The sequence below is a fragment of the Pteropus medius genome, unplaced genomic scaffold, assembly GCF_902729225.1.
Source record: "Pteropus medius unplaced genomic scaffold, Ma_sr-lr_union100, whole genome shotgun sequence".
Lineage (NCBI taxonomy): Eukaryota > Metazoa > Chordata > Mammalia > Chiroptera > Pteropodidae > Pteropus > Pteropus medius.
In genome coordinates, this window is record NW_024349799.1 from 3220710 (window position 1) to 3292798 (window position 72089).

At 40.3% G+C, this 72089-nt stretch overlaps 3 protein-coding genes across 4 annotated transcripts in view; 1 reads left to right on the top strand and 2 right to left on the bottom strand.

Annotated features, from left to right (window-relative positions):
* DGKE (diacylglycerol kinase epsilon) overlaps nt 1-19322 on the top strand; it is a 22694-nt gene extending 3372 nt beyond the window's left edge. Inside the window, exons 3-12 of the mRNA XM_039885710.1 lie at nt 3555-3714; nt 5251-5370; nt 8003-8146; nt 8411-8568; nt 8931-8982; nt 10035-10148; nt 11158-11229; nt 13199-13326; nt 13549-13660; nt 14046-19322. Of these exons, the coding sequence (XP_039741644.1) occupies nt 3555-3714; nt 5251-5370; nt 8003-8146; nt 8411-8568; nt 8931-8982; nt 10035-10148; nt 11158-11229; nt 13199-13326; nt 13549-13660; nt 14046-14225 (1240 nt within the window). The 3' untranslated portion in view covers nt 14226-19322. The remainder of the gene's footprint in view (nt 1-3554; nt 3715-5250; nt 5371-8002; nt 8147-8410; nt 8569-8930; nt 8983-10034; nt 10149-11157; nt 11230-13198; nt 13327-13548; nt 13661-14045) is intronic.
* A 14640-nt stretch (nt 19323-33962) lies between these two features.
* Nucleotides 33963-54405, bottom strand: TRIM25 (tripartite motif containing 25). Its single transcript, XM_039885712.1, has 10 exons — nt 53712-54405; nt 49659-49754; nt 46727-46960; nt 44305-44470; nt 42647-42712; nt 40632-40658; nt 40228-40311; nt 40049-40141; nt 38763-39428; nt 33963-36201 (listed from the first exon to the last, which is right to left on the bottom strand). Exons 1-9 carry the CDS (start codon nt 54303-54305, stop codon nt 38896-38898), a joined length of 1893 nt encoding a protein of 630 aa, XP_039741646.1. The 5' UTR covers nt 54306-54405; the 3' UTR covers nt 33963-36201; nt 38763-38895.
* A 16284-nt stretch (nt 54406-70689) lies between these two features.
* Nucleotides 70690-72089, bottom strand: part of COIL (coilin) — a 15710-nt gene continuing 14310 nt past the window's right edge. For both annotated transcript variants that reach the window (XM_039885715.1, XM_039885714.1), the window contains exon 7: nt 70690-71646. In XM_039885715.1, coding sequence (XP_039741649.1) covers nt 71563-71646 — 84 coding nt within the window. In that variant the 3' untranslated portion in view covers nt 70690-71562. The remainder of the gene's footprint in view (nt 71647-72089) is intronic.

The following is a 72089-nucleotide window of genomic DNA, read 5'->3' on the forward strand; positions in this document are numbered from 1 at the left end:
AGCAGTCTGTTCCAAGATGCTAGAACCCCTCACCCATGGTAGAAATTATATAATTTAGGAAGTGTTTATTATTCCCAGAAGGGAAGAACACAGTGTCCTGAAGTGGTACATATTCTGCAATGTTCTGATTTATTTTGCCCAACAGTTTTATTCAGAATTAGTCAGCTATGATCTTCCGTAGGAATGAAATGTTTTAGAAAGAGAAACAAGATAAATATCTATTTAGAACTTTTAAACATATCGGACTGTCTCTGGATTTTATCAAGTACTGTAGGGTTGCGGGGAGAGGGGTCTCCTATTCTTAGAAAGTCCAGAGATTTTTAAATGAACTGTGAAGCTGTTCAATAAGTTAGCATTTCAAAAGGCGGTAATGGCAGGTGATACCCAATTTGAAGGCCTATGGCTCAGTTAAACTCTGCAGATAAAGTGACAAAGTTTCTTGAATTTATACTCAGTCATTATGTAGTTTTCACATGTCAGGCATCAGTATTGTGCCAGGCACTGTGATGGATTCTACTTTTCCCGTAGATTTTTTTCTTTTTTGTATTTTCCTTCCTCTTCTCCCAAGCACTACAAAATATTCCCATACCTACTGCTTTACCACTCTTTCCTTATATTTCCTTTTTTTCCCTCCCCTCTCTGCTAACGAAAATAGAAAATTAGGTGATGTTTTTAAGTATTCATTATATTTATTAAATAAGCCTTTGTTCCCTATAATGGTCTGTCTCATTAAGAAACTATAAGATGCCTTTTTATTTATAAGGCCTGTGTTCATTACATCCCACTCCATCCTCTACCCCTCCCACCCTCACACATACGCACTGTGGTTAATGAAACAAAGCTCTGGCTCTTAGTAATTAATTACATTGGCAGCTTTGGTCTCGGCTTTGATCTTAAATTTTAGATTTCTGTGTTCAATTGGTATATGTTTATTCATTTCATTAGTTATGTGAAACAATGAAAGATAGCAAATCAACTTCTAGAGCAGAAGTAGGCAAACTTTTTCTGTAAAAAGTTAAAACTAAGTATTTTAGGCTTTGCAGACCATATGTCTGTCATAATTACTTAACTGTACCATTTGTCACAGTACAAAAACCAGCTGTAGACAATACATAAATGAATGGGCATAGCTGTATTCCAATAAAACTTTGTTCAGAAAATCGGGCAGCAGATGTATGTGTAGTTTGCTGAACCCTGTTCTAGTGTGAATTTCATAAACAACCATCTTAACTTCTCATGTAATTCTGCTGCTTCCTCCAGCATACTAAAGAAGAGAGCTATTATGAACAGGTAACTTTAGAGAAAATAATAAGCAGTGTTGCCAGCAGTGTCTTTTTCCCTTTTGTGAAACTTTTTTTTATATACAAGAGTGGCACTTAAGGTAATGTTCTATGTCTTGATAAGGGTTTGAGTGAAATATGCTCATTTGTCAAAACTCGGCAAATGAACATATTCCTACATTTCATTGTATGTAAATTTTATATCAAAAGAAAAAAATCTTATAAACAAATAACAAATCTAGGTAATGATATGCTTGCTTGCCAAGGTATTTGGAAATATTCTAATGTCTGCAGTTTCCTTGAAATGCACCAAAAACAAGATGGATTAAACATACCTGTGTTCACTGCAAAAAAAAATTTTAATGAAAAACATTTTTAAAAAGCAAGGAGACTATCTTTGTTTGGGGGAAACACTAGCTGAAGTATTGAAAGGTGAGATGTCATAATGCCTGCAATTTACTTTCAAATGATCAAGCAAAATACGAGTTTATATTGAAAGATAGAAAGCAAATGAGTAAATAAATTATGATATATACATATGATGTAACAATACATATTCTTTACAAACCACGTTTTTTAAAAATATTTAATGGTATATGGCAAGATTCATGATACAGCATGGAAAGAAAAGTACCATCCAGATATATATATGCCATATCCCTAACCTGAAAAACAAACATTTATGCACTGTAAAACTGAATAAGTATATCAAAAGTTAAAAGCAACTATCTCTGGATGAGTGTTATTTTATGTCTTTCTGTATTTTCTAAATTCTCAAGCATAAGCTGATACTATCTAATTTAAAATACAATTTAAAAATTTATACAGGTAGTTCATGAATATATTCTGATTTTTAGAAACGTAAGCAATTTACAAAACAATATAGAGTAAAAAGCAAATATTCACATCCCTCAGTCCCATTTTTCTTCTCAAAGGAAACTGCATGAAATAATTCAGTGGGCATCCTTTTAGAATATTTTCAATAATAACATTTTTTTTTCATACTATTTTAAAGTTAATAGTAGAGCAGTGGGCAGAGGTACCATACTTCAGCTGCATAAGCAATCTATTATAGTTTGAAAGCAAATACCAACAAAGGTTATTGTGCAAGTTATTTTGCAGTTTTTCCTTCAATGGATTATGCAGGTAACTCTTCTTTCAGCGGTAAATAGGACTCATGAATAAATAGCAGTAATTACTTGATGAATCTGAACATCCAACTAGAAGAAACAACCTTAAAATAGAAGGCCAAGAGAGTTGATCTTGGGGTGAAAGAGTTCTTATCCCCTTTTTTTTTAATCATTCATTTAATTATGAACATTATTTTTGGACAGCCTGCTTTTGTCTACACAGTCTGTGAGAGGATTAAATACTTAGCAGATTAATTATAGAAACCTAGGACCTTTACTAGCATTGTTTATTCCCTGCTGGCTTCACTCATGGGTCCAAACATAGAGGCAGATCTGAATGTACATGTTTTCTGTCTATATGTCAAATGCAGACATATAGATTAGTTTTGTATTAATGGCCAACAGGAAATTGGCTTACTATATTTACTAGTGTTCACAGATGGTTATATAAGTGAAGATATTTGTGCTTCAAGGACCCAGGCCAGAGGGGCATTTAAGCAGTAAGCACTTTAGGCCTCACGGACCTAATTCCACCAAAGCACAAATGAATGATACACAGAATCATTGTTCTGGATCAGCTTTTGTTTATGTGGATTATATCTATTGGTATTTACCATGTTATAAATTAAAACAACTTGTTTAAATGTTCATTTGTAAAAGATTGATAATGGTGACATAGTGTATTTTTATCAAAATGAAATAAATGAAAATTTAGTGAGAAGAGTGACATCGCTTTACATTTTGGATACATTTCTTTGGCTTAGAAGTCAGCTAGATTCTCCTCTCTGCTTCTCCGTTCAGTGTATTCATGTAGCACCTGTCATACAGCTCCCGGAAAACTCCGCTGTACAATTTTGAGAGAATGAGGGTGAAATAACATCTTAGTAGTATTATTAAAATGATTTTAGCCTCACAGATGCCCTAGACCACACTTTAAGAAACACTGCTATATTAAACTGCCAAGTACGTTTCAGGTTATTGCTCTATTTTCACTATGCAGATGCAACTATAAATCTTTTATTTGCCAGATTTTATGCTCAGTCATGATGAAATTGCTGTTTTAATTAGCAGACAAAAATGATTGGTCTGCACATCAATAAGATTATGGTTTTAAACGATTGTCTTTGTTCCTTTCTTCCTTCAGGTGCGTTTGGTGTCAGAAAACAGTACATGATGAGTGCATGAAAAATAGCTTAAAGAATGAAAAGTGTGATTTTGGAGAATTCAAAAGCCTCATCATTCCGCCAAGTTATTTAACTTCTATTAATCAGATGCGTAAAGACAAAAAAACAGATTATGCAGTGGTAATCAGAGTTTATTCTTCCTATGTAATTCATTTCCAGAAAGTTGTTTGAGTTTGTGTGTGAGAGTTGCAACTGCATGGATGTGTGTGTGTCGAGTGGAATCATTATGGTAAATCATAAAACCCTACCCAGTTCCTAGAGATGTGCCACAAATCTTGAGCTCTTCCATGTCTGAAGGGAAATTGGAAATGTTATCTTAGTGGTTTCTAAATCACTGCCTGCATCTGAATCACTTGGGGACCTTTTTTAAAAATACAGATTCCTGAATCCACCACCATTACCACATTCGATTTCGTAGGTCTAGGGTAGGTCTCGAAACCCATGTTTTTTAAGGTCTTTGGATGATTCTGAGGAACAGCCAGGTTTGGTGTTCATGATTGTTGTCAATGAGAAGGAAAGACAGATTTTCCTTACATGTGTTCTAGAAGAATCTTTTCATTTGGAACTTTACATAGGGTGCCTGGAGATACCTTTACATTGCACATCCAATGCTCCCACATAATGTTAAACATTAAAGCTGTTAATAACTTTGCAGCATGTTTGTATATGAAAATTGATGTAAATGTATCTCTCAGTCTTTATGTAACTCTTAAGGAATCACTATAAAAACTTGCATTTATTTCCTACTTGAATATGCCAAAGAGTTGGACTGTTTTATTTTAAAATTAAATTGTGCTTTTTCCAAGTTAGGATTTTATATTTTAAATGTCATCTTTGTTGATATCCTTGCAAAAGGAAGAGGCATTTTAAAACATTATGTTTAATGTTGTTGTGATACATATTTTTTAAATGTACAACCCCTTATGTGTCCAAATTCAATCTGAGATCACAAGAGATGACGATCACTAAGAAAAATGAGACACAAGTGAAGGGAAGGGGAAAGAAATTGTTTGGTTAGAAAAACAACTTCATTTGACTTTGGGCTTCGTACAAATCTGGATTCTTGCATCTATTTCTCAGTACCCCCGTTTAAAATTTAAAAAACGAAAAAGAAAAAAAACTTCCAAACAAAAATACATTAGAATACCTCCAGAAAAGGACAGTCAAGGTGAAAGATCAGAGAAACTCAGTGTCCATTCTATGAACAATTGAAAGAACTTAAAATATATTGCATAGGAGAAAAGTTATATAGAACAAATGACATTTCTGGTTGTTTCAGGAAGCAAACTTAGAACAAACAATAAAAGTTATTGAAAGACAGGTTTTTAACTTAAGTGAAAACTTTCTAATAATTTGATTTAGCAGTGGAATAGGCTGCCTTGTTAGTGAATTCCTTCTCATACCGGTATCCAAGCATATGCTAAAAGACTTAACTAGAATAATATAGAAGAGAATTATACGTTAAGTGGAAGTTAAATTAGTTCATCTCTAAGTCCCTTTTCATTCTTAGAATTCTTTGATTTTCATATTGTATTGATTGTACTGTGATAGTGGCGTTTTTCTCAGCAAATTACAGCACTGTTATCAAGAAATGAAAACTTTACTGCTCACCATTTTTGAGATATTTAACCCTTTTGCTTACCTTAATTTTTTTAGCTAGCCTCTGAGCTTGGAAAGCAGTGGACTCCATTAATAATCCTGGCCAACTCCCGTAGTGGAACTAACATGGGCGAAGGACTGTTGGGAGAATTTAGAATCCTCCTAAATCCAGTCCAGGTAACTAAAGAAACTTCATGTCTGAATTAATCTTTTCATTTTTAACTTTTCGCTTTCCCTAAATTATAATGGTTGTTACTGCTTTAAACCAGTAATCAATAATTATAAGAAAGAAGAAGAATTATAAAAGTATCAAGCGATTCGGGGATAGAAAATGGTACAACCACATTAAAAAACAGTTCAGCAGTTTCTTAAAAAGCTAAATATATATTTAATCACACCACCTAGCAATCCTATTTTTAGGATTCGACCCAAGGAAAATATGTCCCACAAAGACTTATGCAAATGTTCATAGCAACATCTTTCATAATAGCCAAAAAGCAGAAATAATCCAACTGTCCATCAGTCGGTGAGTGGATAAAACAAGATGTGGCATACCCATGCGGTGGAATGTTTTTCAGTGACAGAACAAACCACTGATAGATATACACTAAAATGAATGAACCTCTAAAACATGCTAAGTGAAAGAAATCAGATGCAAGGGGCCCTTATGGTAGGATTCAGTTTATGTGACCTGCGAGAAAAGGCAAACTATGGAAACAGAATCTCTTAGTGGCTGCCTGAGGCTAGGGCTGGAAATTGGAAGTGACTGCACTGTGCACATTGAGGGATCTTATTGGAGCTAAACTGGACTATAGTGGCAGTTCCACAACGCAATAAACTTACTAAAAATTATTTGTTTACTTAAAATGAGTGAATTTCATTATATGTAAATTGTACCTCAGTTAAAAAAATAAGATAGTGGGGACGGGGCAGGTAGACAGGGTAAAAGAGATCAAATATGTGGTGACAGAAAGAGATCTAACTATGGGTGGTGAATGCACAAATACGTATATGCCTTACTGTTAAAATGTACAGCTGAACTTACTGGATTTTGTTAACCAGTGTCACCATAAAAATTAGATTTTTTTTTAATTTTTTAAAAATAAAGATCGTGCCACTAACATTGAGGTTATATGCTAGTAGCTTCTACATTGAAAAACTAAACCCCCATTGTGCAACAATCAAAAATGCAATAACTTTTTTCCTTCCAATTTGTACTTTTCCCTTTTAGTGCTACATAACTTAAGGAAATTATAAAAATAATAAAAAAGGAAAGAGAAAGTCACCTGCAATTTCCCTACCCAAACACATCAGTTTTCATTTGTTTGTGTTCTTTCCGTAAATTCTCTGTGCATCTACATATTAACATTACTATAACAATAATCTAGATACAGATTTGCATTGTTTTCTTTACCTAAAGGTATAAATATTTTTCTATGTTGCAACATAGTCCTCATAATTATATATGTAATGACTTAGATAATTAATCTAATGGATGTATAATGTTATTTATCTGGTCTGCCGTTGGAGGTTAGTTTGTCTCTAAGGTTGTACATTTGTAAATAACGCCACAATGAAAACCTTTCTACATGGTATTTTCATCTTTTGGAAAGTTTTCATAGATCATTTACAGAATTATCAATATTGAGGATCCTTGTATCTTTGTCATTTTATGCATGTTGCAAAATTGTTTTCTAGAAATGTATACTAAGTTATACTAGTAATGGATTTTTTAAATCCAGTTTAAAATATGAAGCACTAGTTAATGTTAAACATCACATTCTGGTTTCATGTGAACAGGCAGGAAGGAGTGTCAAATATAAAAGATTGAATTTGTATGTCCGCATTTAATTATTAGAGAAATCATAGACAAGTTATTTAACCTTCCTGTGCCTTGATTTCCTGGTCAATAGAATGAGGCTTGCTCATTTTTATAGGGTCAGACAGAGTTGGAATGAGCCAAAATGAATATTAAGAGTCTAGTGTAATTCCACTTCTGGGTTTTTATCCTAAGAAATCCAGAGCACTAATTTGAAAAAACATGCACCCCTCTGTTCATTGCAGCATTATTTACAATAGCCAAGATATGGAAACAGCCTAAGGGTCCATCAATAGATGAATGGATAAGGAACATACACATACACACACACACACACACACACACACAAATGATAGTCATAAAAAAAAATCTTGCCTCTTGCAACAATGTGGATGGATCTAGGAGTATTATGCTAAGTGAAATAAGTCAGACAAAAAAAGACAAATACCATATAATTCCACTTAATGTGTGGAATCTAAAAAACAAAGGAACAAACCAAACATGCTTATAGATACAGAAAACAAATTGATGGTCCCCAGATGGGAGGGGGGATGGAGGGATGGGTGAAAAAGGTGAAAGGGATTAAATACAAATCACCGGTTATAAAAATGGTCACAGGGATGTAAAGTACCGCATAGGGAATATAGTCAATAATACTGTAATAACTATCTATGCACGGTGTCAGATGGGTACTAGATTTATCGAGGAGATCACTTCATAAGGTTTGTAAATGTCTAATCACTGTGCTGTACACCTGAGACTCATATAATACTGTATGTCAACTATAATTGGAAAATAATTTTTTTTTTAAGTTTTAAAAGATGTAAAGGAAAAGAAAGAGTCAGGCATAGAGCATCGCATATTGTTAAAGATGAATGCATTGTAGCCAGTCTTGTTATTTAATCATATCTGTACTCATCTAGAGACAAATCATCTTCAGAAGTGGAGGACAGTGCTGGATAAAAATTTTTTCTTTTCTTTCATTTCTAGGTTTTTGATGTAACTAAAACTCCTCCTTTCAAAGCCCTGCAACTTTGTACTCTTCTTCCTTATTACTCAGCTCGAGTACTTGTTTGCGGCGGGGATGGGACTGTGGGCTGGGTCCTGGATGCAGTTGATGAAATGAAGATTAAGGTATTGACCTTTAAGACCAACTTGCCTTTTACAGAAGCACTTCCAAGATAATTATACAATATTTTTGATTATATTTTTATTCAGATGTATATAAGAAAACCACCAATTTTAAATATTGTAGTTAAGCAGTTAGCATAACCTTTAGGAAAACAACATACAGTTATTATATTTGTATCTTTATTGCTTTGGTCTTTAAGTTTTACCACATATTATCCTCCAAATAGTCTAAAGAGAAAAATCTAAACTCTATCTTTCATATTCTAGGGACAAGAAAAATACATTCCACAGGTTGCAGTCCTGCCTCTGGGAACAGGCAATGATCTCTCCAATACACTGGGTTGGGGTACAGGTTATGCAGGAGAAATCCCAGTCGCACAGGTCTTAAGAAATGTGATGGAAGCAGATGGAATTAAACTGGACAGGTAAGTCACACTTCCCCCAAAAGTAGATTTCTTGAGCTCTGAGAGTATTATTTGATTTATAAACAAAGTCTTGTGTAAGTTATAAAGTTAAATGTAATTTAAAAGTAAAAAATTGTCTTAGTTGTACTTATACATAGATGCTGGTATTTTATTTTGCTGTATATTTTGTCATATAAGGACTGAAGTCATAAGCTGATTACTTATCTCAAAATTTGCATACTCAGATGTGCTTATTTTTTTTAATGCTGTATTAATAGAGGGACCTCATATCCTAGGCATCCAGAGTTGATTGGTAATAATTATCGTTAATTAGCAGTTAATCTAGAAATAATTATAATTTTTTTTTAATTTCTGTCTTTTAGATGGAAAGTTCAAGTAACAAATAAAGGATACTACAACTTGAGAAAACCCAAGGTATGTTTTTAGGGCTTCAGTTGTGAGTAGTTTCAATGAACATGATGGAGTCCCTCCACGGTACAGGATGCGTCACTGTGGTGGGACGCACAGACCTGGCACTTCTCTCAAGGGACCTGGTTATGGAGCGGAAAACAACCCCATGTGCTCTGCTCCCGAGCTGGACTGTAACTGTGGGAGAGAGCCCCGTGCAGGGCGCTGAGTTCTGCCCTGGTAGATCAGGCATAAAAGACTTCAGGGTCCTTAAAAGGTAAATATAATTTAGGTCAACAGAGATAAGAGCAAGACTTTCTAGGCAGAGAAAGTAGAGACTAGATGGTACAAATCATGGTTAACAAATAATACAGAAAAAGCAGATCTGTATTTTTAAAAAGATGCTCTGGAGACAGTGTGAAAATAGCTTAGAAACCCGCGCAAGAGCAAAAGGAGGGGAATGGTAGGATGAGGACAATTCCAAGACATTTTAAAGGTAGAATTGATCAAGATTTGGCAGCCAGTTGGCATTAGGGGAAGAGAAAACATACACATTATTACCAGATTTCTAGTTTTGATGAATGGAGAGCACATTAAGATAAGAAAAATGGAGTTTCAGGTTTGAATAGGAAGAAAATGAGATTTGGGGTATATTAACCTCGAGGCTTGAACAAGTAGTTGGAAATTCTGGGTTTATTGCTCAGGAACAGAACAGAGCTGGAGATGTAGACTGAAGAATCTGGCCTGGATTGGGAAGTCAGATAAACTAAGCAGGTACCAGTAGTCTGAGTTGAGACTGATAGAAGCAAATGTAATGGGAACACAGGAGTGGGAAGCCTGAGTGCAAAAGCAGAGCCATTCTGGATGATGAGATCTGAGGTGCAGCATCTTAAACAGAAATGGAAAAGGAAATTCATATCTATAGTTATCAGCCTGAAGCATAAAATAGCTCTGTGTGAAGAGTAAATGCAGAAAGTGTTAAATTTTCATAAAGAACATAAAGACTGAGATATACATAACATACCACACAGGCTCAGACTGACACATAATCTGTTGCTCATTCTTACCCTTTTCCACAGGAATTCACAATGAACAACTATTTTTCTGTTGGACCTGATGCTCTCATGGCTCTCAATTTTCATGCTCACCGTGAGAAGGCACCATCTCTGTTTTCTAGCAGAATTCTTAATAAGGTGTGTTGGATAAAATAACATTTCCTGCTTATCACCAAAGGTACAGTGAAAATCAGTGATTCGGTTCTATCTAGCATCCTTTCAAGTAGATTCAGATAGAACTAACTTATGGAAACACTGACCTGCTCTGTTTTGTCTAAGACTATCAAATTAGATCCTTAAACGTATTTTATTAAAGTACTTTCTTTATGACACATTTTTTTAAACATAAAGTTGGATGTTGTATAGCATATTTTGCTTAGAGGGCAACTAAACGGAAAATATTTTACTTAAATGGCAACTAAAATTGGAAAGAAATTTTAGGCAGGATAGATTTTTGGTGAAATCGTTAATGGAAAAATAGATTCCATTGGCTTGAAAAAAACCAAAAGGTAGATAAGGTAAGCAAAGAAAGAGTTTTTTTCACTGGCTTTTAACCAAGATTATCACTCTGGTTTCTAGTAGAGTTGATTCCTTTGGTGGAAGTTTTGTCTTAGAATTTTTTTTTAATGACTGTTGGTGATTGAGAAATAGAATATGAGAAATAAATGCAAAACAATTTTGTTCCTGGTTCTGTTTTACAAATATGTTAAGTTTACAGATGGTTCCCTTTTAATACAGATAGTAAGGCCATAAGTATTGCTCTTTATACAGTTGGTAATTAACAGCATTCTCAGTGCTCCCACCAACCTTTTAATATTCAAAAGTGATTATAAAATGTTTACTAGATTTATCTATATTACTTAAGTAATCTGAAGTTCTAGAAAAAGGTAGAATTTTCTAATTTTAATATAGCTTTTTTGATAAACGGAGAGAAAATACCATCTAGACACAAACCACCCCTATCCCATAGTGTCCCTAAAGAAGAGGCTAACTAAACTCTAAAATAACGGGGTCCCTTCTCCCCATGGAGTATCTGATCCACTCTAAGGAAACATGGCTTAGCATCCATGGCAGGGAATGTTGGTACAGTCTTTTTCTTCCTCGTGGGGCTTGTTTTAATATCATATTTTCTGTTCATTTTTCATAGGCTGTTTACTTATTCTATGGAACCAAAGATTGTTTAGTGCAAGAATGTAAAGATTTAAATAAAAAAGTTGAGGTAAGCTTTTAAAGTTTAGGTAGTCTCTGGATTATGAACATTTTTTTAAAACAAAAATGCTGAATTTTCTATTAACATATTTTCCTAACATATATGGAGTATTTATTGTGTTGTCAGGCACTTTACTAAGTGCTTTATATACATTATCCCACTAGATTCTCACCCAGCCCTATAAGGCAGGAACTATCATACTCCCATTTGTTCAGAAGAGAAAACTATTTGGAATTAAGTAATTTGCACACATACCCATGTAATCAGGATTTGAACCCAGGTTTATATAATTCTAAAGTCTGTTTAGCTCTTATGCTAAACAGCTTCCATTCATACATGGCGACTGATGTGAAGTTCCCTAACACAGAGTGCCTGACTCATCATGGACTCTCAGAGGAAGTTTAAACCTGAAGTTCAATCATATTATGGCGGTGATATAGCTCTCTTACATACTAAGGCAAAATAAAAATGTCTGAGCAGAAAAAATAGAAACTTAATGACTGTTTATTGCTGCAGTATCGCTGACATCATGATATGGCAGTCTTGTATATATTCCTCGCTTGCTTCCAAAAAGAATCTATAATGGTTAATAGCAATGAGAAAGACATTAATACAGAGAAATGTAGAACTAGTAAGATAAGGAAAAAGAGAAGAGTAGAACTAGTAAGATAAGGAAAAAGAGAAGAGTAGAACTAGTAAGATAAGGAAAAAGAGAAGAGTCAAACAAACAGGTTTCTCTCTTAATGTCTGGAATCTGAAAATTAAGTAAGAGATAGCTAAGTGAAGGAGGTGAAAATTGGTCTAGGCTAAGAACAGCATGTTCAAAGGCCTGAAGGCAAGAAGAGAGCATGGCATATTCGAGTGACTTCAAGCTGGAGCATAGTTTGCAGGAGGGTAAGTGGCAAGAGCTGAAGCTGGAGAGATGGATAGAGGCCAGTCACAGAGGGGTTCCTAGTGGCATGTAAAGAAACTGGATTTCATCGTGAGCACTGAGTCATGCCATTGAAGGGCTGTGATTGGGGGATGACATATTTGCATTTTGTAAGTGTCAGTCTAGCTGCCATGTGAGAGATGACTAAGAGGAAACTAACACTAGAGCCAGACCAGTTTAGGAACATTAAGAGATGGCATGCTGGACTGAGATACTATCAAGAATGAGGGAGAGTAGTTGATACTTAGAAATGTCATCAGTCGTTTGTGTTTAGTGATTAATTGGCTGTGGAGGGTAAAGGCGAAGAAGGCAAAGAGAACTCCCAGGTTTCTGGCTTAGGCAACTGGAGGGGATGGTGCTGCTCCTCTCCGAGAAGTAAATTGGTAGAGGGGTTGCAGAGAAGATGCTTCATTCAGTTTTGTACATAGGAGTTTTAGGTGCCACAGTCAGTTGGAAGTGTTTTATGGGCAGTTGGATATACACATCTGGCCCAGTTCATTTCCATGGGCCAGCAAAATAGAGCTGTCAGCACAGAGGTGGCAGTTAACAGTACAGAAGTGGCTGAGACTTTCCTCCAGAATCTGTAGCATGAGAAGAGAAAGGAGCCCAGTACATAGCTACGGTGATGGCGACAGTGGAGCTCTCAGTGGGGACCAAGGGGAACATCCAGAAAAGTAGTCTGACTCCCAAAAAGCAAAGGAAGAGAGTATCTCAGGAAAAGAGATGAGGGGTTAGCGGTGTCAGATGCTGCTGAAACAGCAAGCTAGGTAAAGCCCTTAAAAAAAAAAAAAAAAAAAAAGCAGGATTTAACAAAAAAGACCTTATTTTTAACTTTGGTTAAAAAAAATTCCTTTGTTATAATTTGTTTATCATAAGAAACATTGAACAGGTGGGAAAGGCCAGGTTATCTTGCCTGTGGGGTAGGAAGTAGTCTTCTCTTTCACGTGCATCTCACCTCAGACCTATATGGAAAAGGAAGTGAATCTAAGTGGGTAGGTCTGGAAATCGTGTGCCCTGTAGTAACTAACTACTTGGATTTCTTTAAAGCTAGAACTGGATGGTGAGCGAGTAGAACTGCCTGATTTGGAAGGTATTATCGTTCTGAACATTGGGTCATGGGGCGGCGGCTGCAGACTCTGGGAAGGGATGGGAGACGAGACCTACCCTCTAGCCAGGTATGTACATTTGTAGTCTGTTTTTTTATGTCACTGTTTTCTTTAAAGCAGTCTGTCGTTCTTTATAGACTTTCAGCTTCTTAAAATTTTTCCCTCAGATTTTTTTGTATACTTCATTAATATAAATATTTAATAAGTTGATGGTCCACCTACGTTAAAAAATAATTGTCCTGATTTTATTTTATTGCATTGTATAATCCATATTTCTTTTTCCAATTTTAGGCATGACGATGGTTTACTGGAAGTCGTTGGAGTCTATGGGTCTTTCCACTGTGCTCAGATTCAAGTGAAACTGGCAAATCCTTTTCGAATAGGACAGGCACATACAGTGCGGGTAGGTGAAATATTGCTGTAACAGGCTAATTTGTCCCAGTTTATTTCTAAGCCATTGATATGTAGAAGAAAATATATACATTGTAGCTTTCCTTAAACTGGTTTACAGCCCATGCTGTTGCTCACCCTCCACCAGGGGCTTGAGTGGGATGGGGAAGAAACAGAAAAGAAGGTCCTCGATCCAACTGAAGAAATAACATGTTCAGTGGGAAAGAATCCTTTAAACAGTCAATGAATAAGGATATATCCAGATTAATTTTCTAAAAATAAAATGCTAAGATATGTCTCTAAGAATGTTGAAAGGACTATGGATGATGTTTTACTAAGAAAGACCTTTCTGAACTTTTCTGAGACTTGACTCTTAATTATTTGTTCCCTAATGCCAGCTGATTTTGAAGTGCTCGATGATGCCAATGCAGGTAGATGGGGAGCCCTGGGCCCAAGGGCCCTGTACTGTCACCATAACTCACAAGACGCATGCACTGATGTTATATTTCTCTGGAGAACAAACAGATGATGACATCTCTAGTACTTCGGATCAAGAGGACATAAAGGAAACTGAGTAGCTGGATGAGGAAATGAAAACTTACGATAGAATCCTCACAAACAGTTGGATGCATAGTCATCCAAAAATAGAAATCCTCTGTCAACTATTTAGTCTTAATTTTACCAGTAGTATAATGAGTATACATTCCTGTAAATAGCATTACAAAAACAGCTAGACTTCCAGTTGTTTACAAATGCCTGTTCTTTTTCAGCAAAACATTTTAATCATTTAGTACTCATTTTAAAAAGTCACAGAAGGTTACATGAATGCAAAGTGTATTCTGATGGCTTTATGATTGAGAATGAGGCTCACTCTGAAGGTGTGCTCTCATTCCTTATTCTTGAACCACACATTTGATGGACACATGATACATCCAGCAAGATGTGGGTGGACCATCATTTCTATCTTAATTTTTAATGTGGTAATACCATAACATTTTAAAAATTAACTTCTTTTGAAAGGAGGTGGTTGGTTTCAAACCAGTGTGAGTAATACTGGGCCCCCTCCTGCAGCGTGCATTTTAAGATTTCCTACAGTCCAGCACCTGAAAATGAGGTACATTTTCAGGTGGATCCGTATTTATTTTCAGGAATCCCCCTAAAAGGAGAAATGATACTTTAAAATGTTATTATAATTTTTATTTGAGGTGCATTTTCAGACCCCCAGATGTTGGTTAACCCTGGTAATGACCTTGTTGAGCTGAAATTGAACATCTTGTTTATAACCCAGTGTTGCCAAAAGAGAACCACATAGGAACTGGTAAAAATTAACATTTAGAGCACTTTGGATTGAAAGTTACGGGTTCCGAGCCAGACAGTACAGCAACTTCTCTTTTGATTAAAAACAATGTCAGCAATTAAAAAAAAAATGTACTAGAGAAAATTTACTAGTCATGCTAATTGCTTATAAATAGTTCAATAATGATTGATAAGTTTTAAAAATTCAGTGATCTCGTAGTAGTTTGAAGTATAGTAGTCTTTTATAGCCAAAGTACTTAACAGAATTTCCCCTTGGGAAAGTGAATCCTCTGCTAAAATGTTTGTATCATATTTATTTTAAAATGAGAGAGATTTTTTTTTATTTATTTTCTTCATTGTGGTAATTTTGTGTTTAGTGTTTACTCTATATGGCTTTATTCAGTACGTTAAATTGATCACATAAGTTTTAGTCACAATCAGATAGAAATGCAGCTTATTGACTAAGTAATTAAAACCCATAATTTAATTCTCCTGATAGTCTCATTCTTCAGAAATATTCCTCAGTTAAAAAAAAAAAAAGTGGTGTGAAAGCACTGGCAAACTGTTTTTGAATAACTGAAAGTTTTTGTTTCATTGCTTTAGTTGACCCTCAATTGCCAAAAACTCACTGAAGGGTTAGGTTAGCCTCTTGGTTACCCATTAGAGGGCGCTCTTCTCTTGTTAACCACCGTTCTCCCTAAGGTCCTGCAGCTAAGCAGACCCATCTGGCCTCCAGCCCAGCGTTTTTCTGACAAACGGCCTATTCGTGTGCTTTGGCGGTCTTTCGTGACATTAATCTCTGAAAGATGAGACTGTATCCCCTAAAACACCATTAGCTCTTTTTAAGGATTTATTATAAATCTGTCATGCATGAATTGCCATAAACTTAAATTTCAGTCACCTTCAGGCCCAGGAACAACTTAGTGCTGTCTGTAGTAGTCAGTACATAATATAAAATACTTTTATTTTGCTTAAATTAACCTATGGATCTCAACAGGAGATGCTAAATTCTAGTACTGAAGGACTTTGTGAGCAGATCTGTTTCACCTTTCTCATACACCTTTTACAGTAGGTAACCCATTGTGGTGAGAGTTTTGTGGATTCTCATTTATGGGCCGATCATGTTTTGAGTATAATGAGTTTTATTCTTTAATTCATGGTCAAAATTGTTACAGATATCACATGTTACAAATATATTGTTAAATTCACTTTGCTTTAGACTATATTTTATCTATAATCCATACTTCTAATTGTAAAATCAAAGTACATTGCTAATTTGGGATATCAGAATTAAAATAATAAAAGTAAAGACATAGGGTTTTTTTAATTGTTAAAACTTTAACCATAATGTTACATTGGATTTAGAACAGGTTTATATACAACACCCTCATTTATTTAAACAAATTGGTTTTTCAGTTTTCATAATCTACTGAGGTTTTTTTCCTGACTGACCCTTCATGAAGTTTTTGTTGCCTTATTCACTCATTCAGACTTAATTTTTTTTTAGGAAAGTTATTTCAGAATACCATGTTATAAAACATATTATTTTAGCAAAATTCACTTTTTAGGCACATTTACTCAGCATTTCAAATAAACATAAAGGCATGTGTCTTGTTTTAAATAATTACAATTTACAAGACTCATGTTTGCAAGTTATATATTAGGGTAGCAATTGTTTACGTTACCAGGGATCCTACCCTTTACAAAAGATAATTTGCCACAAGATTTTCCTTTCCATTTGACATGGTCTTGATTTCTTTAAAATAATACTTCTGTATTCTCAGGAAGAAATCTATGAAGTAAAGCATATCTCCATGTCTGTCTTGATTTCTCTCATCTTTTACTGTGCTTATACATTACTAACTCCTGGTACACTTAGTGGCTTAAATACTGAAAACCTGGCAGCTCTGTGGATTCCTTACGTAAGTAGGTGGTGATAATTTTCAATGTTTTGTTACATTTAATAGAAATCAGACTGACTTGTATTTTAAAATATAGGTTGTCTTATAGTAAGATTACATGATCTTAAGTGTGTTTTAGGTTTTTCTGCAACAATTAGCTGTGAACCTTTAATTATAAGCTAATGTTTATAAAAATTTTATAGTCAAAATTATTTATTTTTATTTTTTTAAGGTGTGTCAAACACATGTAGTATTTGCTTTTTGAAATACGTATGCCTAGAGTTGTAAAATATACTGTGTCTCCAAAATCGTAAAGTCCTTTTTGCACTGTAAAAATGACTACTACCAGCATGTCAAAAAAAAGATAGTTTGCATTTGTAATATAAAGTAAAATTGTATTTAATGTACACTATGGAATTTTAAATTTGCACTAACTAGAAAACTTTAAAGGTTATATTAATTTACAGATTCATGTGGATCCGAATACGTAACTTGTACTCGTTCAGCCGAAAAGGTTATAGTTTCCTTAGAATGGATGATAGTTTTATGTGGTTTTCCCTCAAAATGATAGTATTAAAGTAAAAACCAGCACTTTGTATTCACATTTTTTAAAATTCTACCTAACTTGGAACAATGGAACATAGGTAGATTTATTTTTTTTAATCTAGACATTTAAAAAGCAAAAATAGTGTTGTTACTCTATCCCAATCTGAATGAAGGTGTGTTCTCAACCAGACAGAAGTTAGTTTTGGTTTTACTTTTAAAAAGTATATCCCTGCCTTTCTCAAATTTATCCTTTAAGAACTATCTCCTGTTTCTCAAAGTATGCTCTGCAGGCTGTCTGCAGCATCACGATTACCTGGGAGCTGGGCTAACAGTGTGGATGCCTAAGCCCAGCAGCCCTTGACTTCGTGCACCAGTGTCACGAGAGATGGGATATGGGCATCTCTGGTTTTATTCACAAGCAGCTCAGGCGCTTCTGATATACACTGACATTTTAAAGCTACTGGCCTGCCTCGTGTTCACCTGGGACTTTTGCGAGATGGATACCATGCAGGAAAACTGAATTAATTGGATGTTCTTAAAATTATTTTTTCTTCACTACACTGACTGCCCTCTTCCCCCGCAAATCTTCATTTTAAAAGGAATTTTATGAAACACTTGCTAATGTCCTATACAAATCGAAATATTTATCTAAACTCTATTACATAAAAATTCATGCTTCAGGTTCTTATGGGGAACCATACGTTTTGGAGTATGATCCATGGGGTCTTGGAGGACAAGCAGTGCTTCAGGGGCCAGCGCAGTGGCCGCCCCTGGGGCTCCTGCCCTCTCACCTCAGTCAGTGCCACCACCGCTGGGGTGCTGCTGAAGATAAGATTGCAGTAGATAAAATAATTCCTCTTTTCAAAAAAATACTCCACTATTTTTTTTAAGAGTTTGGAGGCCACTACTCTAATGACTTGTCACCTGGTTAATTTTCTACGCATTTTCACATATTCAGAAACCTCAAGTTTTTGGTAAAAATGTATTGGAGGTCTCAGTTGCTGCTAGGAATATGGCCACTTCGCTATTTCACAAGTTTTAAAGGCATTTTGTTGTATAGTAAAGCACTGGCTTAGCCTCGTTCCTCGTAATTTTAATATAGAAATGGATCATAGTTATGTAAATACACACATAGACACACACAGGTTTATTCCCCATAGCCCTGACTATAGTCAAGTGCTTGTGGCTTGCAGGTCTCAAAAATGGACATTCCGAAGTTCTGGAGAAAAAAAAAAAAACACCCTGCGATAAGATGTTGAAGTGTATTGCTGACCTTAGTCCTAAGACACTTCCTCAGTCTGCAAGGACACCCTGGGCTACCTCGCCGTTGAAGGACAGTGTCAAAGCAGAATGCACTTAACAGAAGACAAGCTGTAATCTAGGTGTGGTGCTTTTGGATGATAGGGAAAAGGGCTGGAAAGTTAGGTTGCTTCCCTTGTTCTAGCATTATCCAGGCAAGAGGCCGTCCCAGTCAAATGAGACTTGGCTGTCTGTGAGAGGATTCTAGGAGTGCAGAAGGCCTTGTGTAGTAGATGACAGTGGTTCATAAGAGCTTGTTTTCATTACTGCTATTTGGGCTCTGCCAGCAGTATTTCTCTTTAATGTGTTCTGCTAAAATAAGTCCTGTAGGTAAATTGGCACTTTGATCGTCATTCTGTTTTATACACGTTTAGAGCAACCTGGGTCCTTGGCCCTGCTCACTCTTACAGGTGAACTGACAATCAGATCGCTGTACCAACAGTGTTGAGGAGGAGGCTTCTGCCAGCTCCACGGAAGCAGCCAGCTGGCCTCTTGTTCTTTCTCTCCTTCTGGCCACTGTACTACGTACCTACCATTTAATTACTCCGTGTTCATTGCTTTTGTCGTGTTGGGTCTGTATTGTGGTCATTGCCTACAGACAGAAATGTGAATTAAAGCGTTTGATTTGTTGAAGATGTTTGCTTGTTTTTAATAAAAGTACAGCACTTAAAAAGCATGATCCTGTGTTGTTTTTGGACACAACGATGAGAGAATAAGTGGCTAAAACTGAGAACGTTTACAGAAGATTCGTTTCACAGAAGTTTGTCCTTGGCCTACCCCAGGACAAACATTTAGCAAGTTCTGGGTCAGATACTTTTTGACAATATAAAATTTATTTTGTATGGCTTTTGTAGCCTAGGGGCACAGAGTGTACACACACTTGAATAACATTTAGGAGAAACAAACATTTCCATGCTAATAGAGTGGCCCATGGCAAAGTAGAGCAGTAAGTAGACTGAAATAAATGAGGTGAGTTCATCTCATTTCAGTCACTAAAGTGGAAAGAGTATAGAATGTATTTGAAAGATCTAGGTTAAAAACCAACCTCTGCCACTGTTTAACATTGGGCAAACTACTTATTCTGCCTGAGCCTCAATTTTCTTTGTAACAGTGGGAGTTAGTGCCCACCTAGAGGTGCAAATTCAAATGCTTAGAAGAACAAGGCAGGTGACCAAGACAAGAGTGGGGAGTGAACAGAACTAATCTTTTTAGAAAAGGTAAAAACGTAGACTTTCGATAATAAACCTAATTTTAAAATATTGGTTGGCCACGTATCACCTGTAGCCTCAGGGTTATGTGATGATTATAGTGGAGAGGGGAAAGTGAAGGCATCTTAATAGACCTGGCAGAAATATGCATTTCCTCCCATTTGAATTTTTTATAAAGCTTTATGTTTTTATCATCTGCGATCTGGATTTCATGTAACATTCTGTGGCATATACCATTTTAAATGTATTCATTAGGTATTAGAAGAAGGAGATTCTATGGTTCAGCTTCGTTCTGTCTTCTTTATCCCTAAGTCCAGTTTTATAATTTTTTTAAATAAAATTCATTGCTCACCTGCTTGTTTTTATAAATAATGCCAGACATAATGCACCTTGGTCAATTATGAATTATGAATCATGCTTGGCTGTGACGCCCACTGACATTCACGAGGAAGGCTCTCTCGTTACATGACCCCCGAAAACTTATGTTTTGACTTCTTAAACAGCTGTTACACATTTATCGAGTTCTGGGGTGTTGTGCTAGATGCTTTTACTTTTATCCCTTGGAATCTACAGTTCTGTGAGGCAGATGTCATTAACTTCACTTGACAGACTGGTGAGTCTGAGCTAAATGTCGATCCCAAGTCCTCATCCCTGCTGCTTTTTCATCATCAAACACATGGCCACCAACAGGATGAAAAAATGTCAAACATAGGAAGACATGTTATTGAATTAGGCACTAGGAATGCTAGAGTTTATCATACAGGCTTCAAAGAGATTCCCCACACAAACGGATCGTATACATGCAAAGATAAATTATTCATGAAAGGAATTCAGAGATTTTGATGAGCCGAAAATGTTAACACATTGCCTATAAATAGGAATTATTATTATTACTATTTTTTTTTTTTTTTTTTTGGTTTGGAGACTAGGAAATAGAAGCAGCATTTTTCTCATGTGTGAGTAGATAGAAAAGTAAATTACTCTGAGAGAAAGCTGTGTAGACTGAGCTCTTGAGGCGGAGGGCTTACCTTGTTCATCTTTGTATTCAAATTAATGAGCATTTCATATCTTCTGTGAAGATTCTGTTCTATGTATTATGAAACGCACTGCAGGCTATTTACTCTCAGCCTCCAATTCCCAGCATATGGCGTGCACTCAGCAGTCTGAGCAAATGAAGTTGCTGAGGCGCTGCATTCATAGAGCAGCCAGGCAAACAGCAAAGCTGTGTGTGCTCCTACAGCATGCCTGCATTTACTAAAATGACAAGCAGCTCAGTTCCTAACAAGTTTTGAATCCTTGCCAGAACTAGCCTCAGCTATCAGCTAAAATACACAACCTACAGGTCCTTGAGCCCCTGCCAGAGTCAGTCCTGGCAGTCAGCCAAAATAAACAACCTACAAATCCAAGCAGACCCTAAAGTCTCCACTAATTTTTCTTTTTTTCAAGTTTAAGTTCACAGGCCTGGGAAAAGATACCAAGACAAGCAAGGCTGTAGTTAATTAACTACATCCCTGGAACCTTGCTTCAGATATCAAAGAGAACTCAAGCCTCTTGCCAGGGCTGCACAGCTATTTACAAACACTAGCTGCCTTGCCCTTCATAACCGATAAACGCTCAAACCCCTTACCCTTCAGGGCCAGCGTTATTCTTAATGCGTGGCCCCTTTCCACACTTGGAGAGTGAATAAACTTTTCTACTTCCTGACTTTGTGAATTCTTTTACACCCCGCGGTACCAGCACCCTAAAAAATGCCACATGCTCCATTCTCTGGAAAGCGCCCCCAACTAAAGATTCTGTCCAAGAGGCATGCTCGTACCACGTGATCATTCCTCCCTTGTGGCGGAGAGGTCCCGCGGAGCCCATCAATTGACCAGCAACCAGATTCTTCGTTGGGTTTTGTTCTCACATATCCTTTAAATCTGTGCTACTCAAAAAGGATAGCTCACATTTGCTTTCGATCCATCGGGAAATAAGTACAGAAATTGAGAGCAAGAGTTTAGAAAGTTTTATAGCTATTTTGACAGTTGACTATTGAATCTAACCATAGTAAAACGTGCCTTGTATTCTGTATGTCTTTTTCATGTTATTTTCCTCTATCGTACTTTATAAAAATATCAAAACATGATTTATTGGAAAAAAAATTTTTAATGAAACAAAACACCTGATCCTTCACCACAAATAGTTTGAGAAGCTGTGGAGGAGAACCATTCTATGAAGTGGCCACTGCCGGACCCAAGAACTGGACCTGGGCCGGAACAGAGTTTACTTACCGCAAAGCCTCCTTAGAGGCTTCTGTCCAAGAGGCATGCTCGTACCACGTGATCATTCCTCCCTTGTGGCCGAGAGGTCCCCCGGAGCCCATCAATTGACCAGCAACCAGATTCTTCGTTGGGTTTTGTTCTCACATATCCGCGGGACCTCTCGGCCACAAGGGAGGACACATGTCTGATCATAATCCGTGTTCATTCTTACATAAATTAGCACCCTTCCCCTCCCTCCCACTGCATGCTGGCTCCAGGAAGAGGCCAGTTACCTTGACCTAGCCAAGCATGTAAATTAATTTCCTCCACCTGGTAGCACTCACATACTAGTACCCATGACTATTCCCTCCTTTTACCCTGTTTATAATTCTTTGGCACCTGCCAAGCAGCACAGGGCTCTATTTCGTCTTCTTGCTGCTTAAGACGTACTTCATTATGTACGTTTCCCTGAATAAACTCTATTCGTCTATTACCATACTAGTGTGGCCCGTCTCTTTGTAGTCTTGCCCTGTCTTCTGCTTACAGAGGTATATTTTGAGTCTCCGTGGGTCTGCGTGTACTAACACTGGCAGAGACGGGGGCGGGGAGGATGGTTTCGCAGAGGAGCAGCTGGCCTAGACAGAGCGACACAAGGTGACCCAGCACCCGTGGAGCCAGACCTTTGAGCTACGCCAGATTTAGAAAGTCGTTGGGGTTCTTCATTAAATACTGTTGCTTTGTTAAGGAATCTGGGGGCACAACTGGCAGCACAGGGGAAAGGAACTACCGCATAGAAAGGGAAAGCTCAAAAAATACAAAAGAGGGGAGACAACTGTGAAATGGAATTCCAGCATCTACTTTTCACCTCCTGTTAGTCTGCACCTTGCCATAAGGTTGGGCATTATCGCTTCTAGTATTCTTTCTCTGTCTCCATGATAAGGACTGCTGTTTCCTAAAAGCGTGCAACAGTTTCTAGAATTGCTGTACATCATTCTTCCCAGACAGGTGACAAATGAAAGGTCAGTGTGTGTCACTGACAGAATGGCCTAAACAAATCTGACCTGAAGCCTATTAAGCAGTTAGAGGTAATGAGTAGTCTCATTATGAATCATTAAGGAAGAGAAAAGCAAAACAGAAACCACCCCACCCAACAGGTGGGGGATTCTGTGAATAGAGCAAAGAGCGGCTCATAGAATAGTAGAAAATTGTGCAGAAACCTACAACAGGGAAATAAATGCAGAAGATTTGTTGTTTAAATTTTGTAGAATGTTTTTAAGATTACTTGCCACTATTGCTAACTAAAGATAGTTGTCACTGCCTACATTATTAGTAAATTTAGATTTATACTTTAAAAAATAACTTTCTAAAAAAGAAATACAGCACACACTGCGTTCAGCGTTTCCTTTAGGTGTTGTATAAAGAGGTGTCATTTTTTACAGATAAGCAATGAGTGCTTTAAAAAGTGGGAATAAGTTTGAGATTTTTTTTTAAAGAAGTAACTTCTGTTAAAGCAGCATTGATTTCATCTGGCATTTTAAGAATTTATAGTTTCTGTGCTAAGGTGACACTACTCTTTCTGTCACTTCAAGGGTAATTGCATCTGGTAGTCCTTGTAGTATCGGGTAGTTAATAGTCCAATATTATTAATGGATAATGGTCAAATGCTATTTTTCTGTGTCTGTGACTCTTTTACATAAAGATGAATGTAAAACTGCAAACTGAGTTTTTTTTCATATGAACATCCCCCTATCCACAAGAGTAGAACAAAAGTAATTTCACAGGACAACAGCAAATTAACATAGGTGCTAGCTAATTTGAAACTATATAAGTGTTTAAGGAGGGGAAAAAAAGAGAGAATTATGGCAGATTTCTTTTTCAAACATTACCACAGCATTACTTACTATTGTACATGCTTAGTTATGTAGGAGAGGAAGAAATCTTTCTCTACCCTTCTAGGTTCTTTCAGCTGGTCTAATAATCAAACTGGCATGAGACAGATTAACGAGAAGAGTAACCAAATTTAATTACATACATATGTTTGGGAACTCCACATACATGAGAGTCAGAGACTCCCATATACATGACAGGTTCAGAGACAGGAAGTTAAAATGAGGCATATGTGGCATTCTGAATTAAAAATGAGGTAAAGCACGTTGCTTCAGAGAAGATCATTACAGGATGATAAAAAGAGTTGATGTTCAGAAATGAGATGTTTGCCTGCCCTAGAGATAGGTCATAAAAAGTTATCTCTGGTGATAACTTATTGTGGGCAAGGCCCCCAATTTAAATTCTTTACGGGAGAGATAAAAGTTTCTCATGGGCCCACAAGGTCTCAATTGTCTTCAGCTCAAAATAATTCACATGCCAAAGCAGCACGACTTGGGGAAGCCTGTTCTGACCCCCTTCAGTCCCATTAAATGTAAATAGTCTAAACACACTAATTAAAAACAAAAATCATCAGACTGCATAAAAAAGCAAAACCCAAATATATGCCGTTCTATAAGAAATATACTTTAAGTATAATAACACAAGTTAAAAGCCGAAGTATAGAAAAAAAGATATGTCATGGTGACGTTAATCAAAAAGAAGATAATATGTCTATATTAATATCAGATAAAGTAGTTTTCAGAGCAAAAAAAATTACCAGAGATAAAAAGGGTTACTTCATATTGATAAAGAAGCCAATTCACCAAGAGGACATAAATAGCCTAAGTATTCATTAATAAGAGAACTTCAAAACAAAGACTGATGAAACTTCAAAGAGAAATAGATATATCCACAGTTTTGGCCAAGAGATTTAAACACTCTTCTCACAATAATTGTTCCAAGTAGATATAAATCAGTAAATATATAAAAGCCAGGAACAACACTATCAGCTTGACCGATTGACATTTATAGAACACTCCATCCAATGAGAGCAGTGTACACATTCTTTTCAAGTGCACATGTAACATTTTCCAAGACAGATCACATTCTGAGTCATAAAACGAAACTTGGTAAATTTAAAACAATTGAAAACATGCAAACTGTATTCTCAGAACACAATGGAATTAAATTAAAAACCAAGAACAGAAAGATCTCTGGAAACCACTCCCCCAAAAAACAAATATGTGAAAACTAAAAAAAAAACAAAAAACAAAAAACTTCTAAACTGATGGATCGAAAAAGAAGAAAGGAAACAAAGTATTTTGAACCAAATAAAAATGAAATCATGGATATCCCATTTCCAGCTCCACATATAAGAAGCTTGGAAGGTGCGGCTTCATCTTAACAAGTAAAAAACTGAATAGACTGAAAAATCGACAATTCTTCGTGTTTGTAAGGGACAGGAGGACATAGGGCAAAGCTGCTCCCAAGATTAAAGAAACGCACAAAGCAGAGACTCACCAGAGACCAGAGCTGAAACCACCCCCAGGAACCGGGGCCAGGGTGAGAACGACTGATGCAACAGACAAATTGTTGAGGCTCAGTGTGGACGACTCCGAGAGTCAAAAACTCCAGGGGACCCAGCGGTGGAGGGCCCTCACGGTACTGTGAGATTTACCTCCAAGAGCTCAAACGGGCTCCCACAGTAAATATCGGGGGGCGGGGGGTGGGAAATCCCCTCAAGCTTCCAGCAGGGGGAGGGGGAAAGGAACTATTTGAACTAGACCAAAGCACAGTTCTTAACAAGGCCTACCCTCAGGAGAAACTAATTAACCAGAGCCTAGCCTGCTGGGGTTTTAGCAGAGCCTCACTGACCTGGGAGAAAGGAAATACCCAGTCCCAGCCCGCTCTAGCCACCCTGTCCCAATTGAGAGTGTGGGAGGGGAAGAATAAAACTGAGAAACACCTGTGAAGGTCACCGTCTAGAAGCACAGGCTCACTAAAAAGCTAAGACCTAATCATAAGACTGTAAAGCAGTCTCCCTACCCCCACACCTCAGCATTGCATTACCAAAGGCCTATTTACAGCAGTTCCTCTTACCCAGTACATCATACCTGGCTAGCAACAAAAATTACGAGGCATACCAAAAGGCAAAAAACACAAAGCAGGCATGAGAATCGGACACAGCAGGGATGTTGGAATTATCAGAATGGGAATTTAAAACAACTATGATTTAGAGTTTAAGGACTCTAATGGATAAAGTCGACAGCATGCAGGTACAGATGGGCAGTGTAAGCTGAGAGATGGAAATCTTAAGAATCACAAGAAATGCTAGAGCTCAAATACACTGTAGCAGAAATGAAGACTGCCTTTAATAGGCTTATTAGTAGATTGGACATGGCTGAAGACAGAATCTCTGAGGTAAAGTATACGTCAAAAACTGGAAAGCAGAGAGAACGAAGTCTGAAAAAAACAGCAGAATATCCAAAGACTGTGAGACAACTACAAAAAGTGTAGCATACACAATATAATGAGAATAGCAGAAGGAGAATAAAGAGAGGAAGAAACAGAAGAACTATTTGAAAGAATAATGACTGAGAATTTTCCCCAAATTAATGTCAGACACCAAACCACAGATCCAAGAAGCTCAGAGAACATCCAGCAGGATAAATGCCCAAAAAAACTACAACTAGGCTTATCATCTTCAAACTACAGAAAATAAAAGATCAAGTAAAAATCCAGAAAGAAGCTAGAGTAAAATAACACCTTCTCTATAGAGGAACAAAATAAGAATTACATTCATTTTCTCCTTTGAAATCATTTAAGGAAGAAGAGGGGTATAGAAATATTTGAAGTGTTGAGAGAAAACAAAACCCCCATCCTAGGATTAGTTCTGTACCCTGTGAAATTATCCTTCAAAAGTGAAGGAAATTGTCCTAAAGTGACTTATTGGTATTTTATATCTATCTGCAAAGAACCTAGTTTTAGAGATTGCAAACAAAAACAAAAGCTGTTTCTTTCTTTAAAATAAAGTGAAGGAAAAATACTCAGACCAAAAAAAAATTTTTTAAAAAGGAATTTATTGCCAGTAGCCCTGCTTTACAAAAAAAATGTTTTAAAAAGTTCTTTAGAGAGAAGGAAAATAACATAGGTCAGAAACTCAAATCTACTACATAAAGAAAGATTTTCAAAGAAAGAATAAGTGAAGGTAAAAAAAAAACTTTAGCCCTCCGCTGCTCCGCTTGGGGCGCGCTGGCTTCGCGGAGTGCAGAGCGAAGGGCCAGCGCTGGGCACCCCGCTCTCCCAGGCCTTCCCCGTGCCTGGCCCACTCCGGCCCCGCTCCTCCGGCTCTTCCCGAGAGGGGGCTTCTGGCCCTGCGGAAAAGACGGCGTTGTTCCCCGAACTTCATTTGAAAGGGAACCGGTGGGGGAGAAGACGGAGCAGGGAGAGCTATGGACCCTGTGAGTCAGCTGGCCTCAGCAGGCACCTGCGGGTGCTGAAGGAGCCCCCTTTCCGTCCTGCAAAGCCTGGAACTGCATTGTCAGACTCCCTCATTGTTTCTTTACCACTGTACGGAATTCTGAGAGGGATCTGGGCTAGAGAAGACTGAGAAGAATTTGCTTTCCCATCTATGGAATCTAAAGATTTAGAGACTCAGAGCTTCTCCAAGCCCTTTTCTTGGTGCTTTCAATAGGAACATCTTGGTCAGTAAATGACAGATATGATGACACGATGTCCTAAAGGCAGCTACAACTGCTTTAAACCTTCATTATAAAATGACCCTTCAACTGAAGTCAAAAGAGCATAGATATGCTAGACACATGACTACTCAAACCCTCAAAGAAAAGAACAAATAAAACCCATGCTGGGAGAAAAAAAAAAATGGCATAGATGATAGAGGCTCTGTTCATGCCTCTGGAGACCAAATCAAAGTTGTGACGGAAACAAGGAGCAGCAGCAAGGAAAAATCGCCTGGGATCTAGATGAACAAGCCACACAACTACAGAGAACTCCAAGAAAGCACCCTGCAATGGCAGAAGGTAGGACGGGGCGAGGACCCGGGGCTGCCTGGTCTCAAGTGGTTGAGTGAGACGGAGGCTGCAGCAGCTGCAGACGCCTCTTAAAGGGGCGGCGTCCGCGAGCAGATTTCTGTGGTGACGGATCTGCTCGCTCAGAGCACCATTGCAGATTCAGCTGTGCACAGGGGGCACCAGGGACTTACAGGAGACGTTGTCAGAGGGCTGAGGTGAGAATCTCTCTGTAAAGAAGTGCCGGCTGTATCCATTGTTCCCTGTTGAGTCCTCCCCCCATCCAGTGTGCAGGACACAGCGCCACCCGCTGTAGCTGTGACATCATCAATCTGGATAACAGAGGTCACTCTGCCCAGAGGATTCCCTGAAACTCTGCCTCCAACTCAGGCCCCACCCAAGCCACTTTCAGGTGTATCCTCGGCGAGTCAGGTGCTCCTCCTGGCTAAGGCTCGCACTAGTGGAGGCAGCTGGCCTCGGTTTCTGGTGTGGCCTTTTGAGGCAACTATAAGCACAGCATATGTGGATTGTTTGCTGAATCTTAACAGATGGCCCCAGAGGGGTAGAGGCTTGGGCTAAATTTGGCCTGCATCTGAACCCCCCTCAGAACTATGCCACTGCATACTTGCTTCACAAATCCAAACTAGTAGACCGGGAGACTTAGGAGCTTTACTTAGTGCATAGAAACAGACACGGATAGGCAGCCAAAATGGGAAGACGAAGAAGCAGAAACCATATGAGAGAACGGAACAGAGATCCAGATATAATGGAGTCAAGTAATCTAACAGATGTAGAGATCAAAACACTCATTATAAAGATGCTCAATGAACTTTTGGGAAGTGTAGATAATACAGTGAGAACTTCAACAAAGAGATAAAAAACATAAAAACAGAAATGGAAATTATAAAAAGGAACCAGTCTGAAATGAAGAACACATTATCCGAGATGAGAAGTATATTAAATGGAATAAACAAAGGAATAAACAAAGTGAATAAAGAATCAAATGCCCTATCTAGAGGATGGAAAAGCCGAGGACACTCAATCAGAATGGCAAGAAAAAAGATGCCAAGACTATAAAAATAATTTAAGGAGGATATGGGACACTATTAAGGGTCCAAATATCCATCCGATCAGCATAACTGAAGAAAATCAAGATGTTAAACAGCTGTTTGAAAAAATAATGATGGAAAACTCCCCTAACCTGGTGAAGGAAATGTACATAAAACCCCAGGAAGCTCAGAGAATTCCAAAACTCAGGGATCCAAAGAGGCCCACACCAAGACACATTATAATTAAAAGGCCAAAGGTTAAATACAAAGAAAGAATATTAAAGCATCAAGGGAAAAACAAATAATTACGTATAAGGGAATGCCCATACAACTGGCAGCTGATTTCTCAAAAGAAACTATGCAGGACAGAAGGGCTTGGCAAAAAATATTCGACAGGATGAAGACCCAGGATATACAACCAAGAATAATTTATCCAACAAAGTTATCATTTAGAGTTGAAAGACAGATAAAGAGCTTCCCAGACAAAAATAAGCTAAAGGAATTTATCAACACCAAGCCAGAATTACAGGAAATGTTGGAGGGACTTCTTTAAGAAGAAAAAACATGTATCAAAACCAGGAATAAAGAATGATAACGACTACATTCCTATCAATAAGTACCTTAAATGGAAAATTAAGTGCTCCAACCAAAAGATAGAGTGGCTGAAAGGATAAGAAAACAAGACCCCTACATATGAAAAGGAAGAGGATGGAAAAAGATATTGCTGTGATGAACCTAGAAGGCATTTAAGTCAGACAGAGAAAGATAAACACTATATGATTTCACTTATATGTGGAATTTAAAGAATAAAAAGAACAAACTAATCAAAAACAGACTTACAAATATAGTGGACAATTTGGTGACTGACAGAGGAGAGGGGGATTTAGGGGGCTGAGAGAATGGGGAAGGGTTAAAAAAGTACAAATTAGTAGCTGATGGATGGTCACGGGGATGGGGAGCACGTTATAGGGAATGCAGTTAGCATTAATATGTTAGCTAGGTGGAGGGTCAGGAGAGGGAGGGAGCAATTGGGGGGATCATTTTACTAACTATATAGACGTCTAACCAATGTACTGTATACTTGAAACGAATTAAAATTAAAAAAAATTTTTAACTTTAATTTTTCTTATTTTTAATTGACCTAACAGATAACGGTTTGTTCAAAATAATACCAATGTATTTGGTTATGCATGCTTTTGTATATATATACTTGTGTATACATATATATAAGTGAAATAAATGACAGCAATGATACAAGTGACAGGATGGGAAAATTAGGATTATTTTGTTATTATGAGGTACTCACACTACTTGTGAAGTGGTATAAAGTTATTTGAAGTTGGCATTGGATTGGCTGTTAATGTATGTTGTAAACTCTAGGGCAAACACAAATAAAGTATTTTTTTTTTTTAAATATAACCATGAAAGGAAAGAAAATGAAATCATATAAAAGTCCAATTAAAACCACAAAAAGCAGAAATAGAGTGGAAGACAAAAACAGAAACAAACAACAAGGGGACAAATAGAAAAAGTAACGAATATCGTTGATATTAATTGAACTATGTTAATAATCATTTTGAATATCAATGGTCTAAACATACCAGCTGAAACACAGATTGTCATAATGAATCAAAAACCAAAACAGCTATATGTTCTTTACAAGAAACCCAATTTATTTTTTTTGGAAACCCACTTTAAATATAAGAACGCATATAGATTAAAAGTAACTAGATGGAGAAAAATCTACCATGCTAACATAAATCAAAAGAAAGCAAGAGTGGCTATATTAATTTCAGACAGAACAGGCTTCAAAGCAAGGAAAGTTATCATAGATGAAGAAGGGCATTACATGATTAAGGGGTCAATTCTCCAAGAAGACATAACAATTCTTGATGTGTATGCACCTAATAAGAGTGTCAAACTGTGTGAGGCAAAAACAGAATTGCAAAAAGAAATAGATGTGTCCACTCTCATTGTTGGGAACTTCAATACCTCTCTCTCGGAAATGGACATGTTAGTAGGGACATAGCTGAACTCAACCATACCATCAATGGACTGGATATCACTGACATCAATAGACTACTTCATCCAACAACAGCAGAATATACATTCTTCCCAAACTCAAAAGAAACATTCACCAAGATAGCCCACATTCTGGGCCATTAAACACACCTTAACAAATTTAAAAGAATAGAAATAAGACACTGTCAGCTCTCAGATCACAGTTGAATTAAACTAGAAATCAGTAACAGAAAAATAGCTGGAAAATCCATCGCCCCCCCCACCCCAAAATGCGGAGATTAAAAAACACACTTCTAAATAACACATGGGTCAAAGTAGAAACCCCAAGAGAAAATTTTAAATATTTTGAACTAAATGAAAATGAAAACACACCTTATCAAAATTTGTGAGATGCAATGAAAACTGTGCTTAGAGGGAAATTTGCACCATTGAATGCATATATTAGAAAAGAAGAAAGATCTAAAATCAATAATCTAAGTTCCCACTTTAGGAAACTAGTAAAAGAAAGCAAATTAAATCCAAAGGAAGCAGAAAATAAGAAACAAGAATTAGAGCAGAAATCGGTGAAACCGAAAGCAGGAAATCAATAGAGAAAATTACTAAAACCAAAAGCTGATTCTTTGAAAAAAAAATCAATAGAATCAACATGCCTCTAGCTGAGCTAAGAAAAAAAGGAGGGAGGACACAAATTACTAATATCAGAAATGAAAGAAGGGATATCGTGACCGATCCCATGGACATTAAAACATAAACGCTATGAACAACTCCATGCCCACACATCTGATAACCACTTAGCATCCCAATGTGAAGTGTTTGCAGTTTATTTCATCGATGATCAGAGTTCACCTAGGCTCTTTGACCCAATGCAAGGAAAGTATCTGCCCAAAGACAACTTCCATGATCTCACTCTCAGCTGTCGGACATGTATTTCAGGTCATTTTAGAATAGGGATTTTTGTCCCTGCTTCCAGCCATCAAAGGTTCTGAAACATTGAGGTCCAGGCCCAGAGTGGGCAAATCCAGCCAGCAAAGACTGGATCGTGGTGGTGAGCAGACTCTCAGCAGTCAGACAGAAGAGCATTCTGAATCCTGGTCATTTGTTCACTGGACTCCTGGCCTCATGAGAAGAAATGGCCTAGGCGAGACGTGGAAGAACTGGTTATCGAGGCTGGGTGAGAAGTTACAATTTCTAACAGATGAATTAGCTCTTTTTTAATGGAGATGGCATCGTTGATGTAGGGGAGCTGCAAACCTCGTACGTGCTTTCTGGGAATAAACTATGCTTGTGAAGCAAAGATCCGCTTTTTGCATGTGACACTGGATGGAGGACTAGCCTGAGTGTGGACACAATGGTATTGCTGCCAGAGACCCCACAAGGATAAGCCATGGGCCAGGATGCAGGAAGAGTGAGAAATCTCTCTTGTGGAGACACCTCTGAGAAAGCTGAGTTGGAATGGGATCCTTCAAGGCCATGGGCCCCTTGTGGAAAAGACAGGTGAGACGAGTACAAAGAGGGCCTTCAAGGATCCTTTAATAAGCTGAACTGATGAATTGGTGGTGCCATGGAAACCTAAACGCATCACTTGTCACTAATGGAAACGTTTGGAAATGGTGTTTGACCACTGGATGACAGCCAGTGAACAGTGAAGCAGGTTCTCAAGGTATATACTTACATTCTGTCTGTAGATGAGAAGGTGTTAAGGCATAAACCTTCTGGGAAACCCCTATAGAGCCAGACAATCACTTGAAAGGGACCTAGAATCATAACACATTCATGTCTGCCCACCAAATCAGTCATGGGGATCCCACAGAAATCTAGAATGAGACCCAAAACTCCAGGCTCTAGGACTCTTCGGACGCCAATGAACCTGAATATCTCCCATGACTGTGAGACACTGTCAGCTCTTGAACACAGCAGCTGGACATCCTAGAAGCTCCATGGCATGTGGTACGCCCCAGCCCCGTGCATCAGCATCCCTTCAGCAAACTTCTGAGGCAAGGGCCCCGGGGCCACCCAGAAGCCACCCAGCAGGAGATCCTATGGACAGTCCACCAGGAACTTTTCAACATCCAACTAGAAATGTGGCCCCACATACATGTTTTTCTTTTTTCAGTTATAGCTGACATTCAATATTATATTAATTTCAGGTGTACCCACCCACTTGTTTTCAATCAAGAAAACCCAGAAGCACATGGGGAAAAGTGACAAAATTCAAGTGTCTGAACTTCTGAAACAATTGTTCAGCACAAAACATCTTGTCACAAGATACGCAGAAGAAACCATTGGTCATGAGGTGTTTTCCACCCAAATTAGCCCCTTTCAACTAGCCTTTCTTATTGTATTACTATCCCTTCTCTTCCCCTCACTCTTAGATTCAACATCTCTTTAGCTTATGTATTAATATCATTCCAGGCAGACTACCAACCCAGGGTCAACCAAGGCAGGGTTTCTATCCATTACTCCAGATGTAATGGCAGGTCAAGACCTTCTGGAAACTGGCAAGAAAATGGATGTAAGACCTACGAGAGAATCCAGTATTAGTGCATGGGTCATTCTAGCAGAACATAAGTGTCTTTAAAATTAGCTCGTCATACACACATGCATACTTGCAATTTTGTGTATTTTACTGAGGAGTCACAAGTTACTGTCCTGCACTTTTTATTAGAACAGAAGAGTGTTCCATGACAGTTTAAGTGGCATCTCTAAATGGCAGGACAGATCTGTAACGGCAATACTGAATATTTTTGTGGGTACGGTGACAGTGAGGAAGAAAAACTCCAAGGGGTGGGAGTGAGAGAGAACAAAACCCAAGACTTCAAACACTGGAGACGTGACACCGGAGAGAAGAAATGTGGGAAGCTTCTTTTAAGTACAGTATGTTTTATTTTGACAGGTCAGTCAAGAAGTGCTATTCAAAGTTGGCAAGTCCCACCTCTATTCTGACACCATCTGGTATAGTGTGACACGATTCTGGGGCTAACCACCTGGAGTCAGAGTTAGGCTCCACAGGCTTAAGGAGGACACAGTCACAACAAGACTACCTTCACTTTAGACACCAGTCACACTTCAGTGGTCCCCAGGCCACCCGCATTTCTGACTGGCTACAAATCCAGGATGTTCCCATGATGTCTTAGTCTGGGCTGCTATAACAAATACACCATAAACTGGGTAGCCTAGACAACAAACATTTGTTCCCCACAGTTCTGAAGGCTGGAAGTCCAAGATCCAGACGCTGGAAGATTTAGTGTCTGGTGAGGAACTGCCTCCTGGTTCATAGATGGCTGTCTTCTTGCTGTGTCCTCACATGGCAGAAGGGGCTAGGGAGCTCTGTGTGGTCTTTTGAGAGGGCACAAATCCCATTCATGAGGGCTCCAGCCTCGTGACCTTCAATACCATCACATTGGGGGGTTAGGTTTCGACGTGAATTTTGGGGCTACACAAACTTCTAGCCGATAGCACATGACCTCCTTCAAGTTCAATAATTCACTAAGACTCACAGAGCTCAGAAAAGCGCTATATACATGATTACAATTTTCTTGTAATGGATACAAATCAAGACCAGACACACAGAATGACATCTAAGAAGGACCCAAATGCAGAGCTTCTCTGCCCCCTCCCCATGGAATCAGGCTGCATCACCCTCCCGGCACATCACTGTGTTCAGTGGAGCTTGTGTCCAGAGTTTTTATGGGGTCTCATTATAAAGGCATAACTGAATGGCCACATGATTCAACTCAATCTCCAGCCCCTCTCCCCTTATGGAGATCAGGCTGCCTCTAAGTCCCAACCCTCTGATCTCATGGTTGGCCTTTCTGATGACCAACCCTCATCCTGGGTCATCTCAGCTCCTAGCGTAAACTTAGATGTGATCCAAGGAATAACAAAGACACTTTTACTGGAGAAGTTCCAAAGCTTTAGTATCTCCCCGCAGGGAACCAGAAACGAAGGCCAGTCCAATTCTTTATTAGAGTAGTTCCACCGCCCCCACCCCCTGGCCCCAATCAACGGTTTCACTTTCTGCAGTTTCAGTTACCTATGGTCAACCGTGGTCCAAAAATATTAAATGAAAAATTCCAGAAAGAAACAATTTGTAAGTTTTAAATTGCACGTGGTTCTGAGTAACACGATGAAATCTTGTACCGACTGCCCTGCTCCGTCCCACCCTGGGAGGTGAATCATCCCTTTGTCCAGCGTGTCCACGCTGTATATGCCACCCGCCTGCTCATCACAGAGTAGCCTTCCTGGCTATCAGATCGGTTATAAGACATTTTGAGAGAAAGAACACATTCACAGAACTTTTAATACAGTATACTGTTACAACTTCTATTTTATTAATTGTTATTATTGTTAATCTCCTACTGTGCCTAGCTTTATAAATTAAACTTTATCATAAGTATGTATATATAGGAAAAAATCTTCTATCTACAGGATTTCTTACTATCTTTGGTTTTAGGTCTTCGACCACATCCCCCTGCAGATAAGGGTGATGACCTTATATAACCTCAGACCCACACCTCCCAGAACTCCTACTCCTCTGCAAAGAAGGATAAACTCTACTAACACTGCCCATCACTGGCCTGGGCTATGTTTTGTTTCATTTTTAAAACTTTTTATTATGAAAATTATCAAAAGATACCAACTGTAGAAAAATATTGTAATGAACTCTTATATCACATCGCTGCTAATTATCTGCATGTGGCTCACTCTTTCACTCACACCCCCACCCCTTCTCCCTATATCCAGCCACAGATCATCCTGAAGCAAAGCCCAGAAGGGCATCCTATCAGCCTGAGTACTCTTTATCAAGAATCCTCACCCATGGCCAGCCTCAAATGGGCTATAGGCCTGTTGAAATCTCAACCCCTAGGGGGCAGCTGGGTGAGGTCTGGGCAACCAGAGGCCCCTAGGCACTTCATTCCCTGACTCCGGCATGACAGGTAAGTATGTCTACACACCCTGCAATGCAAGAAAGAATACCAAACACTGCTTTACTACATTCCAAGTTTCTAAGGCATGTTGGCCAGCTTTGGCCCTTATATTTCTCTTACCTTTCAAAAGATCCACATCTACAGCCTTGATTATCTCCTAAAGAATCAACTCTAAAAAAGAACAAATGAACTCAAGATATAAATGCTTAAATACTTCTAATCAATTAAAATCAATAGGGAGGTATAAAAATAAGGTAAATGATAATATATCAGTATTATTTATAGGTTACGGATCCATTTCACAGTCATTAAAAAAGGGGAAACCAACCAGTCTTAAATAATAAAAAAACTTGACCCTGATCTTGGTTTATCATGCCGGGGTGACTGAGACAGTCCTTGATTCCTGGGATAGTATTTTTATGTTTGTGTTTCTGGGACTTTCTGACACTTCCCCAGGGCACCAGGGGGCATGTAGGAGGCATCTAGGAGGCACCTCCTCCACGGTGGGATGGCAAGAGCAGTAAGCGGTCATCTTACCTCCCCATTTGACTTACTCTGCCAAGCAAAAAGTCAGATGGATGAAGTTTCCTCCAACTCTAGGACACTAGGCCTTGCAAGGCAAGGGAACTTAAGGTTCACGACAGCACAGGCATGCTCCTCAATTTACATCTCCAAAGCACCGTGCACAGAGCTTAGGTTACCTACTTGTCTCTTATACAGAGGGACTCAGGGCCTCCCTATCCTGAGCTGTCTGATGCCCAGGGAAGAGCCCTCTCTGTTGCCCTCATTTCTGCAGAAGAGAGCCACTGTAGGACCCATGGGTTCATCTCTGACATTCTCCTCTAAGCCCAGCTGTTTCTCAAGCACGACTTGGCTTCAGACAAGGCTTTTGTTTCAGAAGGTCAGTGAAGATGCTTTCGGCCATCTCCAACAGCAGAAAAGAATCACCAAAGAATGTTTCTTTCCAGTAGCAAAGGAAGAAAACGTTTTAGAACATTTCAACTACTGCAGGGAGGTCTTCCCTACAAAGATGATCTGTCTCTCAAGAAAGGGAAAGTCCTTATTGGGAGATGACACAGATCAACACTTCCGTCAGGAATACCAAGTGCTCTGGGCCTGACACTCTGAATTCCAGAGTGTCCTGGAATTCTAGCACAAGGCCAGAGATGTGTTAAATTCTCAAATATCCATATGAAAAGGTCTGGGGTCCCTAATTCCCCAATGGTGACCTCTTTTTCATACCACATGGAGCCTGGCCTGAGCTCCTGTCTTGGGCAAGCCCAGAGCAGGACTCATTTCACTGCAAGAGGTGAAACTTCTTCCACTTTTAGAAATTCCTTCTACTCTTCCACTTACGTCCTGATAATATCAGGATATAAGAAGCTCGGTAAATTCCAACAATCCATTCACTCCCGCCCCTTAGTGGACTGAGGTTATTTTCACTGCACTGAAACACCGCAGGAAAAATATCCTACCATGCTAGAGCCCTTAGCTTGTTCCCTCGCTGGTCCTGAAGGTCTTACTGACCCCTAGACTTGTCAATCCCCACATCTGGAATTGGCTCAAACGAGAAACACAGCAGAAGGGGCTAGGGCCAATGACACACCTCCATCTCATCTGAGGGCCAGCACTCGGTCTGCAGCCTATGGCTGGGATGAACAGGAGTGTTGCTGTTTCCCATGGGATCGGCTAACGGCCCTTTTGGCGGTAGGTAGTCACCTCAGAGAGTGACCTAGTATGGTCTCTGGGGCAGCTACACACAGCCTGTCACATGATGGCAAGCTTCAAATATGGAGCTTAGCTATCTGCTCAACTATGCTGGCCACAGTGGTATCTACACCAGCCAGTCCAGTATCCCATAATCCTGGGGAGGGGCAGCTATCACTGAGGAGAGTTACCACTAAGACAAGACACTCTAACAAGAGCGAAACCATCACACTTCTGTCAACCCAAGTCAGGGTCCCTCCTGCCCAGTGGAGTTCTTTGCCCCAAAGCCTAGGCTATAGGAACAAGGCCTCTGGCAAAGCTCCACGGCTGGAGCCAAAGCATCTCTGAGATGTCTTTCCTAATTCTTGAGAGTAGGAGGCTTCTGTCCATATGAGACCTGGGTCACCTTGACTTTGAAACATAAATTCAACACACGCTGATTCAGATCACGGGTTGAAATCTTAAAAAAGTTTCCTGTTGTAGTAAACATCTCGATCAGGTAACAAGGTGTGCAGGACAGGAAGTGAGGCAGGGTCGTTTTCCAGTGGAGGAAGAGAACATACTTCTTTGGGAAACTGGTCTGGGTGGAGACCTGCTGTGAGTGATTTCTCTCCCACGAAGAAAATCACCAGGAATCTGCGCATTCACCCTAACCCCTCTACGTAGGTATGGGGTGGGTGGGTGTGAGTAATTCAATAACTTGGAATTTTAAAAAAATTTATAGAGTTGAAAGCCCTACAGAGTAATCAAAACACCGAGATCTAAAGATTATTCCAGAGAGCGAAGGGGTATACACCAAGTGGGGGGCTAGAGATGTTCTCCAAGAGGAAAGGGGCACTAATGACTTTGCTCCCTCAGCCCTGTCCAGCCACCTAGCAGCTTGGAGATCTACCAGGACTAGGGGTGGGTTATCCTGCCTGGATGGGCAACGGGCAGTAGAAACACTTCCCTGCCCACATCACAATCACCCCCCACCCCTTTCCCTGGCCAAATCCCTCCCTTATCCCATCTCCCCACCCTCTCACCTTCCACCAACTCTCCTTCTATCCTGTCACCCGCTGAAGATGCTCAGGGAAGTTCTCTGAGACAGTGCCCCTGCAGCATTTTCACTAGTCTTGGGCACTCCACAGGCAGTCAGCCAGAGTGCCCATGGCCTGCCTACTTGGCAGAGCCGATAGATAGCGTGGCACCTGCAGAGAACACCCAGAAGGCTGGGTACAGAGCTTCGGTGAAGTTCTCTTTGAACTTATACATCAGGTGGACCTTGTCAGTGGTGACAGCAAAGAAAATGACGAAGCCGTGGTCGCAGTTGAGAAGCACGCCGACTCGTGTGGCTTTGGTGGAAGGCAGGGTTTTCTCCACATTGTTGTGCCAGGCAGAGATCTTGGTGTTGAACCACTCCACGCACCAGGAGGCGCTGTTGCGGCCGAGCCGGCTCTCGGGGCCGTTCCGTTCCATGCTGCCATAGCAGATGCCCATCCCACAGAAGTTGTTCTTCTGCAGCTCCACCTCCCAGTAGTGGATCCCTTTCTTGTAGCAGTGCAGACCTAGCACCTGAGAACAGTATGTGAACCTCTGGGGATGTGGCCTGTAGTTCTGCTGTGTGTCAGCCACGGAGGCTACAGTGTAGTTCTCTGACAGAGCCACCTTGTTGTTGGCGGTGTTGTAGTCCAGGATGACTTTAACGGCATCTATAAAAGCATCACCCCAAAAAATCGATTACAAGGAGCCCAAGGTGCTCTCAATTTTCAACCTTTTCTCAACAGCTTGTATTATTCATTTGTTTTATCTATCCATCCCTCCATCCAACCACCTACCCATCCACTCATTTACTCATGTATCCATCCGTCTATTTATCCATCCATGTAGCCCCCCATCCATCCATCCGTCTGTCCATTAGTCCATCCTCCCATCTCTCCATCCAACTGTCCACCAGTCCATCCTTCCACCCATAAATCCACCCATCTATTCCTCCACTCATAACTGAGACCTCAGAATGCAAAATCCCAGAGAGCAGGAGAGGTGGGATCCAGAGTCTGGCTGAGGAACTGGCCTTGGGGAAAGGGACAGGGAAGGAAGGAGAGAGGATATAGATTCAAGTGAGATGCCAATAACAGAGAATGAAGGGATCCCTTTCTAGAGCGTCCCTCTGTGAAGCAGGAGGCTGGATGGGACGGGGAGAAGACTGAAGTCACAGCAAGTGAGGAGGTTTTGGAATGGCAGGGGAGTTGACAGCAAAACCAGAGTGGAAGTGCTGGCAGTTCAACTAGTAATGTCTCAGGGACAGCCGCTGGCTGCAGGTGCTACTCACACTCCAGGAGCTCAGGCCTGGACTTGGCTAAAAAGGTCTCCAGCACCTTGGCCTTGAGAAGTTCCGAGTTTGGCTGCAAGGTAGCGGCTTTGGCTAAAATTGGGGAAGGAAACAAAAAGCCATTTTCAGAACAAGCTCAGAATGGACACCCCCATGGCCCCTTGTCCACAATAACTCACATTCCGAGCTAACTTGTTTTAAATCCACTAGCTGTTCCGGGGCTCCGAAGGTGAGAGTCTTGCTGGATGACATGACAGTAGAAGCTGCGAATGAAGGAGGAGAAACATGAGTTGGGGACATGACACAGTGACCTGATGGCCTCTACTCCCTTCCAAGAGCCCCATCTAAAAAGAGACACCTAGACAGCTAGGGTAACACAGGTGAGTCCAGACAGGGCTACGCTCGTCTTGCTCATCTTATTCATTTATACTTGTCCTCACCTCCGGTCTCAGGCCTGCCTGCCAGTACAGAACATAATCCTAGAGCTGAAGTCCCATCATAGAACCCTGATAATACAGGTCAGCTTTCACTGTAGCCCTTGGGCTGTCTCAAGAAACAAACAGAGCAGAAATGCATAACTTACGAAGTTTCTTGGCTTTCTTTTCTTCTTCTGAAAAAGAAAATTTTCAGTATTAAGATATTTTAAAGCATAACACAATGTCACTTTCAAAAGATCATAACAACATTCATTTGCACGAATACGACCATAGAAACAAAGCTAAAATGTTTTAACATGAAAAAAATAAGGGGTTAACAGGCAAATAATTCTATGGTGACAGACACCCACATCAGTGGTTGGGGAGGGAGAAGGACTGACTAATTAAGCGGCACGATAGAATTTTCTGGAGTAATGAAAATTCTTTATCTTGATTTGGGTAATGGCAACAAACATGTATGCATCTGTCAAGATTTATCTAACTGTACATTTAGACATGTGCATTTTACTGCAGGTTAATCAGACCTCCATAAAAGAAAAAAATGCAAAAATAGAAATGGAGTCAGCAAAAAAATGTGTTACCCAAGTTTTGCAATAGTTTTTAAGAACTATCTGGAACTGTGTCCATGGGAACTGAGTTAGCTAAAACAGTGGTTCTCAAAGTGTGGTCCCCAAACCAGTAGCATCAGCATCACCTGGGAACCCATGGGAAATGCGAATTCTCAGGCCCCACCCTAGACCACCATCAGCTTCACATGGACCCCTAGCTACCTATTCCTCCCACTTCGTGTTACATTTCTCAGGAGTTGTCTTCACTCTCTACCCCATTTCCTCACCTTCTACTCCGCTCTCGCTCTCGCCCACTCCCACTGGGCCAGCACCTTGAGAGGACCCCAGGCTGCAATGCTGGTTTAGGTCACAGGACCCCTCCCCGGTCACCACAATTCTTAGGAGCCTCATCTACGCTGTGACTAGCCCACCCCTCCTTGCCTGTTTTCCCGTCTCAGCCTAATGACCAGCTTCCACAGCTCACTCATGCTAAGAGTGGAGCTTGTGATCTGGGGCAGCGAAAAGAGAATGACTCGAGAGGACACAGGCTTAAAGTACTTTTACCTACTTTTTCACTTCCCTTTTCACACAAAGTGCCCTTCCACATTTTCCGGCTTAGCCGAGGGCTCCTTCCTCTACCTGCACCGGGTATCCAGCCCATCCAACTCTACTCCATTCAGGGACTGATTCCAAACCTCTGTCTGCCACAGACAACCTAAACACTAAAACGAACAACCAACCAACAAACCTAGAGTCCTCTCATCCCCTAGCCCGCGATGGTGTGGGCACCACTCCACAGTTCATACTGACTTCGGGGAAGCAACAGAGCCAACAGTTCAGCGGCATATTTACGACCTCTAAAGAGCTTTCCCAGTCAGTGGCCCAGGTGAACCACACTCATAATCCTGTGAGGTCGATATCATCAGGGTCCACATTTGATAGATGAGAAACTGAGGACTATTCTTCTCCCTAGCCTCCATCTCAATGGTACCTGCCTTCTCAACGAGGGTGATTCTTAGAGGAGGGGAGAAAAAAGATCTTATTCTTTTTATGTATAAAAGCACAGTATATAAACATGTTACCACATATGTGTGGTGTTGAAATTTCATGGGCAGGGGTGATTAGGAAAAATATTTCTTAAACGGCTGGGGCAAGGAGAGAGGAGGGCAATAATGGGAAGAAGGGTGGGAAGTGCTGTGATGGCAGAGGCACATGGCACCTCAAGACTGAACAGCCCTAAACTACCAGCCAGGTTTAGCCTCTGCTGCTCCGGGACCTCTGTTAGTCTCCTCCAGGTGGACTCCGCCCAAGTGGCAGAACTTGGGTGTCGTAAATATTTCCCAAGATAAGCTAGTTTGGTAATCTTGCTGTTCCAGGCAGCTCAAATATCTAATGCATCAGGCAGCCCTCCCAGGTGCCGTGGTGGTGCAGCCCCTACGACTTCCGCTCAGTGGGGTCATAGCCCCACTTGACTCCAGGTGCACGTGGGCCCTGAACTGACTCGGGATGGGCTGTGCCTGCCTGGAAGGAGCAGCCACACCTGTGAGTGTCTCAGCCAGTGCCCTGGCCAGCCACAGCCATATTGCTGCCGCAGGGACAGCGTGGTGACTTACTCACGATCTTCTTTACAGGGCGTGAAGGTTTGTGCGTGGGCGCTGCACCATGCTCTGTAGGGTCCCCTGTGCCAAAAAAGAAGGGGTCAGTTTATGTGGCTCCTCCAAACCAATGCCAGGAGCCAGCTTTGCCACAGTTGTGTGGGTAGTGGGTTTTCAAAACCGACACTTCCACGGACCTTCCCTATCCCATCATTTACAAGAACCAGAAACCAGGTAATAGAAGGATCATTTTGGGGTGTTCTCTCTTTTCTCTGGCTTAAAATGTAGCTAAAGTCAAATCTTTTCTCCACCAGCACCCAGCTCCATGACCTCTGAACCTTCTCTAGCTTCAGTTTCTTCCAGCACACAACAGGAGTGAGGCCTTTGCTTGCAGTGATGAGATCAAGATGCCTGGGGTATAGTGGTAGTTTCTTCCCTCTGCGTTTTCTCTCACGACCCTCCCCCAAGGCCAGGGATCACTTAGGTAGCAGGAAAACAACTCTGCATGGCTAATTCGTCAACAGCTTTTCCCTCCACGATGGGGTTGATCCACACCTGTTTCATTGGCCCTTCTGCAAGGACTCTCAGCTTGCCTAACTGAAACTCAAGCCCAGCCCCTGGATCACACAGCAAGGATTCACTATGATCCAGGCTCTGTGCAAGGCACTGCGGGGAGAGTGGTGGATGGAAACCAGACCCAGTCCTGCCCTCACAGAGATCACAGTCTTGTAAGGGAGACAACCGGGAACACTAAGGAAGAGTAAAATGACAGATGTGCAAAGGGCCACAAGGGATGATAGGGACCCCGAGATCTAGTCTGAGGAATAGGAGTGGTGACGGGAGGTCTGCTGAGAAATGTAATGTTTCGACTGATCCTCAAAGGATGAGAGGAGTTAACTGGTGAAGACGGTGGAGAGTTAGCCTTCCAGGCAACGGGAAGAGCATGTACAAAGGCCCAGTGGCAGGAAGCTCAGCATATCTGAAGAACTGAGCACAGAGATGCACCAGAGGAGGGGACACTTTGGGGCTGGAGGGACAGACAGGGCCTGACCAGGCAGGGATTGTAGGCCAGGGTCAAGAGTCTGTAATCTAAAAGCAATGGTGGGGGCGAAGAGGAAAAGGTTCCAGGAGAAGGATTTGCATCCTGAAAAGCTCTTTCTGACTGCAGCAGGAGTGAATGCAGACGGACTATTTAGGAAGCTGCCGCAGCTGATGGCAACAGATATCAGGCGGGTGATAGCCAGTAGTGGGACAGGTGGACTGAGTCAGGAGATATTTAAGAATCAAAATCTGGTGACGGATTGGATATAAAGAGAAGGCAAAAGGGGAATCAAAGAGAAATTCCAGATTTCTCTTACCCTAAAACTAGCCATTCTTCCACCAAATACAATGACAAACCAGAGTTCATTCAAACCCCATCTGAGTCAGACTCAAGACAGCAGACAAAAAGGGCCTGTCCAGAAACTCCCATCATAACATCGAGCCCTCCAAAATGTTTTAGGAAGAACGGCTACCATCGCAGGATGAAACAAAAACTCTCAGTTCCCCACAGGACCCCTGAAACTCAAGCCCCAGTGCTCTATGTCAAAGCCCTCTCTTGCACCCCAGAGCACTGAGGGTACTCATCCTAATTCAGGAGTCCCGGTGGGGGAGCCTGAGAGGTTGCTGATGGTTACCTGAGATGGTGGGCTCCTCGGGCTTCTGGGGCTGCCTGATGTAGCGCTTCAGCTCATTTTTGAGGTCTGTGGTGTTCTGGCAGATACCTCTTATCAGCTCATGATTCAGCTCCACCTTGGGGACGTAGACTGGCTTTGTTGAGATTCCTTGCAATTTTGCCGCTTTCTGGAACAAGCCAAGTGGTTAGTGCAGGCAGCTTCACAAAGCCAGGGTCTGGGCTCAGGCCCCAGGAATCCCAGGAGGGGCCTCCCTGTGCCTGTGGGTGTGAAGTTCGATCAGTGTTCTCAAACGACAGGCCAGAGATCACTGGGGGTTAAAGTGCCACTTTAAGACAACCTTCTGGAGCTAGAAGGGTCCCTAGAGATTGTTCACCTGACAGATGGGGAAACTGAAATCTAGAAATGACAAGCGTCCTGCCAGGAACTCTGCCAATTAGTGGCAGAGACAGTGTTGGGACCCGGATCTCCTGACCCCTATGGACAATGCTCTTTGCATGCCTCTAGCTGTGGCTGAAGAAGTATAGGAGATGCAGGACCAGCTCCATCCCTCAAGAACCAGCTCTGAACACATGTTCTGAGTATAGACAGAGAAGTCTCAAGGGTGCAAGATTCAGCCACAGCACACCCAACGAAAAGGAAGAGTCTTACATAAGTTCACAAACTTTGAAATACAATCACGTCACATAGTATCAAGAGGCTCAGGTGTGGACTCAAAATCCTTCTCAGAGAGCTTGAGGCCTCTACTCCAAGAAATAGGAACGAGCATGTAAGATGAAACTTAATGCCATCCAGCCCAGGATGGGGAGAAGTCCATGCAAGGAGAGAATGTTCCCGGTCACTCCTGTACCCTCCCCAGGACCTGAACAAGGACTCTGGGCCTTTGAGGGGTCGTAGCATGTTACCCAATCAATGGGGCTCACCAGAACACCCGCTGCATGACAGGCACTCTGCTGGGCACTGGACATATCAGGAGGAAGAAGGGTGATAATAAGAGATGGGCCATGCCCAAAAGGAGCTGACAGCCTAGACATGAAAACAAGCACATCTAAAACAACTTCATCGAGTGTGATAGCAGAGGCAGTGTAACATGCTCTGGACCATCGGTAATAATAGCAGGATAACGAAATCCAGGGAAGACGGTCAGGGGAGCGGGGGGCTAACGACTGGAGTTACCCTGGAACAAGGAAAGGATTCAGTAGGCAGAGGTCAGCCATGGCATTCCCATCCAATGCCTGGTGCGTCTGGGGAATGGTGAGTGCTCTGCTGTGGTCAGAGCACGGAGCATGGGCTGGGGGTGGGTGGCAAGAGATGAGGCTGTTGGCAAAGGCAGGGCCCAGTCATCAAGGGCCCTGCCTTGTGGGCCATACTAAAGAACACAAAGTCAGAAAGGGTGGAGGGGGGAATCTTATTTCAGAAAGACACTTCCAGGGGTAGAGTGGAGGAGGGTGGGGGGAAGAGGGTGGAGGTGTATGTAGTAGGCAACATTCTAAGATGGCCCCCAAGATTCCCAGCCCCCAGGGTACACATCCTATATAATCTCCTCCCCTCGAGAATAAGCAGGACAGTGGATGTGACAGGATGTCACCCCAGTAGTTAGGTTATATTATGTGGCAAAACTGAAGAAATTTTGCAGATGTAATTAAGATTCCAAATCTGTTGATTTTGAGCTCATCAAAAAGATGAGTCTCCTAGGTGGGCCAGACTTTATCAGGTAAAATCCCTTAAAAGAAGGACTGGGCCTTCTTAGAAAGAGAATTTCCCCTGCTGGCTTTGAAGAAATAAGCTGCCCAGTCGAGAGAGGGCCATGTGGCAAGGGACTGCGGCAGCCTCTGGGAACTGAGAAGTCAGCCAGCAAGAAAGCGGGACCTTAGTCCTACATCACAAGGAATTAATCTTTGCCAAAAACCATGTGAACTTGGAAGAACCCTGAGCCCCCAAAGGAATGCAGCCCTACCAACACTCAGATTGCAGCCTGTGAAGTCCTATGAAGACAACCCCCTAAGCCATACCCCGACTCCACAGAAAGTGCATGAGAGTAAATGTATGTTCTAAGCCGCTACATTTGAGGTAAGTTGTTACGCAACATAGAACACCAACACAGCGTGTCTCAGGGATGCTTCCAATGACCTCTCATAGCTTTGCCTCTTTGAGGCCCCACTGCCCCTGTAATCAACATCACAATGCTAGGCAGGAAGAGTGTTCAACAATGTGCTCATCAAGGGTTGTGGGGGAAAGGGTCAAATATGTGGTGACAAAAAGAAATGTAACTATGGGAGGTGAACACACAATGTAAATATATATATGCCTTACTGTTAAAATGTACAGCTGAAACTTATCAGATTTCATTAACCAATGTCACCATAAAAACAAACAAACAAACAAACAAATAAATAAATAAAACAATATGTTCGTTAAGACTCACCTCCAGAAACTCAAACTCGTCCCCTTTAGTCAGGGCAAGCTCAATATCCTCCTTCACAGCCTGGATCTCACTCTTCTTCTTGAGGAGAATCTGGTAAATGTTGTCGAACTTGCTGCTGACCCTCTTTTCTTCTTCCTTTACCTTTCGTGTGGAGCTGGCCTCGGAAGCATCAATGAGAGCCTTCATTTCCAAATATTCTTGTCTAAGCTGTTCCATCTTCCTTTGTGCAGCATCCTAAGAAGGCCAAAACAAGAGGGTATCCATCATACTGGCAAAAGGCTACGCCTGCGGTACCAAGCATTGGTGAGATACACAGCACCAGCAAGGCTTACCTGTACTTTGTGGGAGAAAAAAGGGGCACCACTGCTTTGGAGAGCAACTTGGCAATATCTAGTGAATTTGAAGGTACTCGTGCCCTATGACCCAACAACTCGATCCAAGGAATATACTCTAGAAAAATTTTCGGTAACCTATCCCGAAGACACATACAAGAACGTTCACAAGCATCACTGTTTGAATTAGCAAAACCCTGGAAACAGGAGACTAAATACATAGACTGCATATTATTCCTAGGATGGAATATTAAACAGTAATGAAAATTAACGAACTAGGGCAATGCATGGACAAATTTCCATAAGGGAAAAACAATTTGTAGAAAAAGACACACAGTACTGATGCTCTTTATATAAAGCTTAGAAATGAACAGAACAATAGTATTTATTGCTAAAGGGATGCAGACATTCATAAGAGAAGTATAAAGAAATCCAGGGAAACGAATGAATAAATTTAGGATAGTAGTTACTTCTGGAAGAGAGGGAGATATAAAAAGGGGGAAGCAGAGCACGGGCTTCATCTGCATTGGCGATATTTTCTTTCTTAAGCTGAAAAGCAGTTTATGAGTAATTTTTTTTTAAAAGAACGGGTATGACACTGCTTTAAAAAATTTCTAGAGAATATCATCTTCTAGAACTGCACTGTCCAATACCATAGCCACTTACTGCATGTGGCTACAGAGCACTTGAAATGTGGCTCGTCAGATTTAGATGTCCTGAAAGTGTAAAATACACATTGGCTTTCAAAGACTTACTATAATAGACTGTAAAATGTCTCATTAGTATTTTTTTGTCGATTATATGTTGAAACGATAATTTTTGGATGTACTGACTTAAATAAAATGTATTAATAAAATTAATCTCACATGTCACTCAAATTAACTTAAAGTTACTGTAAGGTTCATGTTATATATCTATTGGACAGCATTTCTCTAGCTCAGAATCAAACATGACAAACAGAAACACACACAGGAGGGGCAATTTACAGGGAAGTTGAAATTCAGTTATTTCTTTACCTAACCCTTTACTCTGCCACCCGTATGTGACTATGATGTCCCCCAGTGTTCATCCTCCTCCTCTTCCCCCATTCAGTAAGAGAACACCTCTCGAGTCTCAGATGGGCACGTGGCTGCCCAGCCACAGACTACATTTCCCAGTCTCCTCTACAGTTGGTTTGGTCATGTGACTAAGCTGCTCCTAACAGCTTCTTGCATGCTAGAACAAAGATGTAATGGTGACTCAGCTTCAACCAAAGAGATGAGGAAAACACTCTATACAATAGTGGGGCAATAAGAAGGAAAGATCACGAATTCTTGAATGATCACATGAATTAGTGCCTTTCCACTAGTCTGGGTTGCTCATGTAGGGCCTTGAACTGTCACAGTAAGTAAAATAAACTTCTCTCTTATTTAAGCCTCTGAATTTTGGGGGTATCTTTATTATAGAAGTTTATCCTGCCTCCCAACCAATACAGGTACTGTCATGTGCATCTTTTCATTTAAGCCTCACAACCACCTTCAGAAAGTTGTGATTCTATTGTACAGATGGCAAAACTAAGGCTCAGAGAGCTGCTGACATGACCGAAGAATCACAGGCTAGTACGTAACAGGGTATTCTAACCCAGATCTCATCTCATTAAGCCACAGCTGTCACAATAAAACTGGATGCTGCAGCTCCAGAACAGGGTATTTAAAAATCAAATCTTCTTTCAATATAAAAGCAATGAACCTTATAAAAACTATAAAAACTAGGGGGGAAAAAAAACCACCCTAATTCCACCACTCCAACACTTCCACTACTATCCTTTTACTATACTTCCCTCCAGTCTTTTTTCATATACTTCCTATAATGGGTTGAATCGTGTCGCCCACAAAGATATGTCCACATTCCAGAACCCGTAAATGTGACCTTACTTAGTCTTTACTGATTTAATTAAGGTAAGATTCTTGAGATGAGATCATCCTAGATTGACCAAGTGGACCCTAAATCCAGTGATAAATGTCCTTGTTTGAGACAGAAGAGAAGACAGAGAGGGAGGAGGAGGCCATGTGAAGACAGAGGGAAAGATTGGACTGATGCAGCCACAACCAGAAGTTGGCAGAGGCAAGGAAGGATTCTTCCCCAGAGCCTTTGGAGGGAGTGGGGCCCTGACACACTGATTTGTGACTTCTGGCCTCCAGAACTGTGAGAGAACACATTTCTGTTGTTTCAAGCCAAGTCTGTAGTAATTTGTTAGAGTAACCCTCGAAAACAAATAACACTTCATTTTTATAAACAGATGCAACTCTAGTGGGTATATACTTTTGCTTCTTTTTTTCCTCCCACTTAAGTCATACCCACTGTCTATTATACTACTTTTCAACCCTAATTTTTAATGATTCCCTCAAGGTCAGGGTTGTAGGTAGTCTTTGGTTTGGGCCTATAAAGGATCTCTCTGGGGGCATATAGCTTCTTGCATGTCTTACAAGGCTGACATTTATTTCCAGCGCTGTGAATGAACCTAACGTGAGCTTTGTGGAGGTCAGAACTGAGCCTGTGCTGCCTGGAGGCTGAGGGAGACCCCAGGACCGGGGCTGGTGATGGACAGCCCTGTCACTCACCCGCACATCCTGCTGCCTGGCTCTCACATCCTCCAGCGCTCTTGATGCACCATTGATCTGACTGTACATGATGGTCAGTTTATGCTTTAGCTTGGCCTGTGGAGAAGACAAACCAGGGTAAGAGAACGCCTCAGCAGCCCCCACTGGCACCCAACCCCGGGGACCGCCCCCTGAATCTACCCCACGAGTGTTTCTGCCACTCCAAGTCCTGCCTGCTTGTAGCTTTTTAAACCATCCTCATATTTTCTGATTCCCTCCATCCTTTTATGGGGATAATACTGTAAAGAAGTTATGAGTACAGGATTTGGAGCTGGAGAGACCAGGGTTCCAGTCCCAATTCCCAGCTGTCCAACTATCTCTCATCTTAGTCTCCTTGGCCACCAAATAAATACAAATGTTCCCACCTCATAGGGCTAATAGGAGGATTAACTGAAACAATGTCAGTCCCCAGCACAGTGCCTGGATCTTAGTAAGGAAAACCTAAATGTCCATTTGTATTATTGTAAGCTTTTTCGCTGGGACCTATTTTACAGGCAATGACACTGAGGCAAGGAGGACAGCAAGGTGGCCAGCAAGGTGGCCAAGCTCACACAGAGACGGAACAAGCTGGGTAAGCTGCTTCAGTAACGGCGGATGAAGTCCCTCAAACCAACCTTCCCACTGCAAACAACCAGAAAAGCAGACAAAAAATGGGGGGTGGAGGGAAGAATATGCTAAAGGATGATGGAGAACTAACAAAGCAGGGAAAGATTACAGAGCCAAGATCCAGGAGAGAGAAACCCAGAGAGATAAGCCTGACGTCTGGGGTTGTTCTCCCAGAGCCATCTGCCATCTCCGGAAGATGGCTAGGGGAGCCCCTGCCAACCTCTAGGAGGATGGGGACAAAAACTAGAGTCCAAGGTTCACTTGGTAAGCCCTACAGGTGGGGACCTCCAAAGGTCACATTCTAGGAATCAAGGATGAACCAGCAGTAAACCAGCCCACCACCACCTTAATACCTGAAACCGAATTAAGGTGTTTCAGAATTGCTAGGCCCCTAGCTACCTCCGGAAAAAAAGGTAAACTAAGCATGAAAAAATTTATAGCATTTCTATAAATTTTCATAATCAATATCTGAGTCCCCTACCTCCCGGCTCAGGTGAAATGCTGAGGCACAGAAATGGGAAGGAAAATAACCACCATCCCCATAATAACAGCAGCTAGTGTCTATTATGCACTTACTACAAGCCAGGGATTAGTCTAGTGCTTAATGTGTACTAATTTATTTAAAGCTAAAAACAAAACTATGAGGTAGGAGTTGCCCGCCCTCTATAGATGAGGACACTAAAGCACAGCGTAATTAAACGGTTTGACCTAGGTCATGTCACTATTAACTAGGGTTATAAGATGCTGGTATTAAAATTACAGACATGTGTCCAAACAGAGCACACTAGAACTTTCTAGAAGAAAAAAAAAAAAATTGACTTCCCCTAACTAGTTGGCTCAACATAGTCTGCCACTCCCTTTCACTTTCCTGCCTCTCCCACGCCATGGAGATATTCAGGGCTGAACATGACCTTGAATCTGGATTTAAATGACACACTGACAGTCACATGTAAGGGCAGAAGCAGAGTTCAAGGCCATACTAACTCAATCCTGAAAGCCCAAGTCACTGACCATGTTTCAGATTCAACCTCTGTGACAATGCCCTTTGACCTGGCCTCTAACAGTGGCCAAGATAAACTGGGCCAAAGGCCGAAGGCCAGGCCCAGGCAGGTCTGGCCTAGAATGTCTGAGCTGGAAGAAACCTCCAAACACCAGAGGGCAGCCAATTGTTTCACCTTCGAGAGCCACTCTTAATAGTGAACTCCTGAATTCTGTATTTTGAAGATTTTATCCACCATTAATCAAACATATATGATCGTCCCCGGTGGTGGAAAGGGGCCCACGCCACTCTAGACAAAAAGAAAGCATCCCACAGCCTTCAATAGCCACAATAATCCTCTAATCAGGGTAGAGAACTTTTTGAAGTTCTGAGGTTCCCTTCACAGACTTGGGTCCTCCACATGAGAGGCACCAGAGTCCTGAATCTGCCTGGAACTAGTGACAGAGACAAGCCAGCTGCCCAAGGCTGGGCACTGCCCAGCTGGAGCTGGCTCTGCCACCAGCAGTGAGCAGCAACAGGGCTGAAAAAGGACACTGGTGAAAGGACTCAGCCATGAAAATGGAGAAAGAGGGGAGATGGCTACGGAAGGCCTGTCACAAGAATTAAAAAGCCAAATGTGTTCAGCACACAAATAAACTAGGCACAGGCTCCAGCTCCAGGCCCTGGAGGCTAGGGAGAGGGCTGTGGCTCTGTGACATGCTGAGAAGGGGCCTCCTGCCCCTACTTGCCTTCTGCCTCCATGGATAAGAACTTCTAGAAGGGCCTTTCAGCAGGAGCCACGCTGCCCCAGTCTGCAGGGGCAGGCCCAGGCACCCTGAGGCAAAGATCTAGGCAGGCTGATACTCTGCCCAATGAACTTTACTCTTTCCTGGGTGGAGTAACAGAAATGAGCATTCACTGTAAAACACGGTTTATATGTTGCCTCATTTAATCCTGGTAACCTTCTGAGACAGGTACTATTATTATCTTCTTTTACGATTTCCCAGCTGGGAAGCAGAGCCAGATTTCAAACCCAGGTCTCAACAACCAGCTTTGGCTGGAGCCTGTGTCAACCAGATACTCTACCTGATACCGGGGCTTGCCTACAAAGCACTTCCCACACAGCTCCTCTCTCTGGAGCCTCCCAACCACCCTTGCAGGTGGAGATGGATTGCTACGATCCCACTTTACAGATGAGGAAGCTGAGGCTCAGAACTGCAGTGACTGGCCCTAAACCACAGCTGATATGGGGCGGAGCAGGGCTCCTGACTCCAAAGGCTAAGCAGGTTCTTTCCTATGACAGTCAGAGACCTAGGTAGCTGGACCTCACATGGTCGTACCTCAGAGGTCAACTCTCAGGCCGTGCCTGGAGGTCTGGCTTCTGAGACTAGGGGAGGAAGTCCAGAGGAACCCAACTGAGACTGGGGGAAGCAGAGCAAGCCAGAGAGGGGCTATGGTGGGATGGAAGCAAGGCCCCGCACCCCGGTCCTGGTACCACGGCAAACATCCCCCAGGCCTCAGGGCTGCTTTGACAACATGAGGACAGTCTTTGTTCTCCCTGACAGTGCTGCGAGAATAAAAGGAAATCAGGGCACACTTAGGAGCTTAGACTGATAAAACACAAGGTGATCTGATTACACCTTTTTCACCTCTGCCTTAAGTCCACGGGGGGCAGTTATGATGCCCCAAAACCAATACAATCATCACAGACCTCGAAGGCCCCTTAGGAATCCACCTGGTCCAACTTCCTCACTTTACTGATGAGGACTCAGGCCCAGGAGCCAAATGTCGTGCTCAAAGTCACACAGCCAGGATGGAAGGCTCTATGGTGCAAGAGCACTGGCTCTCTCTGTGGGTCATATCCAAGAATTCCTGGGACTCGGCCCACCCTCCCATTCGCAGGGATCCTCCAGAGTCATTAGAACTCTCTGGCTCACCAATGGCTCTTGCTCACATGACCTCAACTTTCCAGGAAGGTCCCATGCTGTGGACTCTGTAGACCTAGATATGAGGCTGGTTCCTGGGGAGAACCTGCAAACTGCGGAATCAAGCCCACATGTCCCAATGCCTGCTTGGCCACTTACTGGGTTCCTCGGGCTAAATTAACTTCTCTGGAACTCCATTTCCTCAAATGAAAAGTGAAACTAATTATACCCACCTTCTGGGTGCTGCCAGGATTTAATGAGGGAACAGAGGTAACTTCAAAGGCTCATATTTGGCTTTCAAAACGCTCTATTAACACCATCAGACAAGTACTAGGCTTAAGGCAAGCAACATCACGTGTTTCTTCTGCCCAGGATCTCAAGCCCAGCAAGGCCCTTTCTCCCCATCCGGATGATCCAGGGTAGGCCTAGATGCCCACGGTGGCGCCCTCTGCACAACCCAGCAGGCCCAGACTGCCCCTCTGCACTCTCCCCCGCCACCCCTACCTCCATGTCAGCGCTGGCCTGGCTCAGAGACACAGGCGAGCAAGTCTTGTGTTCCACCAAGCAGATATGGCAGATGCACTCGCTGTGCTCGGGGCAGAATAAGTCCCGTAACCGGTTGTGCTGGGGGCACTTGCGGTGCAACAGGTCGGGAACCGGCGGCTGCAGCGGATGGTCCCGGAAAGCGGGGCTGTCGAGGTGCGGCCGCAGGTGCTCCTGGCAGAAGGAGGCCATGCACACGAGGCATGTCTTGATGGCGGCCGCCTTCAGGCAGTGGTCACAGGCAACCTGGCTGGTGGGGCTGGGGGCCGCGGCGCGGGCGGGCGGCGTCCAGTCGTCTGGGACCGCCACGCGGGCCAGCTCGGCCTGCAAGAACTGCTCCACCACCGCGCACAGCACCGTGTTCTTGTGGAGCTGCGGCCGCGTCTGGTACTCGGCGCGGCACTGCGGACAAAGGTACGGCGCGCCCTGGACGGCCCACGTCTCGTCCAGGCACGACCCGCAGAAGTTGTGGCCACACGGGGTGGTGACCGGCACCTTGAAGGGCTCCAGGCAGATGGAGCACATCAGCTCGTCGGCCAGGGACAGCTCCGCCATGGCGCGCTGAGGGGAGGACCGGACGGGACGCACGGCAACCTCGCAGCGACTGCAGCAGGAGCCTCCGAGGCTGCCAGGGAAATGAAACTGAGCGGCGGGAGGGCGGTCCCTGCGGCCTTTCAGGAAGTCACGTGGCGCGCGGGGCGGGGCCTGCGCGGGTTCCTCCCGGGCCTTGGGTGTGGCCGTCCTCCCGCGCGGCGCGGGGCTCGGGGCTTCACGTCACCCTCAGGACCACTGCGGGGTTCTCACGGCCACTCTGACGATGAGGAACCCGATGCGTCGGGCGGACAACCCCAGATCGCAGGAAGGAGTCAGAGACGCGTCTTGCGTGAGTTCCTGCCTTCGGAGAACTCACCCAGACCGGAGATGACCCCACCATCCCGCGAGCAAAGCTGTCTTATCAGGACAGGACTTAAAAAAAATAAATAAATACCTGTAGGAACATTTAAATGACCGTCCATTTTTCCCCAACCCCCTTTAAAAAAAAAAAAATCCTTCTTTCTTCTTCCCTAGTCCTGCGCTTTGGCATTTCGGATCTGGAAGGCTGGAGCCCGTAGTCACACACACAAGCTTAAACTTTGTGGTTTAAATACCTGATATTTTTTTTAATTTCCAGTTCTACTTTACTAGAGTTTAAAGACGTCCCAGTTTAACAAAAGTTTTTCTCTTACCCAGACACAAAAATAATGTTGGAACTCAAATATTTTTCTCAAAATTGTTTATTTAGATTTATTTCCTTCAATTCTTTTAACTGTTTTCCCCTTCTGGCCAGAGTGCAGGGAAAGTGGGTATGTATAGGAGGCGAGAAGTGTTTGAGAGAGGAGATGGATGGAGGGCAAAGGGAAAACCTGTTTAGGCAGGAGTGAACTGGAGTTTGCCTTGGGGACAGGGTGGGCAGCAAACATGAGAAAAGAGTAAATGTCTTAGATGAGTGCTAAAAGTAATAGCTACCACTGACGGGGCACTTACTGAGTGCTAGACAAGTCACATGCTATCTCTTATAGTCCTTATAATCTCTTCTAGTCTTTATAAACTGTACAAAACAGAACTCATTATATCCATTTTACAGATGAGGGTCATGCATTTTATACAAATTAGGAATGGGATTCTAGCTCAGGATTGCTTACTCCACACTCTAATTCCTGGTGTCCCTATTTCTATTCCTCCAGGCCACTTGACCCCATTTGTTCTCTTTCATATTGTATTGTTGTTATTTGCATAGGAAGGAGGAAAACAGAAGATAAGGTGGGTAGGCAATTAAGATTTATGCATAGTATCTCATTTAATCCTCATGATAAATCTTCGAAGTAGGTATAATTATCTCATGTTACAGATGAGAAAATTGAGGTTTAGAGAAACTAAATAACTTGCCCAAGACAATGGATATTGGCATCCAGGCTATCAGATTTCAGAAGACAAGCATTTCTACTATAAAATGCTGTCTCTCTGGAAGAGAAATGGAGCAGTTTTCAGTAAATAAAACACTACAAAATCCCCTATGACCTAGTTCTTATGAGTGAGGTGGCCTGGTGACTCATGCCACAATGTTTGTGGAATTCTCTTTCCAGGAGAAGTTTAGAAGGGCTGGTTAGATGGTAAAAATGACTAGGAGAGGCAAACTTTATGTTTTTCAAATTCCATGCAGGAGATATTTCCTAAGACCTACTATGCTCAATTTATTCCATTGTGGTTAAACCATCTGCTTTGTATTATTTCAATCTTTTAAAATTTATGGAGGCTTGTTTTATTACCTGAATGTGGTCTGTCTTGTTATTGGTTACTGTTTGCATGGCACCTCTTTTTTCCATCTTTTTACTCTCAACCTCTTTGTGTTTTGGGTCTACAGTATGGCGCTTATAGACCATATAGTCGGACCATGTTTTTTATGCATTCTACCAATCTCTGCCTTTTAATTGGAACATTTAATCCATTTATATTAAATTACTGATAAAGTAGGATTTACATCTGCCATTTGCTTATATTTTTATGCCTGACATCTTTTGTTCTTCTCTCTCTCCTTTGCTGCCTTCTTACTATTTTTATTCCTTTACTCTTTCTTCAGATATTTTTCTGCCCTTCCTCTCTCTTCTCTCCTTTAGGAACTCCCATTACATGTATGTTGGTAGGCTTGTTGGTGTCTCACAGGTCTCTGAGGCTCTGTTCATTTTTCTTTATTCTTTTCCCTTTGTGTCTCATAGACTGCATCATCTCATTTGATTTATAGCCAGATTCACCAGTTTCCTTCTGCCTGCTCAAATCTACTGTTGAGTCCCTCTAGTGAATTTTTTATTTCAGTTATTGTACATGTCAACTCTTAAATTTTCATTTAGTTTTTTAAAAAATAATAATTTCTATCTCCTGACTGATATTCACTATATAAAGAATATAACCATTCTCATACTTTCCTTTATTTCTTTAGACATGGTTTCCTAAGTTTCTTTAAACATATTTGAAATAGCTGATTTGAAGTGTTTGTCTACAAATCCAACATCTGTACTTCCTCAGGGATAATTTCTGTTGGTTTTTCTTCTCATATGGGCCATTCTTTCTTGTTTCTTTATATATATCATAATTTTGTTCAAAACTGGATATTTAAAATAATATATCGTGGAACTGTGGATACCAGATTCCCCCATCCCCATGGTTTGTTGTTGTGGCTGTTCATTGTTATTTGTTTAGTGACTTTCCTGACTTGATTCCATGAAGTCCATATTCCTTGTCATATGTTGCTACTAAAGTCTCTGCTCCGTTAGCCTAGTCATCAGCTAATGACTACATAAAGATTTCCTTAAACACCTAGAACCAGTAAGTTTCCCAGTGTTTTCTAAGGTTTTGGAGTTGTTTGCAGACTATTGGTTTTCAAGACTACCGTGGAGCTGGGGGTGGAGTAATGGGAATAGGACAAATTAAAACTCCCCAGAGTTTGCTATTCCTACCAAGAGTCAGCCACTTTTCTTAAATAAGCATTCTCTGAATTGTTACAAGGTCTTCGCTGCTTTCCACAGGTCTAAAAAAGTTGATCCTGACAATTTTTGTTAGTTTTCTTTTATGGAGGCAAAATTTTCAGAAGTCCTTATTCTACCATTTTTGCTGATGTCACAATATCACTCTTTTTTTTTTTCCAGGATAACATTTTATCATATCATGTTATTAAATCTGTAAAAATAACAACCAGAAAAGATATTATCAATAAATTTCCTGGTGAAAACTGAAAATTCATCAACCTGAGAGGACTTTTGTTCCCTTCCTGTAATCATTTTTAATTTATTTTTTAATTTTTAAATTTATTTTATAACTTATATACAATATTAATCCAGATGTACAACAGTGATTAGACATTTATATACCTTATGTAGTGATCGCCATGATAAGCTAGTAACCATCTGTCACCATACATAGTTATTGCAATATTGACTATATTCCCTTGTGTACATTACATCCCTGTGACTAATTTTATAACTGACAGTTTCTATTTCCTAATCTCTTTCGCCTTTTTCACCTATTCCCACCCCTCCTCCCATCTGGCAAGCAGCAGTTTATTCACTGTATCTATAAGTCTGTTTCTGTTTCGTTTGCTTTGTTTCTTAGATTCCCCATATAAGTGAAATCATACACTATATTACTCTTTTAATGTCAGAATCTGTGGTAATAATACCTCTATCATTCCTGATGTAAGTAATTTGTGTTTTCTTTCTTTTTTTCCTGATTGATCCCTCTAACAGATTATTAATTTTATTAATTTTTTTCAAAGAATCAACTTTTGGCTTTAATTTTTCTCTGTCATTTGTCTGCTTTTTCTTTACTGATTTCTTCTCATATATTTATATATTTCTTCCATTTGCTTTTGGTTTAATTTGCTCTTCTTTTTCAAGCTTATTAATTTGGAATATTAGATCATTATTATTAAACTTCCTTCTTTTCTAATTAGGAGCTTAAAACTATAAATTTCCCTTTAAGCACTGCTTTATATTTCGCAAGTCCTGATATATGTGTTTTCATTATCATTTCACTCAAAATGTGTTGTAATTTTCTTTGTAATTTCTCCTTTGATACATTAGCTGCTTGTAAGGATACGGCTTCATTTCCAAATACCTGGGGCTTTCCTGGACATCTTATTGTTATTGACTTCTAATTTAATTCCATTTTAGTCAGCACTACTATCTAAGGTGTTACTCTCTTGAAGTTGAGACTCGTAACTCAGCACTTGGTCTGTCTTAGTGAGCCTCCCTAGTGCACTTGGAAAAAAGCATGTGTTGAAATTTTTAAATGTATAAATGTTAATTATATCAAGGTTCAGAACTTTGATACCTTTCCTTTTTTTTTTTTTTTTGTCCAGTGGTTCTACCAATTTCTGACAGGAGATGTTAACTTCTTCAATATGATAATTTGTCTATTTCTTTCTTTGTATTTGTCCCTTTTTTTTTCATGTTTTGTTGTGAAGCGTTGTTATTATGGGTGGTATTATGGGTTGAATTATCCCCATAAAATATTTGTTAAAGTCCTAAACCCCAGTATCTGTGAGTGTGATCTTATTTGGAATTCGAGTCTTTGCAGATGTAATCAGTTAAGATGAGGTTATTAGTGGTCCCTAATTCAATATGATTTAGGAAAATGTCATGCGAAGACAAGCCCACATGAGAGCACCATGTGACAATGGAGGCAGAGATTGAAGTGCTATAGCAGCAAGCCCAAAACACCAAAGATGGCTGGCAAGCCATCCTAAGCTAGGAAGAGGCAAGAAAGGAGGCCCTCCTACAAGTTCCAGAGGGAGCATGGCATTTCTGACACCTCGATTTCAGGCTTCTACCATCTGGACCTGTAAGAGAATAAAGTTTGTTATTTTATGTCACCTAGTTTCTAGTACTTTGTTATGGCGACCCTAGGAAACTAATCCACATTAAGGATTTTATATATATATTATTATTTAACCCTTTTGTAATTATGAAAACAATCCCCCTTATCTCTTATAATAATTTTCCTTTTAAAATTTACTTAGTCTGACAGCAATATAGTCACACTAGCTTTCTTACGTTACTGTTTGTGTGGTATATCTTTCTATCCTGTTACTTTCGACCTTCTGTGCCTTTACGTATAAAGTGTATCTCTTGTTGACTGGGTCTTGCTTTTTCACCCAGTCTGACAATCTCAGCTTTTTAATTAGAGTATTTATAGTTCATTTGTATTTAATGTACTTGTTGATTTGAAGTCTACCAAATTGCTACTTGTTTTTTTAGTTGTCTCTTTTGGTTTTGTTCCTATGTTCTTCTTTTCTAGTCTTCTTTTGGATTAATCAAATATACTATACACTTAATTTTTATTTCCCTTTATTGGCCTTTTACCTGTACTTATTTTTATTATATTTCTAGTAGTTGTTCTAGGGATTATAATATGCATCTTTAACTTATCACAGTCTATTTAGAATTAATATTACATTGATAATTCATATAAAATATGGGAATCTTATTACATTAAAATTTTATTTGTCACTTCTGCTATTGTTGTCCTTTTACTATTGTTGTCATATATGTTACAGATACTTACATAATAAACAATACAATTACATAATACATACTATTGTGAAAGTCACTAAATAGAGAAGTCAGTAGACAGGTGTCTCTCATGCTCTGGCAACCAACGTAAGCAAGCCACAACTAAGCTAGAGTCAATTCTTATAAATATCTTGAAGTTAGAAAACCAAAACTTAAGGACAGCCAATCACAAACAGCAAGCTAAGCTTTCCCAAATAAGGCAAGTGGCTTAAGTTATCACCAATTAAACAATAAAAGATTCTCCCCTTCCTCCCGCCAGAAGAGCGCCCCTAATCACTTCCAGTTTGGTGCTGGGTGATTCAAATTGATGTTTGTTTAACTAAACTCCTCAAAAATTTAATGTGCTTCAATTAATCTTTTAAGAGTATTACTGTATATTAGTATATTTTACTTTATACAGTCTGTTACTTCTCAGAGAAAATAAAAGAAAAAGGAAATATAGTTATATATAAAATGATACTTTCCGCATAGTTACCATTCCCAGTATTCTTTATTCTTTCCTATGGATACAAGTTTATTTTGGTATATCCTGTAGTACAGGCCTTCTGGCAATAAATTCATTCAGCTTTTGTTTATCTGAAAATGTCTTTATTTCATTTTTAATGAATAATATCATTAAATAATATATATAATATATATTTCTAGGATATATAATTCTAGGTTGACTTCCTTTCCTCTCAACATTTTAAAGATATTATTCTATTGTCATCTAGCTTTCATTGTTTCATATGAGACATCAACTGTCACATGTTATGGTAATGTACAGTATTCCCCCCTTATCGGAAGTTTTGCTTTCCAAAGTTTTAGTTGCTTGCAGTCAACTGAGGTCTAAAAATACAAAATGAAAAATTCCATAAATAATTTATAAATTTTAAATTATGCATCATTTTAAATAGCATGATGAAATCTTGCTTCGTCCTGCCTGAGACGTGAATCATCCCTTTGTCCAGCGTATCCACAGTGTATGCAACCTACCTGTTTGTCACTTAGTAGCCATAGATCTGTTATCAAATATTTTGAGAGACAGATTGAGAGACTATATTATATAACTTTTATTAGAATATATTGTTATAATTGTTCTATTTTATTATTACTATTGTTAATCTCTCCGTGCCTAATTTATAAATTAAACTTCATCAAAAGTATGTATGTGTAGGAACAAAACATAGTATATATAGAGTTTGTACTATCCACAGTTTCAGGCATCCACAGGGGGTCTTGGGATGTATTTCCCAATGATGGTGGGTGACTACTATATTTTATTCCTCTGGTAGGTTTTGAGATTATCTCTTTAACTATGATTTTCAGAATTTAACTATGATGTGTCTAGGTGTCTTTTGTTTCTTTTTTTTTTTCTGTTGTTGTTGTTGTTGTTATCCTGCTTGACGTTTGCTAGGTTTCTTAGATTTGTAACTTGATGTTTTTCTCCAAATCGGGGTAATTTTTTGGACTTTGTTTCTTTAATTTTATTGCCCCATTATCTCTCCAATTAATGTTAACTTGTTTGATATTATCCCATAGATTACTGAGGCTTTGTTAATCTTCTGAAATCTCTTTTTTGCTTCTTCAAATAGGATCATTTCTATTGATCTGATTTCAAGTTTATTCATCCTCTGTTCTTAAGTCTCCAATTTGATGCTAATCTCCTCTAGTTAAATTTTAATTTCAGACATGTTACTTTTCTGCTCTAGGATTTCCACTTGGCACTTTTTAATTGTTTCCATTGCTTTGTTGAGATTTCCCATCCACCCACTCATTATGATTATATTTTCCTTTAAGTCCTTAAAAATACTTATAACAGTTACTTTAAAATCTTTGTGTGTTAGTTCCAACATTTGGATTATCTGGAGTCTGTCCTATTATTTTGTTTTGTTTTGTTTTTCTTGATCCAGGGTCAAATCTCTCTGCTTTTTTACATTAATAATATGTTTATTGTATGCTGAATATTGTGGATGATATGTTTTAGGAAGTCCATATTATATTGTCTTTCTCGAAAGAGTACTGATTTTTGTTCTGGTAGGCACTTAAATTATAGGCATATTGTTTTGGCCCTGTCAGTCTAGGTTTTATTCTTCATTAGAGTGGGTATATTTTAGTTTTTACTTTAACTTAGGGCTTGGTTCTTAAACTTAGACATATTCCTGACTCTTAAATCATGTCTTTCCTGGAGTCTCACCTTATAGTCCAAAGTGCTCATGGAAGTTTCTCCACTCAAGCTAGGCCAGAAAACCAGTATCTCCCAGAACTGCACAACCTCTAGTATCACCATTCAGCTCTCAACCCCACAACAGATCATCTCAGCTAGGTCACACAGAGCCTCACCCTGCACTTGCGCAGTCTAGCCCTCAATCAAGGATCCATGATGAATCCCTGGGCAGACTCCTCCCTCTGCATGGCTTCCTCTTCTTCAGTTATCTTACCACCCCCTCCCCTACCAATTTTTAGCTGCTTCAGTAGCCCACTAATCCAATCTCTGCCCCTTCAGCTCAGCAAGACACCTGTCCACTTGAAACCCACCTCCCTGTACCATGCCAGAAATCTTGGGTGATTGTGAGACTTAACCTCATGTGTTTCCTTTCACTCCAGAACCATTGTCCTACCTTTTGCCTACTGCCTAAAAAAAAAGTTGCATTATATATTTTATTCAGTTTTGTAGGTGTGCAATACAAGAGCAAATCTTGTACCAATACTCTGGTATAGCCAATGGTAGATGTTATTATGTCTTTTTTCACATCAGATTCTTTCAAAACTCTGTCTCATGTTTTTGAAGCTCCTTTCTACTGGCTCCTGGAGATTAGGCCAAGTCCACCATTTGGATAATCCAGCACCACCCTGTTTCCTATTCCATTTTTTTCTTTTCTTTTCTTTTCCCACTCTGTCTCTTAATCCTTAAAAAAAAAAATGGATTAGGAATAAGAGACTAAGGAGACAAGCTAGAGAATGGGAAAAAATATTTGCAGAAGACTTACTCAAAATATAGAAAGAATTCTTAAAACAATAAGAAAACAACCTACATAAAAAATGGGCAAAAGATCTGAACAGATACCTCACCAAAGAAGATATAAAGATGGCAAATAAGGATATGAAAGGCTCCTCCACATCATATGTCATTAGGGAAATGCAAATTAAAACAAAAACGAGATACGCTACATACCAATTAGAATGACCACAATCTGGAACTCTGACAACACCAAGTGCCAGCCAGGACGTGCAGCAACGGGAACTCTCACTCACTGCTGATGGGAACACAAAATGGTACAGCCACGTTGAAAGACAGTTTGGTGGTTTTTTACAAAACTGAACATACTCTTACCATATGATTCAGCAATCATGCTCCTTGGTATTTTACCCAAATGAGTCGAAAAATTATGTCCACACAAAAACTTGCACATGGATATTTATAACAGTTTTATTCATAATTCCCAAAACTTGGAAGCAACCAAGATGTCTTTCAGTAGGTGAATGGATAAATAAACCATGGTACATTCAGATGATGGAATACTATTCAGCGCTAAAAAAAAAAAAAATGTGCTATCAAGACATGAAAAGACATGGAGGAAACTTAAATACATATTGCTAAGTGAAAAAAGCCAGTCTGAAAAGGCTATGTGCTATATGATTTTAGAATCATATATGACATTCTGGATAAGGCAAAATATATGGAAACAGTAAAAAGATCATTGTTTGCCAGGGGCTGGGGGTAAGGTAGGGATAGATGAATAGGCAGAGCATTGAGGATTTTTAGGGCAATGAAACTTCTGTATGATACTATAATGGTGGATACATGTCATTACACATTTAGCAAAACCAATAGAATGTACAACACCAAGAGTAAACTGTAATGTAAACTATGGACTTTGAGTAATAATGATGAGTCAATGTAGGTTCATCAGTTGTAACAATTGTATCATTGTGGTGTGATCATTGATAATGGTGGAGGCTGTGGGAGGTGGGTCAAGGATATACGGGAACTCTCTGTACTTTCTGCTCCATTTTGCTGTGAAAACTGCTCTAGAAATAAAGTCTATTTTTTAAATGTATTAGAAGTCACCAAACTTGGCTGTTTCCAGAAATTCAATCCATGCTTAAAAGGTGAGAATTCAAAATAGTGAATTAGCTATATTTTTATTACTGTTATTACTACGATTATTTGACAAGCGTTCTCAAGATTGTTCCCCAAAAAAAGATCCAAAGAAGGTTGCCATGCTGGTAACATTAATAGAATAAGTGTTTGGAATTCCAAGGTTTTTGTAAGATTGCACTTGTTTTTAAAAAGTGGAAGGGGGAAGGATATCTTATATGTAGTTGCTTAAAATCTTAATATGACCAGGTGTGAAACAACATATTTTTGAAATGAGTCGAAGGGGGAAAAAAAACTTCTAAAATATTACATTGATCATTATCATAAAGTTTTTAAAAATCCACAAAATCTCTTATTCATGTTGCACAGAGCAGCTGGTTCTAATTATCTGTCAATGAGCCAAAAGCATATTCCTGTACTCAATTGCATTTGGCTTTTTTCACTTAGCGATTTTACAAGGACACATTCTTAAGGGATTCGGCTCCAAACCTTTTGTTCAATTCCTAACCAGGTGATGAGAAGGCAGGAACCTGCATGCTAGGCCACACTCCATCAGCCATGTGAGCAGATGAAATCTCAGTTGGCAGACTGGCCACTGCCAGGTCTGGATGTCTGTGGAGGCCCCATGACTGAGGCAGCTGCTGGCCCTAAATTGCAACTTCTTGAGGCTCCTTATGCTTTCCACCTCCGCGGAAGAGATATGCTTTGGGAACACTAGCAGTTCTCTTATTCTTTCCCCTCTGTCCCTTTAGATAACTGTCGTGCCTCAAGAAGGGAGAAACATCAGTGATGGCCAAGGTCTAGTGTACATTTCTTATTTATTGCTGCAATTCCATCGGGGCCTATGTCGCTAGCTGTTTCTGCATCCTCTTCTCACCCCATTCCCCACAACCCTACAGCCTCTCCATTTCCTGTTGCCCAGTGATTCTATTTCCTGATGTCTTCCTAAGTAACATTCCTACTGATACGTACCCCTTTTAAAACATAATACAGATTATAAAAGTATACCATGCACGTAGCAAAACATTTACAGAGAAGGATGTAAAAAAGCGAAAAGCTCCCATCAGTCCATCTGCATAGAGGCGACCACTATTTAGTTTCACAGACGTCCTTACAGAACATTTTTATACATATCCCGTATCAGGAGCTTTGTTAAAAATGCAGTGGTTAACATTCTCTAAAAATATATAATGTGCTACAATTAGCTTTTTCTTTTCTTCCCTAGAATCTTCTACTGCATAGTGATTAAGAGTAGACTCTAAAGCAGACAACATGGATTTGGACTCAGCCTCCTTCATTTACTAGTACGTCATCAAAGGCAGGGACTTCACCTCCGGACCTCACAGTCCCTCTTCTGTAAAAAGGAGATAATAATAGTACATATCTCCTAAGGTTATTATATAAATGAATTAATAAATGTAAAGTGCTTAGAAAAACAGCTGGTATCTTGCTATCTTTATGACTTCTATTCTCTGAAGCTTCCTTGTGATAATCTTGTCTCCAGCTATGGGTCTCAGTCTGGAGCCAGAATGGCAGCAATGGCATTTTCTAGGCAATGAAGGTGACCAGGCCAGCATGGCAGTAAGGCTGCTGCTCAGGGCATGCTGAGTCCATTTCCTGCTCCAAAACTAACTGCTGTCTGGTGTGTTCAAATGGCTCACGTCCCAAGAATTCAATGCCCACAGTTCTGGAGCAGCCAGAACCCATGGCAGATTTGTTTTTGTTTTTCCTCTTTTTAAATTAGATATTACCTTATAGCCGCATCTAGTAAAACCCTGCCAAAACCTCATATATGGTGTCCCCTAATCCAGTCACTTAACACATGGGGTTGCATTACTGCAAAGTTAACAAAATGCCTGAGAGAGTGTCCTGCAGAGGACAAGAACCAATCCCATTATGTCGCAAATGCATTTTTTTCTGGAGTTTTATTGTATTTATTTTCCTATAATCCCTCACTAGTTCATTTCCTAATGACTTCTCCCATTAACTGAAAACAAAACAAAAAACCTGAGTTATTTTCTTTATGTAACCTCTTCGAAAGTAGGGATCATGGCTAGAGCCTTGGGGTAAAAGCTGTACCACTCGAGTATTAGGAGTTTGAAGATGATGGGTGGATGTTGTTATTAGCAGAAATCTCCAAACCGTCTAGAATAAAAGCATCACTGATGAGAATTAGATGACTGACTTCCTCCTACCTAAAGATGTAACAAAAGTCTAAACACGGCAGCTCTGATATGAAATATAACACAAGTCGTCTCTAACAAGTGAAAATGTATTGAGGGGATTCGAATTCAGCCAAAAATTTGGAGCAGGACCCTGGGCAAGCATTATTTTGACTTTTCGTTGTAAGTCTGAAGATGGTTTAGGCCCATTCTACAAATGAAGACACTCACCCTGTCTTCCAGTTTACATGAGGACCCAGCACTGATTTCAAAACATATTTTCTTTCCACTATGTCAGCAGTTCCCTTAAGTGTAGTCTGTGGACTCTTGCAGGTCATCAAGACACTTTCAAGGGTATGTGAGGTCATGACTATTAAGATGTTGTCTTTTGTCACTGAATTGATTTTTGCAATGACAGTACAAAAGCAATGAACTGCTGCACTCCGGCATGAATCTAGCCAGCAGTGCTGCTGGGCCTTGCACTCATGGTAAGGGAAAGAAAAAAAAAAAGTCAGTTGCTCTTAATATTATGTCCCTGATGCAGCAGTGACAATTATTGTTATTGAATTGTGGTGTAGCCCTTAAAGGCGCATCTCCTGCTGTATAGCATAGTACAATGGTTTTGTCAAGGAAAACCACTTGTGCAACTGGGTGAGGTATGAGCTGAACTACCTGACCTGCATTTTTCTTAGAGCGCCATTGTTCCTCAAAACAATTACTAACAGAGAACCGATGGTCATTCAGACGTGGGTCTTGGCCGACATTTTCTTGACAACAACAAAGTGAGCCTGTCACTTCGAGTTCAACTGACGGTGTTAGCTGCCAATGAAAAACTTTGAGCTTTCAAGCAAAAATTAGAATTTTGCAATACTCCTATCCGCTACAGTGAAGACTTTTCTGGTTAAATTGGATATTTGGCAATATTAATAAATGTTATTTTAAAATACCACATAAGTGTCTGCATTTGAAAGATGGTGGATTTCCAGCAAGTTCTGCCAGTGCATCATCGCAGTGACTCCCTTGCACTTTGGTGAGGTACGGCTATGACTCCCCCAGTAAGATTTGATCACAGCCCGGGGGCAAAGGCGTTGGGGACTCTACCTCAGCCCCAGAGGTAGTGGCTGTTCCTCATATCTGCTATTCCTGTATTTTTTAGAGTTCTCTTTACTTCTTACTATCCAGTCCCTTGTTACTCCAATCCCCTGTTAGAATTAGTAATTCTTCATATTAAACTTTTCTTGTTTGAATTACTGTGTGGTTTCTAACTGGATCTAGACTGATACAGTAGGCCTTGCATGGATGGAGAACAGAAAAACAAGCCAGTGCAGTCATTATTGTGACGAAAGGGTGCTCTTGCCAGTCTTCCTCAGCTGTGACATAGAAGCTGTCTATCTGACGTGGGAGGAAGAGGGGACGGGTTGAAGGAGAAAGTCTAGAACAGCTGCTTTTAGGTATAAAACAAGAAGTTGAAAATTAGAACCAAAGAGTACCCACATTTTGAGTGGGCTAGTTCTTTCACCTGTGACAAGTTTTGGTGATGTCTTTTCGGAACAGTTAAAGGAGTAGAGAGTGAAGGATCCAGCCAATCCGTTTGGAAGTAGTGAAAAGGAAGTTAATAGGTAATGAAGTTACCACCAGTGTCCAAGATGAGGACAGCAAAGAGATCGATCATATCAGTGATGTGAAGGGAGGTGAAGAGCTTGAAGGTTTCACAGGGAGGGAAAAAAGATCCAGTGGGATACTGAACTGGTTAAGTCAGGGTCAGTCTTTTACAGAGTTAAATGTCTTGAGAGCTAAAGCATGAGTTTAGAACTTCATTTACATGAGTTTAGAACAGCATTATTTACAATAGCCAAGATGTGCAAACAACCTAAATGTGCATCCATGGATGAACAGATCAAAAATGTAGTACATACATACAATGGAATATCATTCACCCTTAAAAAAGAAAAAAATCCTACCACATGAACAACATGGATGAACCGAAGGGGATTATGCTAAGTGAAATAAGCCAGTCAGAGGGACAAATATTATGTGATTCTACTTATACAAGGATATCTAGAATAATTCAACACATAGATATAGATAATGGTGGTTCCCAGAGGCTAGAGAGGGAGTGGGGAGGTGCTGTTCAATGGATATAGAGTTTCAGTTATGCAAGATGAGCATCCTAGAGAGCTGTTGTGCGACATGGTTGACAACACGGCATTGTGCACATAAATTTGTCAAGACAGTAGGTCTCCTGTTAAGTGTTCTTACCACAAAAACAAAAGCACAGGGCACGAGGAAGCTTTTGGAGGTGATGGATGTTTATTACCTTAATTGTGCTGACAGTCGTTGACAAGTGTATGCTAGTCCAAAGTCATCAAACAGAACACATTAAATATGTGCAGTTAGGGGCATACCAATTATACCTCAATATAGCTGTTTTTTAAAAATTTTAATCCAAATAAAAAAATAATAAAAAATAAACATTAAGAAAAAAAACTTAATGGTGAGTAGATGATCTGAAGATGGACGACACTGAGTCGTAGGGAAAGGTTCACGTTCCCAAGGATAAAGGCAGTGGGGTAGGGGGAATGTGAGGCAGGCGCCCTATTGCTTACACTCAGGCCAGGACAAAGCCATGTTAGAGACGGCCACGAAAACATCCTGGGGGGAAAAAGAATACTGCTCTGAAATTACAGTAGACTCTCCCTCTTCTAAGACGGGTGGCCTTTGACAAATTATGCAATATTGAGTTGAGAAGAGTTAGGTGAGTTACTACTTTGCACCCATAGAATAATCCTATAATAATCAATCATAGCTGGCATCTGAGTACTTGCTATTTGTCTCATCTAGGACTGTGCTTCTGGACCACCAGCCCAGGAGCAGTGAGGCAGAGATTTAGTCCCTGGCATGTACTTTTTGCCTAGTACCTTTGTTTTCATCTCTCTTTTCTTTCACTCCTAGAATAGTATAGTTTAGTTTCCACATCTGATAATTAAATCTGATTTCAAGAAATAAGAAATACGTTGACATTTTACACAGTGATCTAGTAAACACGTAGCTATATGTAAATAGTTTCGTAAAGCAAACAAATTTCCTGGATGTAAGACTATACTTTCAGGGATCATTTCTATAGTTCGTTAAATTTCCTGGATGTGGTACACTATTTATCTCTTCTTCTGTGCTTCATTTTTCAAAAAGCAGCTCATGACCTTGTAAACTGATGTCTCAACGCTTCTAGTAGACTACTATTCATAGTTTGGTAGTTTGAAAAACACTATTAGAGAGGGAAAAGGTGACTCATAAACTGATTATAATCTGAAGAAACACACCCTGAGGTCAACACTTCCTTTTGGCTGATTGTTTTGTTTTGTTTTTGAGGTATAATTGACACATAACATTATTAGTTTTAGGTGTACAACAGAGTGACTTAATATTTGTAATATTCAAAATGATCACCACAATAATAGATGTTCTAGTTAACATCTGTCACCATACACAGCTACAACATTTTTTTCTTGTGATGAGAATTTTTAGGATCTACTCCTTTGGCAACTCTCAAATATGAAATACAGTACATTAACTATAGTTGTCATGCTGTAGATTACACCCCCAGGATCTATTTATTTTATAACTTAAAGTTTGTATCTCTGACCCCCTTAACCCATTTTGCCCACCCCCAATCCCTGGCAACCACCAATCTATTTTCTCTGAGTTCATTTGTTTGTTTTTTTTTTCCAGATTCCACATATACATAAAATCTACAGTATTTGTCTTTAACTTATTTCACTTAGCATAATGACCTCAAAGTCCACCCAGAATGACACAAATGGCAAGATTTCATTCTTTTTTATGACTGAATAACTATATATATATCGCAAGTTTTTTATCCATCTATGAAGGAACACCTAGGTTGCTTCCACATTTTGGCTATTGTAAATAATGCTGCAGTGAACACAGGGGTGCAGATATCTTTTTGAATAAGTGTTTTCATTTTCTTCAAATAAATATGCAGAAGTGGAATTGCTGGATCATATAGTAATTCTATTTTTAATATTTTGAGGACCCTCAATACTGTTTTCCATAGTGACTGCAACAATTTCCACTCTCACCAACGGCTTCTCTGCATCCTCACCAATGTTTGTTACTGCGATTCTAACAGGTGTTAGGTAATATCTCATTGTGATTTTGATTTGCATTTCCCTGATGATTAGCCCGTTGAGCACCTTTTCATGTACCTGTTGGAGTTTACTAGTTATCTTCTTTTCCAAACCCTGGATAGAAAGTGTGCTACACAAGAACCTCAGTGCCAAGATCCGAACATTCTTGTTAATCTCACTCTTTCTGGAGTCATACTTCTCCTTACAAGTCAATAATTCCATATTTTGATACACATCAATGTCGTGCAAATTAAAACTGAACAGTATCTTCACTGGTCCAAGAGCTCCCAGCGCTAACAAACTCCATTTGACTAAACTTTGCAACACCAGACTTTTCAATCAAGGCAAGCCTTCTTGTTCCAGAAAACTTTAATCTCTCGCATTAGTGTAAAACAACACGGCGATTTGCAATACTCAACTAAATGTGATGACTCAGCATGGAAGTTTAGTTCAATATTTTATTTAAAAATATGCAAAGCTGAGGGAGGGATCTGATCTTTTGTTAAAAGAAAGTAATTTTCACAGCATGTATCTTAGCCATTTTAGCTTTGTGTTGAATAATAACAGAAAAAGGAAGTTTCTGTTCTAGATCCTCACTCCAGCATTCAGCCAGGTGCTTGGAATCTCAAAGCAAGATAATACATGCCCTGGTCTGAACTCATAGTAAATCCTTTCACCTACGTGGAACACCAGCTATTCCCCAGGAGCACATCAGATCTTATTTTCACTGTTTTATACAGGGCCTGAGAATCCTTCATTTTAAAGCTGAGAAAAATGTGAAAGGATTTCTTAACTCATTGCCTGCATCAAACCTAACTATTTGTTCATTTTTGACAATTACAAGTATAAGATACTTGAAATTTTTAAGATGTTCCACATTTAATAGAACAACTCAAATGTAAAAAATTAAGTCAAGTAACATGCTTTTACTTATTAAAATGTTACTTAACAAAACTTACAGAGACAAGATATGCAGCACTTTCTTGCACTTGGTGTTATAAACTCCAACTGACGATGGCTACTTGATGGTCAAAAAATTAGAAAAGAGAAGGAACCAAAAATACTAGTATATAACGATGCCTGCAGGGAATGTCATGTTTTAAATTTTGTTGCTAAAATTAAACTTGAAAAAAAAGGTCTAGAAAAGCAACACACCCAGTTATTTTAAATGATGAGGTAGATTTTTTTCTTATGCAGTAAAGTGAAGATAACAAAAAAAAAAAAAATGGATACAACTTTCAAATCTTTTTTTTAAAATTCAATTATAGTCACTTTCACAAAAAGACATTTATAAACTATGAGGTGGAGAGGTCATACTCAGGCAACCTCTGAATTTGATGTGTTACTTGGAGATTCAACGATCAGTCTTGGATCAATCAACTCTCTCCAAAAAACAGTGATCTGAGGAAAAATACAAAATATTCAGTTTAGACACTTCATTTTGACGTCATATAGGTTTTAGTCGGTTAAAAACTTCAGTCAAGTAAATTTCCATTTGTGCAGAATAGCTGAAGACCCGGAATAATTTGAGTCCCAATAAAGTGAGTTCGATTAGGATATAAAAACTTGTTTACCTAGAACATGGCTAAAATTTACATTAAGCATATTTCATCTTTCTCTTATTTAAAGCGGTGGTTGTGGGGGTGAGTGGGGTGAAGGGTAGCTGATTACAAAAGGAGGATTTGCCCAATAAGCCTCTGCGGACAGGCAGCCCACAGACCTCTTGGGAGGCAGATGTGGCCCAGAAGGGTTACCACTGGACTGCTGATGCCCTTTTGTGCAGCTCTGTAGTTCTTACCCTATGCTACCTAAAAATAGGAGGCATTTTACTAAGAGAAAGCAAA

What these genes read in the sequence shown, in the direction of transcription:
- TRIM25 (XM_039885712.1), bottom strand. Translation starts at nt 54,305, where the DNA reads ATGGCGGAGCTGTCCCTGGCCGACGAGCTGATGTGCTCCATCTGCCTG. An exon ending in CCCTGTAAAGAAGATCGTGA is followed by an intron (nt 40,659 to 42,646) that starts GTAAGTCACCAC and finishes TTTCTTTTTCAG; the next exon opens with AAGAAGAAAAGAAAGCCAAG. An exon ending in AAAACAAGTTAGCTCGGAAT is followed by an intron (nt 40,142 to 40,227) that starts GTGAGTTATTGT and finishes CCCCAATTTTAG; the next exon opens with CCAAAGCCGCTACCTTGCAG.